We start from the raw sequence: 71,301 nt of genomic DNA on the forward strand, positions 1-71,301 counted from the left end.
AAATCGTGAGGCGATCCCAGTGATCGTGAGGCGATTTTGACAGAAAATCTGTAAATTTCAGTATGTCTGATGCATACCCTGTTTCATGTTCTTGCGTCTTTTTCACACATTTCTGTTTTGAATTGGCCTTTGGTGTGAACATGAAAGTTGTAGATAATTTTGTTAGCTTTCCAATGATTTTGGTTTGACTTGAAAATGATTTTTAGTTTTTGAGATATGATGAAAATACTCCAAGGAGATCTTAATGAAAGTTTATTAAAATGTTGTTGATGTTCAGTGAGTCTGATAAAAGATGGTTGAGGTTGTTAATGTTATGGTAAATTTGCCAATGCATTATGTGGATTACGTATGATGTTTAAGTAGTGTTGATTATCATTTGGTATTGTCATATTTTGGGATGTCTATGTGCTACTAGTGTTGCTGTTGGATCTTACTTAAGATGTGAATGTTGGTTTAAATTGTAAGCGTGCTGGGTTGTACGTTGCCGAATGAGTCATAAGTAAGTTATGCAAATTGTCGATGTTGTTATCATCGTTGGTGTTGTTGTTGAAGTAGTAGTTGTATCCGTTGTTGGTGATTGATCATGTTAGATGTTTTATAAGAGGTGGTGTACTCTTACGTGTCGTCTTTATAAGAGGTGGTGTACTCTTACTTGTCGTTTTATAAGAGGTGGTGTACTCTTACTTGTTGTTTTTATAAGAGGTGGTGTACTCTTACGTGTCGTTTTTATAAGAGGTGGTGTACTCTTACTTTATCGTTCTTCTTAGAGGTGGCGTACTCTTACTTTGTTGTTGTCTATAAGAGGTGGTTTACTCTTACGTTGTTTATGTTGATGAGTATGATGAGGTTATGATGTTACCTATGAGTTGTTAAATGTACTCGAGGAGGGTTATGTTAAGTTGTCTTCTATTCATGAGCATTAAGGGGATGTTAAGAAGAATTATTATTAAGTGCATACGGTGTTGTCATGTCATTTGCATGAGTCGATGTTGTTGGTTGTAAATGCCATATTGATGATGATGATGTTGTTTGATGGAGTATATATTTATACACATATAATGATGATTTGATTGATGAAGACTTGATTTGATGATAATGTGTTTTATGAAGTATATATTTATATACATATGGTGATGATCTGATTATATTTAGGGTGTTAGATTCAATTGATGAATTTTAATATCTATATTTTATTGTTGTGAATTTCACCCCTTCTGCTTGAAAATGTTGCCCTTCCTATGGGTAACTTGCAGGTGATCCTGAGTAGTTGGTGGTGGCTCAAAGTGTCTAGGGCTCTGATACGTACGGGATGAGATTTTCTTATTGTTTTTCATTCCTATGTATCAAGTTTTGAATATTGCTGACGTAGCCCTATGGTTGTTGAATTTATGTTGATAAGGCTTTTATGCCAAGATTTAATTATGGAGATTTAAACAGTTGCTGTTGTTGTTTTGATGCAAAATTAATGATGATTTTGAAGGATTTTTATTAAATAGATTTTATATTCTATTTAACAAATTTTGAAAATGTAGTGTGACATGCCCGTTTGGGAATTACTCTGATGCATGTTTATTAATTAATTGATTTTGGGAAACGGGGTGTTACATTCGTCGATCCTTGGATCATATGAAAAGATTGGTCCCCTCGGATTAGTTGGTCCCCATAAGTGAACGGTGGGATTGGTTCCCTCAAATTTGTCGGTCATTGGATCGGATACTTGAGTTTAAAAAAAAAAAAATTAGAATTATAGTTATATTAATCATAGATTGTGTATCAACTAAAATATTCTAAACAAATTATAATCAAACCCATGAAAATGGTAAAAACATTAGTTATGTAAAACAAACGGGATCTTGTCTTAGGATAATTATAGCTTACATCAGAAAAGAAACTAAAAACAATTACATCAAAGCAAACCTTAACAATATTCTAAATGTCAACAATAAATCTAAAACCTTTTGTCCTTAATAATAATTTTAAAAGGAACGCGTTGTTGTTGTTGGATCTCTTCTTCGCGGTCGAGGTGTTTTTCACGGCGATGGTCGATCCATAGACAAACACCCGACATAATGGAGAAAAAAAAGACTAATGAACTCAAATTTCCTTCGATCTTCTTGAGGAACACCGTAGTACATTGGAATATAAGTAAAAGCCAACTTAATGACAAAAAGCAAAATGCTTAACTGGAGTATTCGACCCAGAGCCATTGATAGATAGTCACTACCTAAATTCAAGTAAAGTAGTAAAATTAGAGCCAAAACAATAATGGCAGATTTAATTAAAGGGATTTTTAACAAAATAATAAAAGAAAAGGTGGACAAGTTCCGTCTTAATACTTGTAATTTCACACTAAATCATTAAACTACAACAATGATTTTAAACCATGAGTAACAAAAGCAAACCACTACTATTAAAATTGGTGTTGATATAAAGTATACTATAATAAATAGGATAATAACAGAATATATGAAAGGAAAATGCTGAAATTTACGAATGTAACAAGCAAGAAATGCAAGAATTGAAGAACACACGGATGGATCACATGTTATATACTAACCCCCCAAATTGGAATAATGGAGAAAGAGGGGAAACAGGATGCATTCATTGCTTCATGATCCCTTGATCACTCCAATTATTATTATTTATTTATTTTTGTGAAACACGATCCCACTCTCCTTTACTGTTTTATTTTGCTCCTCTTTTTTATTTTTTTCAAAAATAATTCGAAATAGGAAGCAATTAGGGATCTCTAAGAAAAAACAATTGGGGAAGGGATTCATCGAGCATAACCATTTCCCTCAATCACACTTCCACCGCAGAAGATTTGATTCTTGAGAGAGAGAGAGAGAGAATGGTAAAGATGCCAACACAGAAAACTTTTCTCTCTTTCAACTGCAGTTACGAGAGAAATTCTAGTTTTGGTGGTGGAGTATATAGCATGTGTTGCCAACGTGCATTCTTGCATGATTCAACAAACAAACAACATAAACGAGATTAAATAACAAATACAAAATACTGAGAGAAAAGATGAAACATAGCAAAAACAAACAACATAAAAGAGATTAAATAACAAATACAAAAATCCAAAATACTGAAAACAAAACATAGCAAGAGAACAAAATGTACACAAGAAAGTCCAAACAAACATACCGTGAACAAGCCTAAAACCACATAAACCACAAACCAATACACAAGCTTTTAAAAAAGCAACAGGTCAACTCAAGTAAACAAACAATATTGATTTTCTAGGGATTATGAGTTAAGTCAATTGAAACATGTGGTTAAGAGAATAAAGTGGGATATACATAGCCAAAAAAATAATTTCTGATCTGAGGTGTCTCTTTATTCAAAAGAGAATGGTCTAAAGTCCCTATTTTAATGGGTTGACCAGCTAGTAAATAGGTAAAACAAGTAATATTATAGATATAAAAAAGAGAACTGTTGTTTGGTACGGGATTTTTCCATACGAAATTTCACGGACACGTGATAAACTTATTTTCCACGCGCATAAATGGAAGCAAACTTGAAAAGAAACTGTTACACGCGTCCGTCCGTGAAATTCCATATGCTGCTATCCGTACCATTAAGCATTTCTCTATAAAAAACAAAAAAGAAGGTGCTATATCAACCCGATTCTTTTACAATGAAACCATAGCGAATAATGTGTGAGGAAATTTTTGTTGCTTTTTTTTCTCCTTTCATTTTTTCGCCTTAGTATTATTATTTATTACTATATAGTTACAACAGATAAGTTTTCTTTATTTACTTGGAAAGTATTGACAAATGTTGAGTTGCATACTCATAAATATCTCATGATAATGATTCATTTTTCAATCAAACTATACACTAAATGTTTAAGAATCCAGTTTAATCTTCACTCATTAAAAATTGATTAAATTGTAACATGAGTTTAATTAAAATACTCTGACCGCGTAGAAAATTATACACTATCAACCAATTAAAATTATTTTTTGACGTAATACATGCCTTATCATATCTACATTGGCTTTTTCGAAGATCTTGAGTAATTGGTGTAGATTTAAGGAAAACTATCGAAATTCAGTTTTGGATTTTCATCTGTGAAGTCATATTTTCATTTTTCTTTAAGTTAGTCACATTGAGAACTTTCTTACTTAATGTTGTTTGCGTCAATTCTCAACTAATTTCTTCACATATACAACATGAGTAAAACCAAATTAAATCATAATCTTTAGCAAACAATGAGTTTAATATCAGACCAAAGATGATGGAAATGTGAAACAAATGGAAGACACTCCAACTAAGTTGGAATGTCTTACAGATTCTAGTCCTTGTCATTTGCTCATATATATTATTTAAAAAATGAAAAAGAAATACAAGAAAAAAACTGGGGGACATAAACCTAACCCAGTAAACCACACAAAAGTGTAGGTCGACCCAAGCGGGAAAAACAAAAAATTATACAACACAAGTGGATAAGTCTGCCTCTAATTAATCCTAAAGTTAAACAAAGGTCTTATGTGCGGTGATTGGACCGTCCGTCAACACGAAAGCAGGTCCATGTACCATCAACTATCTTTCGAACCCCACAGTCCAAGTCAAATAGCAGATGGCGATTTTCACATACAAAAACCAACAAGAGCAAAGAAAAGAATATATGTAATTAACAATATATATATATATATATATATATATATATATATATATATATATATATATATATATATATAATACATTCATTTAGTGGAACTTGAGACTGGTCAAGATGTTGTTGTTTGAAGGGTCAGCCAAATGATTTAAGAAGTTTTGGTATGGTCCAACTCTTGTAACTAGAGCTTGAACAAAGTAACCCAATATTGCCAACATAGCTAACCTTCCATTCTTAACTTCCTTCAGCTTTAAATCCTTCAATGATTTCTCATCTTTACCAAAACCAAGAGGGTTAAATATAGGTCCACCAGGGTATGCTGGTTCACCGGAACCGCCAAGACCTTTCTCAAGTCCTAAAAAGTATTGTTTTCCCATAGATCATTTTTTGTTCTTTACCAAAATATTAGCATCCATTCATACATAGCATAATCTTTGCCTGCATAAAATGCTCTTCAAGGCGATCTCATCGTTTGAAATTCACAAGATTCTCTTCTTGTTCTATGTGAAAATCTGGTCGATTTCCAAAATTTGACTGATAATGGGCATGATCTCCAACCTGTTGTAGTTATTCAACTATGAGAATCCTTCTTCGACGTTTTGAATTAACCTATAAACCACATTAACATATTACTGTTCCATCTACGCATTTCATCTAATTCAACTGTTGAATCTTATATCAAAATCATGTACTTTATATCTTCTTTATTGTATTTACCATTGTTATAAGTATGAAAAGATGAGTATAAGTATTGTAAATGATTGGATCCATTAAATTGGAACTATGACATACCGCTCCATAATGTTTGATCATCCGAAGGTAGAAATGATTTTCTTAATTCCTTTCTTGCCCATTTTGAATTTTATATCTTCGATGTTTCTCCATACATTTACCCTTCCTCATTTAGTTAATTACTAGTTTGCCATTAGTCAGGGAGATTGATTAGATTTTAGGATACTCTTTCTCTCATATAATTCTCTAATAATCCACCTTTTTCTTCATTTGGTATAAAACAAGAGTTAGGATCTATTAATAGGTGTCCACGTATTCGTTAACACCAAATCTCAAGCGTTTATTTTATTTAATTAAAGAATAATTTTTTTTGGTCTTAATCAAAGGATAATTTTAGTGTCATATTTATCTTTATTGTGTATCCTTTCTTGTGATCACACACTATTATTGTATTCAATGATTTCTATAAAATTAAAATACTCTTCTTTTTTATAGCAAAACAACTTTTTGGATCTCTGGAATTTCACTTATCGACTACAATCATTTTATGAACTGTTTGATCCACGTAAGAGAGAAACAAGTTGATCCAAATGTTGACAACGTGATCTCTTTCCTTCACTTTCAATGGCACACATCGAAGAATCTACGACCATAGTTTGATTGTCTTTCTATCACTCAAATCCAATATTTGATCCCAATTTCGTATATCCCATATTTCTTGCCACCCCAGTAAAACTTAGATTTAACTATTTAATTGAATAGAATGGTGGAATCTCGGGACAATAATAATAGTAATAATACAAATTATCATTTTTTGCAACCGAATATTGAATTGATTGTGGCTACTGCACCATACCATCGGTACATAAGAATCTGAATTGTTGTTGGTCGTGGATTCACTACATTAAATTGTTAATCATTATAAAATATAATTGAGTAATTCATTTGAAAGATATGTCGTAGAAAATTGAACACTTAACATAAACAAAATTTTGGAATGATAGAGAGAAAGAGACATTTGAGTTGACTTTTGAGTTGCCACCGTAAGATTGTTGAGCACATTTTAAAACGGTAACTAATTTGCGAGTCACCTCATGTTAGCAATTTAGGAAATAAACATGTGCCATTATTAATTAAATGGACTTATTAGATTTAGTGTTAACGAATTTGTTGATACCTGATGTCAACTCGTTGACACCAAATATTAATCCATCGTTAATGTCCCCATAAGTTACTATTCTTACTATTTTCACATTCTTCAAATAAATTACACAACATTGGCATGTCTAAGGTTATTCGTCAATTAAAATACTTTTCGGGAGTAATAGGCAATTGGACACTCAATTAGGGGAAAAGGTACGAGGTTTAAAAGTTATTGCGCAGTTTACGGCTCTACCCAGGTTGTGTAGTTCGGTTACCGTAGATGTGAAACCGGGTACACATAAAAAAATTTGTGTTATCTAAACAACTAGTGGCCATGTGTTAAAGGTCATTTTTTTCCAGCTTAAAAATGAGCCGTTTCCTGCACCACAACTTATTGGAACTGCTTGTTACTTCCAAATTCAAAGGTTTACGGTTCAACAACTTGGCAAATCAACCAAATAACATGACACAACATGTATAATTTCATGGGGAAGCTAAACATACAGAGTCGTGTCTATAATTTCATAGGTTTCTCACAACAACTTATCCAGTAGTTAAACTAATTAAGCTATTTTTTCTAACATCAGCTTATTCATTAACTAACTAGTTAAGCTATTTTCTAACAGCAGCTTATTCATTAATTAACTAATTAAGCTAGTTCTAACAGCAGCTCATTCACTTGTTCAAAAAAAAAACAGCAGCTCATTCATTAATTACTAGTTAAGCTATTTTCTAACAACAGCTTATTCATTAATTAATACAATATAATTAAAGAAGATCCTTTCGATGAAAATGGAGATGGTGGAATAGTGCCTGAGGCGACCGAAACAGTGCCAAAAACTATTTATTATACATGGAGAAATTGTTCATGTTAAGATGTTTTCTACTATTAGACTATCACATTGTTTCAGTTCTACAAAATATTCAACCCTCTTCACCTAAAACAATTTGGAGAGGATGACATCGACTAAAATTTTAAAAATAACTAAAATGCACAACAGAAGTTGACATTGGTTAAATTAAACTACCATGCACTTGACAAGTTTTCGTTCATAAAAAATAAAAATTAATTCAAATGTACAGGATAAGTTGTCATGATTAAACTAACTTTGCTACGTTGGACAAGTTGTCATTTATAAAAAATTGTTCTTGCTAAAATGTTTCTACTATTTAGAATATCACCTCACTTCAATTCTACAAAGATATCGAACCTTCATCAACTAAAATGAACGGCATAAGTTGGTATTGACTAAAGTTTTAGAAATAACTAAAAATGGGAAAAATTGATACAGATTAAAAAGAACTATCATGCCCCCTAAAAAAATAGAATTATCGTGAATGAGGCAAGTTTCATTAATAAAATACAGAAGAAAAGTTGGCATTGATTAAATTAAATGATCATGCACTTGACAAGTTTTCACTAATAAAATTTCATAACTAACTCGAATTTACATGATAAGTTTTCTCTTATTAAACTAACTTTGATACATGAGCCAAGTTATTATTGATATAAAAAAAATAAAATTGTTCTGCTAAAACATTTATATACTATTTAGAATATCATCTCACTTTAATTCTACAATAATATTGAATCCTCATCAACTAAAATATACGGGATAAGTGAATACCGACTAAAATTTCAGAAATAACTAAAAAAAATGGATGATTAAATAGAACTATCACATTAATAAAAATTCACAAATAACTCAAGTGCACCGAAATTTCTAATATATTGCATGAGTTGTCGCTGGTACAATTTTAAAAAATAATTATTAAACACGGGTCATATTATCGCTGATATTGATTTTAAAATAACCATTATGCACTATACAAGTTGCCAATGGTAAATTTTTTAAAATAATTATTATAAACAATACAAGTTACTATTTATTTTTTTAAAAGTCACATATAAACAAATTGTCTAATACAAATCATTCACACCAACAAGATTAATATTTGTGACTGATAAATATAAACAAATCATTGAAGAGGATTTGTGATTGATAAATTTAAATAAAAAACACGACTAAAATTTGTGACCGATAAAGATAAAAGAATATGAGATCAAAATTTGTCACTCATAAATATAAAAGAACACGAGACCAATTATTTTATGAAATGAATATAATTAAAGCATGAAAATAAAGTCACATATGAATAAATTTTTAACTGAAATAAATCATTCATACCAACAAGTAGTGGTACGGTGGCACGAGTATCTATCTTACTAGTTAGTTAAGCAAAACAAAGGGGATCTTGTATTATGATCATAAAAGAAACTAAACACAATTGCATCGAATCAAACCTTAGCAAAATATACTAAATGCCAACGATAAGTCTAAATCTTTTTATATCTTATATATAACTCTCATTGGGTTTATCCAAAGGCTGAGAATTGGAAGTTAAGATCCTCTTCATTTATAATTCTCTTAGTGGTATGACCAATTTACGAATGTAACAAGCAAGAAATGCAAGAACTGAAGAACACACGGATGGATCACATGTTATATACTAACCCCCCAAATTGGAATAATGGAGAAAGAGGGGAAACAGGATGCATTCATTGCTTCATGATCCCTTGATCACTCCAATTATTATTATTTATTTATTTTTGTGAAACACGATCCCACTCTCCTTTACTGTTTTATTTTGCTCCTCTTTTTTATTTTTTTCAAAAATAATTCGAAATAGGAAGCAATTAGGGATCTCTAAGAAAAAACAATTGGGGAAGGGATTCATCGAGCATAACCATTTCCCTCAATCACACTTCCACCGCAGAAGATTTGATTCTTGAGAGAGAGAGAGAGAGAGAGAATGGTAAAGATGCCAACACATAAAACTTTTCTCTCTTTCAACTGCAGTTACGAGAGAAATTCTAGTTTTGGTGGTGGAGTATATAGCATGTGTTGCCAACGTGCATTCTTGCATGATTCAACAAACAAACAACATAAACGAGATTAAATAACAAATACAAAATACTGAGAGAAAAGATGAAACATAGCAAAAACAAACAACATAAAAGAGATTAAATAACAAATACAAAAATCCAAAATACTGAAAACAAAACATAGCAAGAGAACAAAATGTACACAAGAAAGTCCAAACAAACATACCGTGAACAAGCCTAAAACCACATAAACCACAAACCAATACACAAGCTTTTAAAAAAGCAACAGGTCAACTCAAGTAAACAAACAATATTGATTTTCTAGGGATTATGAGTTAAGTCAATTGAAACATGTGGTTAAGAGAATAAAGTGGGATATACATAGCCAAAAAAATAATTTCTGATCTGAGGTGTCTCTTTATTCAAAAGAGAATGGTCTAAAGTCCCTATTTTAATGGGTTGACCAGCTAGTAAATAGGTAAAACAAGTAATATTATAGATATAAAAAAGAGAACTGTTGTTTGGTACGGGATTTTTCCATACGAAATTTCACGGACACGTGATAAACTTATTTTCCACGCGCATAAATGGAAGCAAACTTGAAAAGAAACTGTTACACGCGTCCGTCCGTGAAATTTCATATGCTGCTATCCGTACCATTAAGCATTTCTCTATAAAAAACAAAAAAGAAGGTGCTATATCAACCCGATTCTTTTACAATGAAACCATAGCGAATAATGTGTGAGGAAATTTTTGTTGCTTTTTTTTCTCCTTTCATTTTTTCGCCTTAGTATTATTATTTATTACTATATAGTTACAACAGATAAGTTTTCTTTATTTACTTGGAAAGTATTGACAAATGTTGAGTTGCATACTCATAAATATCTCATGATAATGATTCATTTTTCAATCAAACTATACACTAAATGTTTAAGAATCCAGTTTAATCTTCACTCATTAAAAATTGATTAAATTGTAACATGAGTTTAATTAAAATACTCTGACCGCGTAGAAAATTATACACTATCAACCAATTAAAATTATTTTTTGACGTAATACATGCCTTATCATATCTACATTGGCTTTTTCGAAGATCTTGAGTAATTGGTGTAGATTTAAGGAAAACTATCGAAATTCAGTTTTGGATTTTCATCTGTGAAGTCATATTTTCATTTTTCTTTAAGTTAGTCACATTGAGAACTTTCTTACTTAATGTTGTTTGCGTCAATTCTCAACTAATTTCTTCACATATACAACATGAGTAAAACCAAATTAAATCATAATCTTTAGCAAACAATGAGTTTAATATCAGACCAAAGATGATGGAAATGTGAAACAAATGGAAGACACTCCAACTAAGTTGGAATGTCTTACAGATTCTAGTCCTTGTCATTTGCTCATATATATTATTTAAAAAATGAAAAAGAAATACAAGAAAAAAACTGGGGGACATAAACCTAACCCAGTAAACCACACAAAAGTGTAGGTCGACCCAAGCGGGAAAAACAAAAAATTATACAACACAAGTGGATAAGTCTGCCTCTAATTAATCCTAAAGTTAAACAAAGGTCTTATGTGCGGTGATTGGACCGTCCGTCAACACGAAAGCAGGTCCATGTACCATCAACTATCTTTCGAGCCCCACAGTCCAAGTCAAATAGCAGATGGCGATTTTCACATACAAAAACCAACAAGAGCAAAGAAAAGAATATATGTAATTAACAACATATATATATATATATATATATATATATATATATATATATATATATATATATATATATATATATAATACATTCATTTAGTGGAACTTGAGACTGGTCAAGATGTTGTTGTTTGAAGGGTCAGCATTACTAGATGAATTACTATTGATCATTAATCAGTAATCAACAATTTAAAAATGAATCAAACATTAAGATCAAAATTAACTTTTCCAAAAAAGTCAATTTCCTGACTGCACCATAGAAGCTCCCATAACTAAATTGTAAGTTTTATTTATTTATTTCGAAAGCATTGACAAATGTTGAGTATACTCACAAATATGATTCATTTTCCAAACAAACTTATACACTAGATGTTTGTTAAGAATTAATTTTAATTTTCACTACATTAAATTGCAACAAAGAAGTTTTTTTTTTTGACAATAAACAATAGCTTAACATTTCATAAAATAGAGAGAGTTACAAGCAGCTAGAGTTAACTTTGAAAGGGTATTCCCCAACAATTTTGAAGAGCCAATACAATAGAAAAAACCTATTAAAACAGGATTTGCGTACACCTAAACTTTGAATACAAATATGAGAACTTAAACCAAATTCCATAAGCTAGCAACTCATTCATCAACAACTTCCATCTTCTAATGCTGACAAAGGAGATGTGAGAATTCAGAGTCTTTTTTTCTATCCAATTACGGATCATTTCTTCTGCCTCATCACGCACATTTCGACTACACATGGTCTCAGATTTGTTCACTTTGTCGCTGGACAAAAATCAGTTGATAAATGGCAAAGTTAGTGAACCTAGATTCATCCTCATATAGGCCAACAAACCTTGTGTGATACCTACGATCCAAACTCCATTTAGGCAACGGCATAAAACTAACTAAACTTAAAAACATTACATGAACCAAGAAACACAGCACAACATAAATAACATACAAAAACAATAACACCAAACACGCCATAGATAAAGCAGCACTCCAGCAGAGCATCCATGGAGGTTTCGGCGGCAGACGATTGAAACGCAACCCTCGAAGCAGGACAACCTTCAAAGTTGTTCGAAATTCTTCGGGAGGCTTTCGCGGCGGCCATACAAGGCTGGGCAGCGATGGTGGATAGGATGCCGAGACAAGTTTCAAAATAGACGGCGATGGCAGATCCGGTAGACCAAAGTGGAGGATCTGTTTCACATAAGGTGGGGGACGCTCGGTCGGTCGAGACAGAGATTGTGTTTCGAGCAAAAGAGAAAGATCATGTAAATGAAGAGGTGGGGCAAGCAAAAGATGTGATGGTGGTGACATATATGGTAAGGAGGATGGAATTTGGATTGGGAGGGGCAAGCAAGTAACAAAAGGAACCTTTCATGAGAAAGGGAAAACTTCCATTAAGGAAGGGGTGCAACAAAGAAGTTAACACACAAAGATGCTGAATTATTCTAGTTCTTGTAAATGTCATTTCTTACAAGGCCACATCATGAAACATGCTCACAGGATGCTAAGACAAGAAAGTGAAGAAAAGGTGGTTGAGTTTTTTTGGTAATAATTATAACTTACAACAACCAACAAGAGCAAAGAAAATAAAGGAGCATATATATAATACATTCATTTAGTGGAACTTGAGACTGGTCAAGATGTTGTTGTTGACAGGGTCAGCCAAATGATCTAAGAGGTTTTGGTATGGTCCAACTCCTGTAACAAGAGCTTGAATAAAGTAACCCAATATTGCCAACATTGCTAACCTTCCATTCTTAACTTCCTTCAGCTTTAATTCTTTCAATGATTTCTCATCTTTACCAAAACCAAGAGGGTTAAATATAGGTCCACCAGGGTATGCTGGTTCGCCGGAACCTCCAAGCCCTTTCTCAAGTCCTAAGAAGTATTGTTTTCCCATGGAACCAGGATTGTACCAATCTTGGAGTCTTCTGTGTTCTGCAAATCCCATGAATGCCATTTCCATCACAAAGAGTGTGTAATTGTCTGCCCAGTAGTTGTATGTTCCTGCTGGTGGAATCACGCCGGTTTGGAACCAAGGGAGTGCTGTTTCCGCGGGAATTAAACCTGCTTTGCCGAGAATTTCAGGTGCTATAGCTCCTGCTGCTCCCAACATTGCGAAGCGGCCGTTGATTATCTCGCCGTATGCTAACCATTCTGGCTCAATGAATCCACCGACTCCTTCAGGATCTGAAAGTCCTAGAGGGTCAAATCCAAAGTCACCAGGAAGGCTGCAAGTGATGATGAGGCCAAATAAAGTCAATTTCATACTTGACACATAGTGTTACTCAACAAAGTTGCATGCATATCTACATGTTGTATAGTTGTAATATGGGTGCTTTGTTATCCAAGCATCCGAGCTTATATTAACACAATCACTTGTCTAAATATTTGGATGAAACTATAAAAATAACTTTAAATGTGTCCACAAGCTGTCTTTAGATTATTTCGATAGGTTTTGTATAATAATTATTAAAATAAATAGTTTAATCATTTCCTCTACAACTATAAAATTAGATTAAGCAAAATCATAAACGATAAATGATATAATAAGTGCTTAATCAAAAAAAATTCTCAAAAGCCTTCTAGGGTCTTAGAGTCACAAAACATCTACCATACAAAGTTACCACAAGTAATATAAAAAAATATATTGTTACTCAAACAAGTGTTATCCAACAAAGTTGCATATCTAATCTGAGCTTATGCCTCAACACAAGCACTTGCATAAGTAATTTATTGAGATTGTAAAATTAACTTAAAAATATTTCATAATTACATTGTCTTTAACTTATTTCAATATGTTTTTTAGAATAATTTATGAAAACAACTTCTAACATGTATGAACAACAAGTAACTTGTATAGAAAAGTTCAATAGTTTCATCTTTAACTATGAAAGTAGATTATCCGTAATCATAAACGATAATAAACACTTGATTAAACTGTTTACTTAGGCATACTCAAGATTCTTAAATCTTACTCACAAAACATCCACCTTACAACAGTTTTTTGTTCAACTACTTAGGAATTTACCTGCCATCCAAGTAAGAAAGACTTTGCTTTGATGCAAACCACAATTGTCTATTTGCACCACCTTTCTGAACACCAAAAAGAGAAAAGAAAGTTATTTTTAGTATAAACATAGTTCAGAGCACATGCATACTTGTCAAAGAGGCGTTAGTTCAGTGGTTAGAGTTGACTTTGTAACCTCAAGAGACATAGAAAGAATCGGTTGTAATATGGTCATCTGAGACACTATTATTAATAAAAAGCAAACATATAATTAAGAAAAATTTGAGTGAGAGATAAACCTTGACAGGAGCAGCTGCCTTGACAACAAAGGATCCTTTTCTAGAAGACCCAATTGAAGATGGGAGTGATCTTGCTCCAAAACTCTGTCTTACAGCTTCAGCTGCAAAAGTAAGAGATGACGACGACAATAGAACTTGTGTAGCCATGTTTTTCCCTTCTTTGTTGCCTCTAGGAACAAGTTTTTTCTTCTTCAAGAATGTAGTAGATGGTTAAGAATGAATGATAGATAAATGGAGGAAGATATGAAGAACTCTAAGTCACTACTTTCAAGTTTGTGCATGCAAGCAACGTGGAAGTTCTTGTGGAAGACTGCATGTGATGATGATGTCAAATAAAGTTAATTTCACCCTTGACACACAGTGAAATATTTTCATCTATAATAGATTATACTCTTATAAAGATAGTGATAGTTTCATCTCGTAGTACATAAATTGCTTTTATAAGATATACTCCCTCCGTTTTAAAATGAGTGTGTTTTAGCCAATTGCACACAGATTAAAGAATGAAATGAAATAATCATTAGACATAACACTTATACTAAACTGCCCTTACTTTATAAGAAATAGACAAACTTAAAGTTGCATTGAAAATTGTGTGAGAAAACAGTTGAAGAGGATAAAGTTGAAAGAAAAAAATTAAAGTTATATTGGAAATGTAAAGTGACATTCATTTTAAAATAAATGTAGCATTTTTATTGTTCAAGATGTTTTGATTGGTGGGACTATTTCGTGAAACGCTCACGATATTGTATAATCTGCTCTAAATAGCATTTCTTATATATATATATATATATATAAAAAGACCATTGCTATTGCTCCCGAGAGAGGGATCACTGACAGGTTTACAACTATATAATTATGTTATTGCCACAAAACACGGAAGGACATTGTTATAATTAAGAAAATATATTAAGTGCTGCAATAGCCCTTTCTTGAAAATTTCGCTACATCACATGTCGAATAATTAGCATTATTGTACAAAAAAAGGCTAATGCTGGATATAGCAGCGAACCCGTAAATCGTGATGGATTCATAAACGATTTGGCAGATTTGTGTTCAAATTTAGTTGACTTCTGCTTCATCAAAATATATATATATATATATATAGGACCGGCACCAGTGATAAATTCCTTCTAGATATATAACATTACTTTAAAAAAAACACCATGACTTGCATTAATTTTTTTCCAATTCAAAATAAAAGATATGCCAAGTAAAATGGAGTTTTATCTTTATTTATTTCGAAAGCATTGACAAATGTTGAGTATACTCGCAAATATGATTCATTTTCCAATCAAACTTATACACTAAATGTTTGTTAAGAATTCATTTTAATTTTCACTACATTAAAAGTTGATTAAATTGCAACAAAGAAGTTAACACACAAAGATGCTGAATATTTCTAGTTCTTGTAAATGTCATTTCTTACAAGGCCACATCATGAAACATGCTCACAAGATGCTAAGACAAGAAAGTGAAGAAAAGGTGGTTGAGTTTTTTTGGTAATAATTATAACTTACAACAACCAACAAGAGCAAAGAAAATAAAGGAGCATATATATAATACATTCATTTAGTGGAACTTGAGACTGGTCAAGATGTTGTTGTTGACAGGGTCAGCCAAATGATCTAAGAGGTTTTGGTATGGTCCAACTCCTGTAACAAGAGCTTGAATAAAGTAACCCAATATTGCCAACATTGCTAACCTTCCATTCTTAACTTCCTTCAGCTTTAATTCCTTCAATGATTTCTCATCTTTACCAAAACCAAGAGGGTTAAATATAGGTCCACCAGGGTATGCTGGTTCGCCGGAACCTCCAAGCCCTTTCTCAAGTCCTAAGAAGTATTGTTTTCCCATGGAGCCAGGATTGTACCAATCTTGGAATCTTCTGTGTTCTGCAAATCCCATGAATGCCATTTCCATCACAAAGAGTGTGTAATTGTCTGCCCAGTAGTTGTATGTTCCCGCTGGTGGAATCACGCCGGTTTGGAACCAAGGGAGTGCTGTTTCCGCGGGAATTAAACCTGCTTTGCCAAGAATTTCAGGTGCTATAGCTCCGGCTGCTCCCAACATTGCAAATCGGCCGTTGATTATCTCACCGTATGCTAACCATCTTGGTTCAATGAATCCACCGGTTCCTTCGGGATCTGAAAGTCCTAGAGGGTCAAATCCAAAGTCACCCGGAAGGCTGCAAGTGATGATGAGGCCAAATAAAGTCAATTTCATACTTGACACATAGTGTTACTCAACAAAGTTGCATGCATATCTACATGTTGTATAGTTGTGTTATGGGTGCTTTGTTATCCAAGCTTATGTTCTACCTAGGGGTGGGCAAAAAAACCAAAAACTGAACTGAACTGAACAAAAAAAAACTGAACAATTACTAACAGTTCTGAAATTGAACTGAAACAATTCAGTTCAGTTCGAAACAGTTTAGTTCGATTCGAAACAGTTCAGTTCGGTAACTAAAATTTAATTTCATTTGTTTTTTTTCATATTTTTTCAAAGGCATCAATAATAACAGTTCAGTTCAGTTCGGAACAGTTCAGTTCGGTTTGAAACAGTTCAGTTCAGTTATTTTAAATTTAACAAACAGTTCAGTTCGATTCAGTTTTCATCCTGAACTGAACCATGTCCACCCCTAGTTCTAACGCAATCACTTGTCTAAGTATTTGGATGAAACTATAAAGATAACTTTAAATGTGTTCACAAGTTGTCTTTAGATTATTTCCATAGGTTTTGTAGAATAATTTATTAAAGTAAATAGTTTAATCATTTCATCTACTACTGTAAAATTAGATTAAGCATAATCATAAACGATAAATGATAATTAGTGCTTAATCGAAAAGATTTCGCAAAAGCCTTCTGAGATCTTAGACTCACAAAACATCTACCAGACATAGTTACCACAAGTAATATAAAAATAAAATAAAAAAAATTGGTACTCAAAACAAGTGTTATCCAACAAACTTGCATATCTACATGTTGTAATGTTGTGTTAAGGGTACTTAGTCGTATCTAATCTGAGCTTATGGCTCAACACAAGCACTTGCATAAGTAATTTGTTGAGATTGCAAAATTAAGTTAAAAATATTTCATAATTACATGTCTTTAACTTCAAACATGTATGAACAACAAGTAATAACTTGTATAAAAAAGTTCAATAGTTTCATCTTTAATTATGAAAGTAGATTATAAATAATCATAAGCGATAATAAACACTTGATCAAAACGTTTTACTTAGGCATACTCTAGGTTCTTAAATCTTACTCAAAAAACATCCACCTTACAATACTTTTTTCTTCAACTACAAAGGAATTTACCTGCCATCCAAGTAAGAAAGACTTTGCTTTGATGCAAACCACAATTGTCTATTTGCTCCATTTTGCTGAACACCAAAAAGAGAAAAGAAAGTTATTTTAATATAAACATAGCTCAAAGCACATAATGCTTGTCCAAGAGGTGTCAGTTCAGTGGTTAGAGTTGACTTTGTAACTTCAAGAGACAGAGTTGTAATATGATCATCAGAGACACTATTATTAATGAAAAAGCAAACATATATTTAAGGAAAAATTGAGTGAGAGATAGACCTTAACAGGAGGAGAAGAAGCTGCCTTGACAACAAAGGAACCTTTTCTAGAAGACCCTATTGAAGATGGGAGTGATCTTGCTCCAAAACTCTGTCTCACAGCTTCAGCTGCAAAAGTAAGAGATGATGACGACACTAGAGCTTGTGTAGCCATGTTTTTCCCTCCTTTGTTGCCTCTAGGAACAAGTTTTTTCTTCTTCAAGAATGTAGTAGATGGTTAAGAATGAATGATAGATATTGAAGTAACTATAAGTCAAATGGAGGAAGATATGAAGAACTCTAAGCCACATGCACCCAAGCAACGTGGAAGTTCTTGTGGTGAATATTGCATGGTGCAATATAGTAAAGATGAGAGTGTGATCTAGTTCTCCAACCATGTTTATACACGTAATATGATGAATCGGATAAGGAATCTCATGTTATTCCCACTGCTGTTACGTTTTTGTTGGTATACAAATTGAAATGTAACTTACTTACATCCAGCTCAATTGTGGTTGTGGATAGTATATGTGCCATTAATATTTTTACAACTCTCTATTCTACATCGACGTTGAATATTTGAGGCATGCATAACAATTCTTTGCATCATAAAATTTGAACATTGTCGAATATTAGAAAGAGTTGTATTTATTTTGACATATATGAATTTAGACAACAAATTATTTCTTAATGAATATAGCAAGATGTTACAATTTATTAGTCATCAACTTAATGCAATTTTTTTTTTTTTTTTAGAAAAACAAAATGATATTCATTCATTTAAATCGAGAGAGATTACATCATTCAAGATGCATATAACGACATAATGCCTACAAAAATATATGATAACATTAAAGTGACCGGAATATCCATGACCTTCGGATCTGCAACTTTGACTCCCAAATCTTTGATTGAATAATCGATTTTTCAATATGAATCAAATAAACACCGCAAGAAGACGGAAAATCAAACAACACCGCATAAGACGACGAACAACAAACCACCACACTTAGATGATAAAATCACAAAGGAAAACCTAGATCTATGTGAAAATCACTTATTTAGATTGAAATAGAGATAAAAAGATGAAGATGGGTGATTTCAGGTTAAGAATTGACTCAAAATCACCTCTCAATGAAAAAATTGATAGTGAAAACCTAGAGAGAGAAAACTAGGACCGGCTTGTTAGAGAGGGAGAGGAAACCTTCAAATATACATAATTTTGAAGTGTTCAAATATACATAATTTTTAAATGTTCAAATATACATAATTTTTAAATGTTTAAATTTAGGTGACAACTAGGGTACCCATGGAAGAATGATGGGTAATTTACCCCAACCAATACACATTAGCCACATAAGCACATTTTTAAGTGGTATCCATGAACTATCTTGACCCCACCAACAAATTGCTCATTTTCATTGATTGGTAGGTTAATTACCCACCATTCTTCAAAGGTAATATAGAAAAAACCTTAAAATTATATCACATTTTTTAATCAGATTCTTTTTAAACATTGACCTACTAATCGTAGTTAATAACTTTAAAAATCTTGGTAGATTGTTAATGAACTTTGAAACTTTGTTATATTCTTTCATCATGAATGAATTGCATCTATATATATATATATATATATATATATATATATTGTGTTAACCATCTAATTTATTTTTTTTGAATTTGATACCAAAATTATGTGTCAAAATATCATTTCTCTATTGAGAAAGAGCAATGATAGGTAGACATCCCTAATGTGTACACCTCTTTGTACTACTCTGATAAATTACATTTATTTAGTTGCGTGACCATTATCTATTTGGTTAACTAAGTGGAAAAATAGTGGTCACGCGCATTTTAGTTGTGTGACCACATTTTTCTTCAGCTTTTAAATGTTGGAAAAATAGTAGTCACATAACTAAACAAATGTGGTCACACAGACCATATATTTGGTTAACTGAAATTTTTCAAAGTAGTACAAAGGGGTGTACACATTAAGGGTGTCTACTTATCTTTATTCATTGAGAAAATAGAATTTTGCTTTTCTCCCAACAAGTTTTGCTCGATCTCGACTTTACTTCCCAAAATACCTCCGCATGAGTTAACTCAAGCTGGATATAATAGCCGCTTGAGTTAACTCAAGCAGGTATTAAACATGAAAAAACACCTATGTCAGTTAACTCACACAGAGATTTTCATTAGCGTGAGTTAACTCACGCACGTAGAAATACATGTCGTTACCGTTTAAGTTCAATGCACTTCCAGTCAATAGATCCTAAAACATTTTTTTGTCCAAATAAATACAGTTTGCTATGTCCCCATGAGCTTAACTCATTTGGTAAGAGATAATGCACAACATGTACAGGGGTCGAACCCTGGACACCCCAGTTATTCATCTTTAAAGTGAATTTCCGTGGCTACTTGACAAAAAAAAATATATATACAGTTTGCTACAACCTGTTCATTTTATTATCACGAGCTTCTTATGATATCAACTATTGTAAGATACACGTTTATCAAAACTATTTACCTAACATCTTGTTGAAATCTAAAACCAGGAAACAAAAGCTATAAAATAGTTCTTAAACTATTTTCCCCAAAAGATTCTTGTACCAAATTCAAAATTCAATAATATTTTCTCAAATTTGTAAGATAGCTGCTGGGGCCTGGGAGGGGGAAGATATGGATAGAATAACTTAGTACCTTAGTAAAGAGATCCCCAATTGCCTTTTTTTTGGGGGGGCTAATTTTACTGTTTAAAATCTAGGATTGAAAATGGCAAACTTTAGTGTAATACATGCATGGAAAAATTCAATAAATAGTGCAACAATCTCTGATGACTTGCCCCAAAATAACTTGCCCCAAAGAAATGTTATTTCTTTGTTGGGTTAGGTGTTATGTGCCTTGTGACAACATAACAGTCTGGTGGTGTGATGTTTACGTAATAGTTCTGGATAGTTTCTGTAATTTCAAACTCAAATTTCTTATAAAAGTTAATGGCATCTTCGTTGTTTGTCTGCACATGCAAGTAAACCTCAGAAATGTTCTGCTTCGCGCAAAGATCGATAACATGATTCAGCAGCCTTGTTCCTACATACACCAAAGATTCATATCAAATTTCTAAACGAACATAGATATCAAGCTTAAAGGATGTGACACAGTTTCAAACAGTGACAGATGTAAAATGAAATGTTCCTAATATGATGCTTGCACCTTACAACAGGCTCTGATATGAGTTTGTGGTGGCAAATATGCACACTAAGAGTTGTAACTAAATTATCATCTGAAGTTCCAATTAGCAGTTAACAGCAAGAGAAAGATACTAAATTTCTTTCTTACCAATACCAAGTCCACGGTAAGGCGCTAAAACACCTAAAGTCATGATGTAAACCCGAACTTGCCCACCTTCCTTCTTCTCCAGCCGGCACGCAATTGCGCCAACACAAATGTCACTGTAGTAAGCTGAAAGAAAGTATAATAATCAATCTTAAGGTTTGTGAACGTAAACTCACATGCAACAACATTAATAAAGGTATTAGACTCGTCCTAAGGATCCCTTGTATGCCCATTCCACATCTATGTACCATCCATGTTATCATGAAAAACTGAAAGCACGCAGATATCAAACAGGGTAGTTGGATTAAAAGTAAAGCTTGCATTCCAAGTTCCAACTAAGTCAAAAACTTTCAGAAGCACACAAATGTAATATAATTATATTATAAAGTAGTGAAGCTATATAGTCTTGGATTCCAATAAAGATGACAATGTACAGTTTTTATGAGATGTGGCTAAAAGAACATTAATCATAAGTAGAAAGATTTCAAAGCAAAAAGGAATCACGTATCCTCCTTAAATCAAGCAGCAAAAGAATCAATTTAAAAGAGATCTACCATTAGCATTCAGCACATCTACCAAAGAAAAGAGAGAACTTACCTATCATATGTATTCCATGTTCTTGTTAAAACTTAAATTAAAACACTTAGAAAGGGGTAGTCATATATTATAAGTTAGGGGAAGGCGGTAAATACATTTGAATCTAAATAATTAGACAGAAATCCAAACTTTTTATATGCAGAATCAAAATCCCCAACGGAAATCAAATGCATATAGGATACCACGGAAGATATCAAATAGCAGTTCTGAGTTGTACAAATAGCAGTTCTGTTGTACAGGGAATTCAAGATAAATGTTTTGCGAGTTTGGAGGGGAGGGGAGGGGAGGGGAGGGTTTTGGGTAAAAGGAAGGAGGAAAGGGTAGTCCCCCATGGTTTTGTTTTTCTTCATGATACAAAATCCCCTCAAAATGGGGGAACTCAAAAATTGAATTGGAGGAGGAAATAGGAGGCTTTAGATAAATTCTTCAAATCAAATTAATGTTGTTATAATAATCTAAAAACTAAAAATATATTAACGATAAACATTCATTTACCCACTATCTTTTCCTCTACTCCTCCCCCTTCCACTCCCTTCCCCTCCCCTCCAAACCCGCAAACACAGCCTAAAAGGATTTGCTATGACTGACTCCAGTGTTTCAGCAGGTTTAGTTTTAGCCAAGAGTAGTGCTATATAGCACAACACTCATTTACCCATGACATCCAACGTCAATTTAATCCTTAATAAAATATGTGAGAGAGAAAACAGGAAATCGGTGCATAGAGGTTTCAATGGATGGTTATTGTTGTTTCGTTTACATCCGCGCTTGTTGGTAATCCTTTGACCAATGAATACACTAATTTTTAAGATTACAAAAGACTGATAAAAAAGCATTGTCCAGAGATTGAAGTTTCACATGTAAAGGAACAATTTTTTTAAGCATAAACAACAACTAACATCAGAACGCGAAAACCCAAATGCAAATTGAAACAATAGTTATGGATAATTATATTACCTAACTAAAGTATAGTGAAATTAGAATATTAACCTTCTAAAATGGACAGGAAATAAGGACACGTTTGGATTGGCTTATTTTTTAGCTTATGAGAAATAGCTTAAGGAAATAAATAAGCTTTTATGTTATTTTGTAAGTTGTCACTTACGAAAATTGTATCCTCATAAGCTGTTTTTATTTTTCTTCTATAAACTATCTTAACAAGCTTATGAATGATACATAAAAGCTTATTTATTTGCATTAACCGTTCAAAACAGAAATAATGGATAGAGAAGAACCTAGTTTGGTGAAATCAGCAGAAGCAAGAGCATCAGCATAGTATTTGTCGTTGTAACGAACAGGGAAAAGAGCAAGATTAAGTTTCTTGAGTTGCATAATGTTCTTGTCTCTTACACCATCTAATGAGATTGATACTTCACGACCAGCTCCCATTGATTCTACTTCTATTCAATTCAATCGATGAATCAAAATTATTTGGTGCACCGCAAATCGGAAAGGAAAATCGAAAGAAAAAAAAAAAGTAAAAAAAATGAGAACCTGGATAATGTGATGGTGGAGTTAGATTGAGTTTTCCGGCGAGTTGAGTTGAGTTGAGTTGAGCTGAGTGGGACTCCGATTTTGGTTGTGAAAGGAATATGGATGGAAGAGGAGGGTAAAGCGGTAGCGGCTATGGGGAGTTTTCTTTTCTTTGGTGGATGGAGGTGATGAATAAGATTAGTTGATGGGCTTCATAGCAACTGGATTGGGCTTCTTGGATTATAATCCCTTTTATTTTTGCTCATTCCTCTTTTGCTTTTCTACCTACTCTACTCACCATGAAACTCACACTTGGCATTTTTAATGAAAAGGGATAAAAACAATTTTCATTTTCTTTTTCCACTCTCTCTGTTTCTTACGCATTCTATTTAGATTCTAAAATTCAAAATATTTTAATGTGATTTTTACGATTCGGATTATATAATTTTAACTGTATAGGGCACACGAGAAATCAGTAGAGTAGAAAAAGAAGAAGTCTTGTAATCTAATTTCTTTGTTTTCATATTATTATGGGAATACTAACATGAATATTGTATAAATATTGTCTTAAAACTTCTATCAAATAAATTTGTGCCTTTAATTTCTTAAAAATTTAAATGAAAATTAACACAAATTTTGTTTTTCTAACTCCATGACATTTATCTTTAGAGAGTGTTTTTTTATGTATTAATCCTCTAATTCTCAAAAAAAAAAAGAGTTTTAATAATTCAAAGTTCAACTATAGGATAAGAAAGCCTTATTAAGAATCGTTTTATCTAAGATTTTAATTTATTTATCTTTTAAACAAGTCGTTCTTTATGGAGCTCATTAATTATTTATGTTCCCTTCCTTATCCTTAGTATTCATAAAATGTATTAGAAAGAGTTCATGTATTTTATTTTATTTTCTCCTAGCGTGTGTTTGTTGAACAAGATAAAACTTTTGTATTCTGCATGAAACGAGAAGACACAGTTGTTCCAAAACAAGTTTTGATTGGATTTGATTTACTACCTGGCTCGCAATTTAGTTTACAACCTTTGTTTGTTCCATTTCTGTGGGCGTTACGTTACACCGAAAGCTCAGTTCACATTTGGCTACCGCTGCTACAAAACAGATACAGTGTGCAATATATCTAAAATATAAATCTATGTAAAATTAATTAATAAAATACTCACGATTATCTTTGAAAAGTATATCAGGAACACCTTATCGTCGAGTTATGTTATCGTCACTGTAACAACTCGCAATCTTCATTTTCAAACCCCCTCTTTCTCTTCTCTTCTTCCTTTCTTCATTTCTCTGTTACAGTGACAGTGACAGTGTAAACGAACACCATTTCTCTTTACAATGCCGTGTACAATTTCTATATCAGCTCCTTCTTACTCCATCACTCCCTTCTTCACATTCACATCTTCAAAATCAACTCAAATCTCTCATATTTCTCATACACCCCCAAAATCACTCACTACACAAACCCGTAAAACCACATCTTCTCACCACTTTCAACGACTTATAACAAAAGCAACCGTTTCAATTGAAAAAGAAACACCAGAATCAGAACGCCCCGATACATTTCTTCGCGGCGTCGACAACGACGGAGCCACCGCATCTTCCGTTCGAGCTCGATTCGAGAAGATGATAAGAGAAGCACAAGATAAAGTGTGTAATGCAATTGAACAAGCTGATGGTGGTGGAAAATTCAAAGAAGATGTTTGGTCAAGACCTGGTGGTGGTGGTGGGATTAGTAGAGTTCTTCAAGATGGTGCTGTTTGGGAGAAAGCTGGTGTTAATGTTTCTGTTGTGTATGGTCAAATGCCACCTGATGCTTATCGTGCTGCTAAGGGTGCTGCCGCCGCTTCCAGTGATCAGAAGCCCGGGCCTATTCCTTTTTTCGCAGCCGGAATTAGCTCTGTAAGTATCCTTTTTTTTTTTCCATCATTTTAAGTATCAATTACCAATTATATTCCAACATTTTATAATTCATTCCTATATAGATAGATATAAATGTTCCTTTGGTTATGCGGTGGTAAAAATTGATTTTTGAATTCATTGATTTTATATTAAAATTGAGTTGGATCCAATCCAAAGTGATTTACCATATATTTGGTTTCATGTTTAGAGCAGTTAAAATTGATTTTGGAGGTGTAAAATTGATTTTGTATGTTTGGTCGGTAGAATTGATTTTGCCTCCAGAATTGGTTCTACTTGAAGTTGAGATTTGTACAGATGATTGTACAACTCACTTTTACCAAAAATCAGCAAATCCAAACGGTCGCTTATTTTTGAGCTTATGAAAATAAATAAGCTTTTATGTTAATTTATAAGTTCTCACTAACAAAAATTGTATCTTCATAAACTACCTTGACCAGCTTATTAATAATACATAAAAGCTTATTTATTTGCATAAGCCAATCCAAACAGACCCTTAGTCACTATAAGTTTTTTTTTTTTTTTGAGTTCAATCTGTGCATATTTAAAAATTATTGCTTTTAGTCCCTGATGTCATACGTTGCTCAATAAACAACGATTTTTGAATTTGAAGGGACTGAATCCAAACAAAAAAACTTACAGGGATTAAAAACTAAAATTGCTATAAAACTGCAGGGACTAAAATCATATATAAACCATTATAATTACTAGTAAGGATACTGTTTAATCCTGTATGTATGTAGAGAAACAATGTCAGCAACATAGGTGTGATATTCTGTTGAAAACTTTTTTGGAATAGATCAGTAGACACATAGTTTTTTGTTGGGTAAAATTGATCGATATATAGTTAGATACATAGGTGTTTGCTTGGTTGCGTGTGGATGAAAATTGATTTTGTGGGAAAAAAAATCACAAAGCTTGTAATTAGGGGGGCTAAAATCTCAGATTTGGAAAAGGATGAAAAAGTTTTTGCTGTGTAAGTGGGTACCTGATGTGAGTATGCAAATTCCATTGCACTCTCTTTTGATGATTGCTTCTACTTCATCTTTTGTCGGTAAGCTATCATTGCAATCGTCATTGTTACTTGCCTTAGACAGTACCAAAATTCCAAATTATCAAAATAAATTAGTCTGATTTGTATAAAGGATCTTTAAAATACAAGCATGCTCATATATCTGAGTCAAAGCATGCCCATAAAAAAGAGTATGATCACTTACACCATGTCCTCAATTGTGTCAAAGACTTTTTTTTTTTTTAAGATTAGATTGATAGGTTGAAAGATAGATACAAGTGTTCGCTTGTTTATGCACTGATGAAAATTGAAAAAAAAAATTCCAAGAAGGATGAAAATTAATTTTGTAAAATTGGTTTTGGTTAGAATTTAGTTGGATCTGAAGTGATCTATGTTTGTATTCATTTACGTAAAAGTGAGTTCAACCATAACTTTGGGCTGATAATGAATCTCAAAATTTCAGCTTCTAGTTAGAATCACTTTTAGAAGCAAAAACAATTTTACTTGAAAATATCCAAATGTGTCGAAATCAAGTATGTGTGCATGTTTGAATAGACTGAATTTAACAAAATTGCAGTGGTATTTACCATGATTTTGGTGAAGCTCTAAAGAGTTTTTTTTTTGCCAAAATCATTGTGGCACACCGTGATTTCGACAATCATTTGAATCTAATTTTGTTTCTCCCAAAATTGAATCCAAACATTCAATGAATAATTTGTGCTGACCGCTCAATGTCTTTCGTTCTATATGTTCAGGTTTTACATCCCAAAAACCCATTTGCCCCAACCTTGCATTTCAATTATCGCTATTTTGAAACCGATGCTCCCAAAGGTATGTGTTCTGCTTTTTCTTTCTTTTATGCAAGCATTGTGCCGTGTTCATTTAAAAGTTACTTTTCTTATTGTAACGATTTTGGGAAAAACGACTCTGAATTGAATTCTCACTAGTCATTACACTTAATCAAGAGTTATATTATTATATACAAGTTTCAAAATAAATCATCTGTGTTTGCTGCTCTTGCTGGATTTAGCAATGTGTTTTTGGCAGCTTTTTGCCTTTGTCAACATTAGTGGATCCTGTAGTATATATGCCCTTTGTCTCTTCATCTATTCAATTTCAGTCATGTGGCCTGATGCGACTGTTTGTTTTTTAGCCTGGTTTCGATTTGTTATTGTGGTTCTAGGGGGTCTCTATTTTTGCAGTTTTGCTGAACCTTGCAATCTCTTTTCATAACCAAAGTATGCCTTATACTATGTGTTTGCGTTTTATATTACTCTAGTGTTTGCTTTTTTTTTTAAAAAAAATTATATACAAGTTTAATATACGTTTGTCATGATCCAGAAATTACATTGTTAACTGCCCTTAACTATCATAAGTACAGCTGAATCAACTAGTATGCTTTATAACAGTATTGTCTACTACATATCATTATACTGGCATGAAAGTATAAAACTTGTAGTGACTGACATTGGATAACAGGCCTCTTGAGTTTGCTTCTATTGACAATCATGCTATTTCATTTTACAGATGCTCCTGGAGCACCTAGACAATGGTGGTTCGGTGGGGGAACCGACTTAACCCCTGCTTACATTTTTGAGGAGGATGTCAAGCACTTCCATTCAGTAAGTGCACACAATATTGGTTTTTCAAATTTTGTGGTTAAGAGTCAAATTCTTTGGTAACTTTTTAAAAACAAATAGTTGCCTTTGTTATAAAATGTCACCTTACTTTGACATCTTATGTGAGTAGTTTTAATCTGGATTTGTAGTTTCAGATGGGTTTTCTTGAATTAAATATGTCTAGCTTGGTTCCTTTGATATGTGTAGCGCTGAAACTTTAAGCATAGGGATCTGGTTATCTATAAAATGTTTCTGCAAATGCTTGAGAATTCTGCAATTCAATTCATTTCAAATGTTTCTCTCTATGCTATCTGGATCAAACCCTGAAATGGAAACAAAACATATACATTCCATGTTTTCTTATATTTCTTTTGAAATTATTGCTGGTATTCATGATTACCTTTTACATCCCCACCCCTTCCCGTAAAGAATTGAATCCTCACATTGGTATGATAAAAAAGTCAATGGTGGACACTTGAGAAATTCTGGCATATGATTTTCAGTTTAAACACTTAATCTTTAAAATATTGCTTTGATCATCCGATATTTTTTTTGTTTAATGGCTACAAGAGCAAGTGCTATACTGAGTTTATATAATGCTTTTATTGTAGGTTCAAAAACAGGCTTGTGACAAGTTTGATCCTACCTTTTACCCCCGATTCAAGAAATGGTGTGATGATTACTTTTATATCAAGGTATGGTCTCATCCTTTTTCACGTTATGGAGATTTCTAGTGCTGTATTTCTGTAGTCTTTAGATGTGTTTGATAAAGCTGAAGCTAGACAATAAAAAGCAATGAATGAGCATTCAGGGTTCAGCTCATCAACCTTCAATATAAGATTAAATTTTAATTTTCTGTCTATATATTATCTTTAGCTTTGATAAATTTTATACATGAAACCAGTGTTTGTAGATGGGTAGCAAGGATGTTTGTATGTTAGGATGAATGATAGGATAGGGAATAACACCTGTGATGATTTGGCAATAGTGAATCGAGCTATCATCGTATGAAGTATACGCAGCTGATAATATGATATATTCAGGAGACTTAGGGTAGTTTATGAGAAGAGCGAGTGACAAAAAGTCAGAAACACAGAAACATGTTAATAGTGTCTTCTGATATTACAATTTTTTGTATGCATTTAACTGCAAGGTTCCCTTAACTTCTTAGACCCATAATATTGGGCTTATAAACAATAAAATTGAGATTATTATATCTGTCTATACTGTTTTATTCTCTATTTTGTGAGTTGTTATCAACAGAAATCCCATTTTAGAGTATACCAGTTGAGTCAGTTTAGTGTCTAGTTAGTTGGATCATGGTTGCCACGTGACATGTTTGAGGGATTAAAGTGGATTACTGTAATTTTTTTTATTTTTTGTAATTAAATTGAGCATGTGGTATATGTTTGTTGCTGATTGTATTTTCTTGTTTTCCTTTTCGTTTTAAATTCAGCACCGAGATGAAAGGAGAGGACTTGGAGGAATATTTTTTGATGATCTAAATGACTATGATCAGGAGATGCTTCTTTCCTTCGCTACTGGTAATTGCTTGAATATAACATTTGTTGGTTCTCACTTCTCAGTGGAAAGATATTCAGTTCTTTCATTTTCATGCTTGCCTAAACTATGATTGTTTGCAGAATGTGCAAACTCTGTTATTCCCGCTTATATACCTATCATAGAGAAAAGGAAGGATTTGCCCTTCACAGATCATCAGAAAGCATGGCAACAACTGCGAAGGGGACGATATGTTGAATTTAATTTGGTACACTTTCTAAGCTAACTTCTAGACCAAATTTTGTGCTCTACTCCTTTTCAGATCTGGTTTAAATTTATGTTACCACTGTTTTTTGGCTACAGGTATATGATAGGGGTACAACATTTGGACTAAAAACTGGAGGTAGAATAGAGAGTATTCTTGTTTCTCTCCCACTGACTGCTCGGTGGGAATATGATCATGTATGATTTTATAATCTTCTTTATATTTTGCTAAAATGTAAACAAGTTGAATATTAGATGAACCTGATATTCCAGTTATAAAATTGTTGCTGAAATGCTGATATCATTTTGTGTGCAGAAACCAGAAGTAGGAAGCGAAGAATGGAAACTCTTAGATGCATGCATTAACCCTAAGGAATGGCTCTAATTTATCAGTTAACCACCCAATTTGGTAGCTTTTTTCAATAAAATAAGATAGTTTGTATTCTTCTTCCGGTGTATATCATGTACTTGTAAGATGAGTGACAACTGTTTTAGCTTCCTAATAGGTGGATTGTAAATCACATGTTTTACATTTTTCACCGATGTTGTAAAATTATGCAAATTAAAATTGTTTAGACTGCGCTGTACTGTGGCCTCTCTTAGTACTACCCATTGTTCCTCAAGAACTATCTGTTTTGCAAAAAAAAACAAAGGCAGCTTCTTCAAGCAGCTATTTATAATTTATTATTCTAAATAAACTAAGCAAAACAAACTATGAGTAGGTTCATCAAAATTAGCGTTGAGGACCATTGAGGGAACTTCAGAAGGGTGGAGGTCGGTTTCCTGGTTTGCTGCATACTTTTTTCCTGGAATTACTTTTACGATTCTAACAGCACTGAATTTTGATTTTGGTTATTATGCATCATGATGGAACCATAAACATGATTACGACTAACCAAAAACATTATTCACAAAAAGTTTAAAGCTCCACGGCAGTTAACTGCTGATGGAAAATAACCACATCGGTAGTTAACTATCGCCGGTTTAGTTCATCGGCAGTTAACTACTGATGGGATTACTTTTGTAAAATACCGGTGTTTCTTAGCAAACATTGAAGTGCGAACAACAATTTTTAGAACTGAAACCACATACCCAATGACTTCCTAAACAAAAATAAGCATAAAAGCCCTTTTGAGCATAATAGTACAAATAAGTCACATGGTCTGAGATGGATAATTAGGCGATGTTGGTGTATTGGAGCCTACCTTCAGTCGTGAGATCTGCAGATTTTTAAAGATCTGGAACATTGGAGAATTATATATTAGGAACGCCAAACAAAATCGTTTTCACATGAAACAACCAAAACCGCCGCCACCTCTAAGACGAAGGTAGTGACAACTTTTGAAAAACCACCCAGAAAGACCCATTTTTCAATGGGTTTGAATCAAAGAACTTCAAACAACACTTAAACCCATGCCCGCCGAATAAGATCACATATCTGTGAAAACACAAGCCCAAAAGCAGACCCTGTCACGTTAATAATAATAATAATAGATCCATAAACAAATTTCAACAACCATCTAAACACACATTGACAACTCAAAGAAACACGTATGAACAAATCCCAAACGCAAAACACACTCGTTAATGGAATCACCTCACATCTTGGAAAAACGTGTGAGAGGTCAAAGCACCCTTGACGAATAAGGTAAAGCACACCAACAAGACTAAGGGCTACATCTGGTCTAAGGCGTTTGGATTGAAGGGCGGATTGGGTGGTGGATTTAGCGGAAAACGACTTGAGATTGAATGAGAAAAGAGAGAAGTCTAAGACAAATGAAGTACTTGATTCTCGTAAAATTAGAATTAGTAGTAGGTTTATATTTTGATAAAGAATATATTGGTATGTATAATATCTATTGCTTTAAATCATCAAATTTTAGCAGTGACTTTCGATAGAAGAGTTATAGAAGAAAAGTTTATTATGAGTTTTATTCAGATGCATGAGTTTTATTCAAATGCATCTTACAATTTAGATAGCATTAAAACCACTAGATAGTTTGAAATAGTATTTGATCGACCGAGTTCAGCAATCTTAGTATCAATCTCCTACAGTTTCTTATCAACTACCTCAGCAAAGTCAGACGAATCTTTAGCAGTCTTTAAGTTGGCTAGCATATTTTTGTTGTGGGTACACCCCATCATAAGGAGATTCGGCTCATTCTCACGATTTTCTTGTCTTTTCATTTCCAATTGGCTTATAGCTTCAACAATCCTCTAGAGGATGGAATTTTGTTGGTTCACATAATTCATTTCATCTATCACAGATGAACCCGTATTACCAACAATCAATTGGTTGGCTATCTGTGGATCATGCGAGACCTATTTATTAGGAAAAAATATTGAAAATTATAACAATTACAGAAATATCATAAACATTTGTGATTTTCTCACCTTCTTTGAGCATTACAAATAACACAAGTCTTTAAACATATCACATCACTGAAGTGGTGGAAAGGCTCTTATTTGCTCATGTTTCACATAATATGTGAAACAATGAGGGGAAAATCTATTGAAAAAGATAGAGAAATAGCTTATTATTAGAAGTAAAAATACACTGATCCACCGCAACAAAAGAGCTTCCACCACAACGACGACTGATGAGGCAATGGTGGCAGCAAAGAAATGACGTTGATGACATATTCTTTGACTTGAGGAGTAAGTTAGGGTTAGTCAGTATCATTTTGTTTTATGTTTTAAGCATTATTAAAAAATGGTGACGTGATAATTTCAGAAGTGGCAAATAGATCCAAATGCTCAGAAATACGGAAAGGTACTCTACGTTTCGATGGCTCGACCACTTCTGTTGTAGATATACTACCTTGCCAATGTCCCTACCCTTATTAGCATGACTAAATTGTACATTGGAACCATCTTCCTCCATATTTACTTCTTGAATTCTGCTCATCCCCCTGCACTTTTCGCTCGCGCCCTGCAGCCATTCCAAAAATGCCCTTACGTTAGTTTACTAACGCAAGGATAAAATTATATGCTACTTAACTAACGCAGCATGACTTAAATCACGCACGTATAAAAACCGTTTTTTACACTTGCCTGAATTAACTCACGCCAATTTCCAATTTTCAAACGTGAAAGATGAATCACATGTATACATAGTTATACATACACAACCTGGATACATTAAACTATTATTATCATTCCAACACTTTGCTTATATTCAAGAATCACATGCATAGATAGTTAATAATCATGCTCTTGGAATCTTGCCACGTTCCAAATTGTAGAAGACATGAAGATATTATGCTCCTTGCTGCTTGCTACGTGTTGAAGCAATGACATAATTAGCTGCTTGCAATGACATAACATATGACGCAAATATTGCTTGCTGCTCCTTCTTTTGATTGCACAGATACATGTAGAATTCAAGTAGAAAGCTTACTGTGCAAACGAAAACCAGCGTGAGTTAACTCACGTGAGGTGCGTGAGTTAACTCACTCAAGTGTAACAAATGGTTTTTACAGGCACGTGACTTAAGTTACGCTGCGTTAGTTAAGTAACATAAGGGTATTTTTGGGATGGCTGTAGAGCGCGAGCGAAAAGTGCAGGAAAAAGAGCAGAATTCTTACTTCTTTGCTCATGATATCATATGTGTCCAATGCTTGTTCTGCTCCAATTTTTTTTTACTTGCTATACTTTTAGCACATATATCTACATTGCCATCCCAATTTGAAATGCCCTTGAATTAGAATCGCTTGGCTTCTTAATGTGACTTAAAAAGAACAAGGGTCATGCTACATTTTGCCTTTAAAATACATAACATTAATGTCATTAGAGGAATGCTAGCTGCAGTTGCTTGGACAGTCACTCTTAAACACACGCTCAGCTAGTGGACCACGTTACAATGTTTTAAAAATTGGTGACCGGTTTACAGGTTCTCTAGGTTGTCTTTCTTACACTTTTTTTTCATTTCTTTTCTTATTTCTTCAATTCTTAGTTTCCACCAAACAACTTCCACCGCCTTGTTATTCTTTCTCTTTTGTAGAGAACAGTCCACAATCAACCTGAAATAAAGCCACCACCATGAACTTCAAACTCCACTTTACATATGTAGCTATGGTGGAATTTTGATTTCTAGGTTGTATTATTTAAAAGTTAATTTTTTTTAAGAGTTATCCTCATTGCATTTTCTCTCGGTTGGGATCTGTTACCCTTCCTTCGATCCCCCAGGACACAGATTCATCAATCAAACCCATTTTCCTTATCAAGTTTTGGGTTTAGATGTCTCTCTCAATCATCTTCATATGCTCAAAGATGAGGTCATTTAATCCTTTTCTGTTTGACCCTTTTAAATAAAGATTCAATTTTTGAATAAAAATTTGATTTTGACATTTTTGTTGCAGAGATTAGTTCATCACCAACCGACCCAACATCCCACTGCGGAGGAATTGAGTATTGGGAAGATCAAGTTTAAAACTTTTGATTTGGGTGGTCATCAAATCCCTCAAAGTCTTTCAACAAAAAAAATCCCTAAAAAAATAGAGATCCCAACAGAAACGAATCAGAGCAAAATTGGAGAGGTTGTTGTGAATGTATGGCAACGACTGTGAGGATAATGTTTGAAAGTTGAGAAGATTATGGAGAAGAAGGATTGTTTAGAGTCATATAATTATTTGCTTCAGCTTCTAGGGGATAGCTCTACCAAATAATTAACAAATAAAAATAGTGTTAAAAAATTAAACTTAATTAGTCGGTAACCGATAAAATAACAAATAGGTGGCATATTAGTAGAGCGAGTTTCCGTTAGCAACTGCTAGAGCGCATAATTGGAGAGGTTAGTTTTTAAATAAAGATTCAATTTTTGAATAAAAATTTGATTTTGACATTTTTGTTGCAGAGATTAGTTCATCACCAACCGACCCAACATCCCACTGCGGAGGAATTGAGTATTGGGAAGATCAAGTTTAAAACTTTTGATTTGGGTGGTCATCAAATCCCTCAAAGTCTTTCAACAAAAAAAATCCCTAAAAAAATAGAGATCCCAACAGAAACGAATCAGAGCAAAATTGGAGAGGTTGTTGTGAATGTATGGCAACGACTGTGAGGATAATGTTTGAAAGTTGAGAAGATTATGGAGAAGAAGGATTGTTTAGAGTCATATAATTATTTGCTTCAGCTTCTAGGGGATAGCTCTACCAAATAATTAACAAATAAAAATAGTGTTAAAAAATTAAACTTAATTAGTCGGTAACCGATAAAATAACAAATAGGTGGCATATTAGTAGAGCGAGTTTCCGTTAGCAACTGCTAGAGCGCCTGACCTTAGCATTGCTCATGTCATTATGGTAATAATTTATTAAAAAAAATTATTTTTTAATATTTTGAGCAATAAATTAACACAATTTCGAATACTCTTTTTTTTTTGGTACAATACTATGGCTAGTAGAATTCCAAACTATTAATTATAGACATTTGAAACAAATAAGATTACCAATAACATGGGCTTATTCTTATTTGATTGCGTAAGAGCTCATGTATGAATATACATATGCTACATACATATGTTAGATAAAAAAATTCCTATTTGATTGCGGAAGGTATTGTTGTTGATCTAAATCCGCTCTTCCATGAGGTTATCAGACAATACGGAAATGTGTATGAACTGATAAAGCCAAGGCGAAGGAGACTTGAGGAGTTGTTCAACGTGGCAGCCTTTCTTTTAGTTTTGTTTACTTTTATTTGTTAATAATTTGAAGTATGTGACTTGTACTCCTTTGCATACTTTATGTAATAAGTACTCTGTTTATTTAAGTTTTAAACCTTGAGTTTCTACCAGTTGCTAGTATCTTAGAGAACATTTCTATATTATATTCTAGTCGATAATATGGAGTGTCACATTTTGATAATAGAAACTTATGATTTCAAAATGACAGCTATGTCATTAATCTTTATTTTCGTCTCCATATAACTTTATTTGCTTTTATCCCACTAACACTCATAAATTAAGGTAATTTAGTAAATGGTAACTAATGAGAATATCCTATTATTTTTTTGGGGTGCTACAACTAAACATATTGATTCCCAGAAAATGCTAAAATTTGAACATACAATCATTGAAGATACTAAGATATAGGGAATCCACACACCTTACTTCCATCTTCAATCTAACGTGCACCATATCCATGTGGCCGCACAGTGTGTATTTTAATCCAACTACAATGTGCTATTATGATTTTGTTTCTTAGTGTAACGTTTTTTGGATCTAAATTAAATTAATCGCCTTTTACTTCATTTTGTGTTGTCAATATCTTTTGTCCAATGTCCAATTGATAGATAAGTTAACCCTCTTTCTTAAGGCAAGATGATACTGCTTGGTGACCTATAAAAATTACAGCGACGGATGAATAATGCTATCAATACACCCTTTGATAATATCTTTTTTATTTATGAAAATTCATCTAATAAAATAGAGCATGTTTGTCACAGTCCCTTAGAGAATATGATGCTAACACACTCCTCATTTTCTTATTTTGTACTACTTTTTAACACTTTTTCATTCTCTTTCTAGAGTAGAGATTATTACTCAGGGAGCAGAGAGGATTAGGACAGATCGGTATGTATGTCGCATAAGATTGTTGGGAAGCAAGCATTAGGATTTGCATAGAAAATGACTGTGAATTCAATTGTAGGATTTGCATTCACAAATATATTGCAGGAACAAACAAATAACCATTCATAGAAGTTATGCAGTACACGTTGATTCCATTTCCTAATAAATAAAAGACATCAGTTACCTTCTTCAACATTTACTATAGAATATAATAATTATTAGTGGATTGGATTCAATCCATCCATTTAATAATAAAAGGATTTTTTATGGAGGGGAATATAAAAGGATCTTATTTTTGCATAGATGAATTGAATTGAATTTTTTAAAGATTTTTTAGTCGATGATTAATGAATTGTTTTCATCCATCGATTACAATTCATTCAAACACTCTTATAGTTGAGGTCGTCTCAATCAATATTCAGGCTTAAAGTGAACTCTATGAGTGAGACATTTTAAAACTTATTAGTTTTTTAAAATTATTTGATGTAATTTTATTTTTCGGACTTTTTGAAATGCAAAATCGTTTATTATTAAATTATCATAATCTATTTCATTTAATTGTTAAAAAAATTTATATTAACTTTAATTTCTTTGACGCAATATTAACTATAATTAAGGACTGTGAATCACAACAACAACAATAACATATCAATTACAATGCCAATATGGCAATGTTAAGGACCAAAAAAGACATGTAGCCCCAACACTCATCTAATGCTACCATGTTACATGCTATACAAAAGTCAGTACATAACATCATTGATGAGGGTATGAGTAGAGACAAAAAACCTAATAATCACAATTCATTACAAACTAAAAGGAAAAGAAAAAGTGGTATTCACTTCCATAGGTGTTGCTGGCTGCTATGATCACAATTACATTGAAAAGTAGTTGGAAATTTTACTTTAAATATACACATTCTATTCACTGAGTTTTAAAAATATGTATGAATAATTTAAGTTGAAAATATAAAACTTTTCCCAAGGTTAACTAACATATATTTTGCATCCTTAAAGATCAATAAATCAAATCACATAGTTAAAGTTTTTGGCAAGATCCATTCATTCATAAGTACAATAAATCCCACTGGTAACAATCTATCTCCCAAATTACATTTCAAATACTAGCTATATCGGTACAACTATATGGCTTTAGCTTAGCCTGCAGATAAAGATACACTATACAAGTAAACAAATCACCGGTTTATCGATAAAAGAGATTACCAAAAAGAAAAAATAAAACACAGCTTAAACAGGATAGAGTTTTAGCAAGGCACAACGAAATGCATTGCACAAACTGCAATCTAGACTGTGAACATATCAACCTTATACAACTTACACGGACATTCCACCATATCCTCAAACTAATCAAACCTTAAAAGATGAGCATTTATATGCAGATGGCATATATGTCCCCCAAAGAGTTGCTTACTATGATACTACAAACCAATCAAAGTAAAATTTGACAATTGGCCGATAGATAAGCAAACAAACATGATCCTAGCTTGACTGTCACTGTACTGAGTCTTTTAAGATTGAAAACGGTGATTGTGTCAGAGGTTCAATACCCAACATAGGCCACTTAATCCCCTCCCCAACATACGCACTAGAACCTCCTAATGTACCCGAAAGTAAAAATAAGTAATTGAATGTGGCATATTTAAGGTAAGGATGGCAAAATGGATGGATATGGATTTGGATCCTAATCGATGGATCAAAACAATCCATTAGCCCATTAAAATCCACTAAATTTTTTCATGAAGTATGATCGGTAGGTTGTTGATAGAGTTGAAAGAAAAAAACAGAGAAAATTGAGGAAAAACAGAGGAACCAAGGAAAATACAGAAGAAAAAAAATAGAGGAAAAACAGAGGAAATGAGCAAAAAAACAGAGAAAATAGAGGAAAACCAGAGAAGAAACAGAGCAAACAGAGGAAAACAGAGCAAAAACGAACCTGAGTAAAGTCGAAGCATGATTGAGGTGCCGTGGGATGTAGAATCGTACGATCCTATGAACCAGCACGAGATCCTGACTACAATACCTTTCACGACATCCTCGGTTACTGACCCGTAAATCAATCCGACTTTATTTCCCCTCTCGGTCTTATCTCTTCATACCTGCACAGGATGACATTGACCACCTCAGCGATAGCAGCGCCATCAAGATCTTGAGGAGCTGTTAGAGAACTAGGTTGATGTCCAATTTTTATAGACGGGCGATTAGCAAGTGGTCACCCTTGAAACTCTACCGCCCTGATCTAATCAACAAAAAAACTCGAGTTGCCAAATTTCTTCGGAACAAGAGCATTACTAATTTCTTCATTATCAATGCTACCACCACTCCTCAGAGATCGATCCTCTAGAGAATATACTAAAGGGACCCAGAACACCATCCAGAGCTTGCATATTGACATCAAATAATACAGTGTTTTGATTGGCATCTCGATCCGATGAGTCAATTCCTTCAAAACTTTGAGGAAATTGAACATAGCAGATCCTGTTCACACCACAGTTCATTACATAGAAAATGCCATCCCTCACTGCCTTGGAGTTAGAAATGTAGTGGTCAAAATCAACCACTGGACGGTCTGGCTGATGCTCGAACCAAGGCATTCATAGCCCCCGATTTCCTATTGTGATCATAGTCACGTTGTTTCTCACGGGAAACATAGACAAGCATAGAGAAGTACTCCATTCTTCTCTTTTTATCTGGGCTGAATTTCTTTGGAAGTTATATAGATTATAGATGAGATGAGAACCTACTGTTTAGTCATTGGCAATAATTTCTAGGTGTTAATCTTAAGTCAATATGTCGTATCTATTTGTTTCATGTCTGATGTCTCTCAAGTTTTGAGAATATGACTGATAGTATGAGAACTAGCTGAACATACCGCGCCTATAGAACTTAAGTCAACATATCAAAACTTGCTAGTATGTAACCTGTTCAACATGTCAGCATGATCCCTAAAAATTAAACAAGCCCCAAGGAAACAAGAGCAAAACCAGCATTGCTAACCTAATGATAATTGAGAGCTTTGCTCTGCAAGTACTTGGACAAAAAATTCATAACAGACCCAAAATCAGCGTTGACCTGCAGTGGAGGATAGGCAAATTGGCAAGCCAAGTCCTTGATACCCTTTGAAATCAATTTTGGACTGAGTAAACTTCAAACCATGAGCAGTGCTCACCACCACTGTCCTATCCTATCAGTAAGCTAAATAACCCAAGTATTCCTCAGTTTAAACAAAGCAGAAGGATCAAGTACTAAATGTAGGAATTTCAGAGAGAAATGTAGGAATTGACGCACAACTAGGTAAAGATTCAGAGGGATTTCCATAATATTCAAAGATGGCTTCAAAAATGTTGAATTAACACACAACTGTTCAAAATCATAACCATTTTCTCAATCAATCAAGCATTAAATGAGTATATGGATATATATAACACAACTAGGTAAAGAGTCAAACAAAAAATATATGCTTACATAGATTTCTGCATCATATAGAATAAAGGCTGCAACCATTTCAAATTTCATCCTTACCTACAAGAGAATCGAAATTAAACTAATCTACCAAAAAATATATATAATTAGATAGACAGATAAAGAGAAACATACAAACTAACTAGTAAAAAATTATCTAAAGATGATTAATAACATTAGAAGATTCTATTGGGGGTTTTAGAAGCAACAAAAAAATCAACAAAACAAAAATCTTAACCTTGCTATATATTCTTACAAGTCAGAGGTAGTAGAACATACTGCACAAGTACAAGTCAGTAATTGAGATTAAACATGATTAACAAGCTTCCTAGCTAGCTCGTTCGGAAAGGAGGACGAGGAGGTGGAGAACCCCAAAACACAACAGAGCTTTGATATAGAACTTTACTACACATTGTATAGGCTGGTGACTAAAAATACAAATTAAACTATTCCATAGTTGAAGAACCAGCAAATTGAATTTCTATTTGTGATCTAGCCATGTATATGTTTCAGCAAAAGAAATTTTATATAAAGAAAAAAACCACACACAGGACTAAGCACAACACGAATTTGAATGCACCAACAGAGCAAAACCATACATAAACTTCAAAATGAGAAAGAAAAAAAAAATGACCACTAAATCAATATGGCTAGGATGAATCAGAATCAAATTGTACGCTGTTGATCGTGAATCCCAGGAAATAGTGGTTTGGTCAAACTCTGCTATGCAACAGAGCTATCAATGCCACAGTTTGACAACATTTTGTCCCAAATAGCGTATTGCGGAACAACAGCGATTTGTTCAAATTACGCTATGCTATAGTGCTATAGCCTCTATTTAACAAATTCAAATCCAAATCATTGTCTACATTAACAGAAGCAAGTGAAGGGTGTAAGACTCTACAATTTCACCAAAAGAATCACAAAATTTGACAATTTTAAAAAGCACATACAAAATTACAAACAAGAAACAATGATTATTTCGTTTGAACAACGACAAAAAGGAAAAGAAAAAGGAATCAAGTTTCAATTCAACAGACTTTCCTTACACATTCATACAGTACAACACTACACTGGGTAGAAGAAAAATGACACATTATCAGAAAAACATCGTGAAATTCCACTATTTTGCACTTATAGGTAAGCGAAAATGAAATAAACTACGTTTTTTCATTTCCCTAACTTTCACCAAAAATCTCAACAATAGAAAAAGTCCTCAAAGAATTAAAGGCAAAGAAAAGTATCGGAGTCAATGAAGCTCAAGAGCTTACACGACGTGTAAAATTCTTTACAAGATGATAGATATTTCAGAAATGCTTTAAATATATTAACCAAAAACTGATATTTTATCCAACGCATTTTAATTACTCCAAGAAATTACATTAACTCACTACAATCCCCTATCCAAGCAAACTCTAGGAGTAAGTTCATCAAAATGAGCATTTAATTGAGTCAAAACCTACATCATGTGTTACACTTGCCTTAGATAGCCATTCTCCAACCACTACTTACCTATACTACACACTTCTTTGCAATGACAAAAAGATGACAGTGGAGAAATTTGTGAGAAACAAAAAAGAGGAACAAAATAACACAAAAACTCTCATCTGGAATTGAACATTTTCATCCATCAAACTCGGAGGGATCCCTGTCAGGCCAATGAAGGAATTTGAACCCTTGAAGGGAGGGTGGCAAGAAGCTCTGTGTTGCGGAAGGGTTGTCAGGAGTATATATGTATCCCTTCCCATACCCAACTTCCTTCATTAACTTGGTTGGTGCGTTCCTGAGATGAAGAGGCACCCCCTCATTCTGTCCAACGGATTCCCTCACGGCCTTCTCAGCAGCTCCCATTGCTCTATAAACTGCTATAGATTTCGGAGCCAAAGCCAAGTAAGCAACACACTGTGCAAGAATCACATTACACTCAGGCATTCCTATAAAATGACAAGCTTGATAACACGAAACAGCTTGATTAAGAGCTAAAGGATCAGCCAAACCAACATCCTCACTTGCAAACCGTACAAGCCTACGTGCAATATAAAGCGGCTCTTCACCTCCCTTTAACATTCTTGCCAACCAATAAATCGCTGCATCAGCATCACTACCCCTCATAGACTTATGCAATGCACTAATCAAATTATAGTGTTCTTCCCCAGCTTTATCATAAGCAAGATGCTTGCATTGAAGCGCCTCCTTTGCATCCTCAACACTAACACTAACAGCAACATCCTGACATTCTTCACTATCATGTTCCACTCGTGCAGCCGCATTAACACCAGCAATCTCCAACACATTCAAAGCAACGCGAGCATCACCGTCGCAATTATTAGCTACAAAATCAACCACATCCTCACCAACACTAACATCAACTTTACAAGAACCAAAACCAAGACTTTTCACCAACCCTTTTTCCGTGTCATTAACAGCACGTTTGAGAAGCAAAATGAGGTGATGTGGCTGAAGAGGGTTAAGAGTAAGAACACGGCAACGCGACAACAATGGTGTAATCAAATGAAAAGAGGGGTTTTCAGTAGTAGCACCAACAAAAACAATACTACCATCTTCAATAACAGGTAAAAATGAATCTTGTTGAGATTTATTAAACCTATGAACTTCATCAACAAACAAAACAGTAGTTTGATTTGTTTTAACTCTAACTTTTCTAGCTTCATCAACAGCTTCTCTAACATCTTTAACACCGCTCGTAACCGCGGATAAAGATACAAAACGATACAAAGGTGAATCTTTTGTTGTTGATGATGAATTAACAATGGCTTTTGCAATGGTGGTTTTACCTGTACCAGGTGGACCCCACAAAAGGATTGAAGGTAGACGTTTGCGTTGAATTGATGAACGGAGAATGGAGTTTGTTGATAAGAGATGATCTTGTCCGACAACCTCGTCGAGTGTTCTGGGTCGGAGTCGTTCGTACAATGGTTCATGAGTTTGAGGTTGTTGTTTCATGGAAGTTGGTTTGAAGAAGAATGAAGGTTTGTTTTGTTGTGTTGGTGATAGCTTCGTTCGTTTGTTTGGTTCTTCTGTTTGTTGTTGTTGTTGTTCTGCTTGAATGGGTTGTTGTGGGGTTTGGAAGAAACGATCGAGTTTGGGTTGAAAAGCAGAAGAAGGAGAAGAGGAAGGGGTGTGAATGGTGGAATTGGGGGGTTTATGAGTAAGAATCCATTCAGTGGCTTTGACAGTGGATTTACCACCAGTGGCAGCTAAGGCTTGAGCGGCTAACTCATCAGGAAAACCCATGCTCAGAAGCTGTTGCATCTCCATCTTTCTGATGATGATGATGATTCTGTGTATTCTTCTTCCAACAACTTATTACAAACCAAACCAAATCGTCTTCATTCTTAGTAAGCTTTGTTTGGCTGTGTCACATTTTAAGTTTAGCTTATAGATAGATTAAGTTCATATTATAAATATTAACTTACGAGGGTTCAATTTTATTATCTACTTGCGAAAGTCATTTAATTGATGATTGAATTGGCTTATCAAATCTAGCAAAAAGCAAATAACTTATTTTATTTTAGAGGAGTAAAACCCAAAATTATACACCATAAGTTTATATATATAAAGAGGCATTTTTCAATAATCATAAACATAAACATAAATAAATTGTGTTTGGGTACGCACTAAAACATTTTTTTCAATAATAAAATAATTAATAATTTAAAGAAAAATCTTTTTATGTATGTATCAAAAATATATTCATTTATGTTTGTGACCATTGTTAAATATCTTTTATAAGGTTTTTTCTTTAAATAATATTTTTATAAGTTACTTCCTTCGATTTTAAATATAAACAAAATCAAAATATATTTGTCCAAAATAAAGACCAAATACTTTTTAACTCTTGTTTATATTTAAAATTATGTTTTTTTATTCAAACAAAGTTTTAGTGTCTTCCTATCTTTATTCTTATTCGACTTTTCGTATCATCATTGCATATTTTAATACTGTTTCGGGTTTTTTTCTTAATCAAATAGCTTTGGTTCTTTCTCTCTCTGATAGACAGGTAGAGACATGAATCGTTACCCTTGCCATGTCTTCATAGACTTTAGGTGCAAGTCGGGGATCATAGCCAGCCGATGTCATTAGTAGAAGCCAGATTGCCCAATGTAATCAGCTTCAAATTCAATCCTACAAATTATGAAATAAATTGGGTTGAGAACAGGCATGAGCAATGTATTTATGAAGACAATTTCAACTATCAGAAAGGAGCATTCGACCAGAGTATTTTAATCCCATGCTCCAAATAAGATGCAAATCAAAATGAACCAAAGGAGCAATGTCAAATCATGGTTAGATAGTTATAACATAAACTTCAAAAATTGACATTGATACATCCACATACGAGATAAGGACACAGATCATGAACCTATAAGGCATTGGCCAAACTAGTCCCCTACCCACACTATCAATGCAATCAAAACTTTATGGTCTTATTTGTCCATTTAATTTAATCATTCTAGTTGGTGTTTCAACTATTTTTCAATGTTACTGTTATATGCATGATTTAGTGTCATTTTAGAGTGTATAGTAATTGGAGGGTTTTTTAAGTCTGAAATGCTGAGACCGATACTAACTTAATCTGACATATTTAGCCTGCTTGGATTCCCTATACTTCTTATCTTCATGTCAGTATGGGCTAGCAGACCCTATATCCACCCACTCATTCAAACAATATAACTGAGTTGGAATGATGAATGATCGATTAAAGAATGGTACTGGTTTTGTTTCTGATGGGAACCATAGCAAAATATCACAATTTTGTTGCTCTAATCCAAACTGAAATTCATGGAACAATTTATATTAAATAACTAGTGTTTTTATTTTGTCAAGATATTTATGTTTCAAGTATAAAATGTTTAAAATAAACATAAGAAATATTACTATACACATAATTTGCTACAAACCAATTAATCAAAAATGAACATGAAGGAAAATAGAAAAGCAGATGAAAATGATGGAAATGTGTGTATTATTGATGATATAGGAAACAGTTAAATAGTGTTTATACTCTGCCATTTGAGCAAATTTTAGTTTATTTCACGTTTAAAAAAATATATATCTTCAATTTCAACCTTGTAATTTGAAGATTATTTGGTTTTGAACCTTTGTGAAATTTGATTGTATAAAATAGATAATATTAACACGAGGTAAACCGAAATTTGATGCACATGAAAGAAAACAGAAAAGCAGATGAAATTGATGAAAATATGTATTATTGATTATAAAGGAAGGAATTAAATAGTGTTTTACAGCAGCCTATTTGAGCAAGTTTTGGTTTATCACCTAAAAAAAATCTATTTGGATTCTGGTCTTATAATTTGAAGATTTTTTGGTTTTGGATCTTTGGAAATTTGATTGTACAATGTAGATGAGATGGCAGGGGGTAAACCAAAATTTGTTAGGCGGCTGAAATCAATAAAACATACACTTTAACGGGACGCTGATTTTGATTGTAGCTAAGAGTTATATTGATTTTGCTATATGGTGGAGAAATGTGAGTTTTTAATTTTATTTTTTTATAAATTTTCCGTTAACTATAATGTGTTTGGTTGTTTCATGCCTTGGCCATTTATATGCAACATGAAACAACCAAAAACATATTAATAGAAAAGTAGTTAAAAACTAACATTTCTCCATGAGACAGCATAATTACTATAATGCTTAACTCTAACGAAGCTCGGCGTCTCTTTAAAGTGTAACTTTTATTGATTTAAGGTGTCCCTAACCAGCATTCTTATGCCGATTGGGTTTTATCCCCATTTAGATTTGGTCAGGCCGCTGTGAAGACCATCAAAGGGTGGAGTTTTTAGGATTATTATTTGAGTATTAGAGGAAAATTATGTTAGTGAAGCCATATTGGTGTATTGAAGAGGAAGAGTGACAAAGGGTAAAATGCAATTCAACGCGAAGTTGCCTTGCCTTGCCTTCACTTACATCTGCTTATGAAAATATGCAAGAAGGTTGCCCTAGAGTTTGTAAGCATGAGAGCAACCAATTACTCTAGCAAGAATATCACTAGAAAGAGTGTATTGAAACAAAGAAAGTATGTTTTGGAATGGACAAGAAGTTTATTTTTGAAGCTTGAAACTGGTTTTTGGAACTGATTTTAAAGTATGTTTTGGAAAATTCGATTTCATACGTCTGTTAGATAATATAAAAGCCTCTTCTGCGAATCACAATGCTTTAGAACACCTTCGTGAAAATTTGGTAACGCGACCAAATTTTGCACTATCCGCAAAAGTTACTACTGTTATTAACAATACAATTGGTTAGAAAAATTAGCTAAAACAACCAACCGGCATTTATACTAATGGTTAGAAAACTATTCAAATGTATTATCACTAAATCTTTGTTTGGTATGTAATATTTGGATTTTTCTTTCTTCGTTTTTATGTTATTAAATGAGCAGTATAGTGTGACACAAATGATAGATACTTGAGTCTCTTAATCATTTAGTCTAGAATCCAATACTTAACCGGTGAATATGAAAAAATGATTATTGGATTTTGGTGGAATTTTTTTTTTGAAAATTTTGTAAGTAGCAAATAAATTTAAAAAAAAAAAAAGACCAAAACAAAAAATAAATCTAGACATTTGTCCCCTTAAACGCCACGTGGAGTTAAAAGAATGAAAAGAGATGAGGAAGTAATGTTATATGTTACTGCTCGCTCCTTCCTTACTCAGTGACTGAATAATAAAGCAAGCAATGAATGAAAGCAACGCGATAACCAGAATCGGAACTTCACCAATCATTCCTCTTCCAATTTCAACAACACACCCCCCAAATCAAATTCACACCCTACCAAATCAAAAACAAAAACAAAAACAAAAACAATGGAACAAAGCTATCAGCACAAGCATTCGTTCACGTCTCAGCAAACTCTGCCGCGAAGGTCAACCTCATCTCGCTCTTCATCTTCTCGATTCTCTTCCTCGTCCTTCCACCGTCGTCTGGAACTCCGTCATCATCGGCTTCATCTGCAACAACTTGCCTCATCAAGCTCTTCTTTTATACGCCAAAATGAGATCAAATTCTTCTTGTTCTACTTTTGATCCTTATACATTCTCTTCCACTCTTAAAGCTTGTGCTTTAACTAAAGATATTCTTACTGGAAAAGCTATACATTCTCATTTTCTTCGTTCTCATTCGAATACTAATACTGGTCCTAGTAGAATTGTATATAACTCTTTGTTGAATATGTATGCTTCTTGTCAACATGAGTATGCACTCAATGTGTTTGATGTTATGCGTAGGAGAAATGTTGTTGCTTGGAATACTTTGATTTTGTCGTTTGTTAAGATGAATCGTTATCCTCAAGCGGTTGAGGCATTTGCTAATATGATTAATCAATCTGTTATGCCTAGTCCGGTTACTTTTGTGAATCTTTTTCCTGCTTTGTCGAAATTGGGTGATTCTAGAACTGTGAAGATGTTTTATGGGTTTATGAGGAAATTTGGTGATCAGTATGTTAGTGATGTGTTTGTTGTAAGCTCTGCGATACTTATGTTTTCTGATGTTGGTTGTATGGATTATGCGCGAATGGTTTTTGATCGATGTTTGAATAAAAATACTGAGATTTGGAATACTATGATTGTTGCGTATGTTCAAAATAATTGCCCGGTTGAAGCGATTGATGTGTTTATTCAAGCGTTGGAGTCGGAGGAGGGTGTATGCGATGATGTAACTTTGCTCTCTGTTCTTACTGCTGTTTCACAGTTGCAGCAAATCAAATTGGCTGAACAGTTTCATGCATTTGTTATAAAAAGTTTGCCGGGTTCGCTGATTATAATTTTAAATGCTGTAATGGTTATGTACTCAAGGTGTAATCATGTTGATACTTCGTTGAAGGTTTTTGATAAGATGTTAGAAAGGGATGCTGTTTCGTGGAATACTATAATATCTGCTTTTGTACAGAATGGTTTTGATGAGGAAGCGCTTATGCTTGTGTGTGAAATGCAGAAGCAAAAGTTTTTGATTGATTCTGTTACCGCAACTGCCCTTCTTTCTGCAGCTTCTAACCTTAGGAACTTGTATGTTGGAAAGCAAACTCATGCTTATCTGATTCGCCGTGGGATACAGTTTGAGGGCATGGAGAGTTATTTGATTGATATGTATGCAAAATCCGGCTCGATTAGGACTGCTGAATTGTTGTTTGAGCAGAACTGCTCAAGTGATAGAGACCAGGCCACATGGAATGCTATCATTGCTGGTTATACTCAGAATGGGCTCAATGAGAAAGCTATTCTCCTTCTTAAACAGATGTTGGTGCAAAACGTAATACCAAATGCAGTGACATTGGCATCCATTCTTCCTGCTTGTAGTTCAATGGGAAGCATGGGATTGGCTAGGCAACTTCATGGATTCTCCATTCGTCGTTTCTTGGAGAAAAATGTTTATGTGGGAACTTCCTTAACTGACACGTATTCCAAATGTGGTGCAATTAGTTACGCTGAAAATGTCTTTTTGAGAACACCTGAGAAGAATTCAGTCACATACACCACAATGATGATGTGCTATGGTCAGCATGGGATGGGTAAGAGAGCTCTTACCTTGTATGATTCTATGCTGAGATCTGGCATTAGGCCTGATGCAGTTACTTTTGTTGCCATCTTGTCTGCTTGTAATTATAGTGGATTGGTTGACGAAGGCCTTCAAATATTTGAATCTATGGAGAAAGTACATAAAATCAAGCCCTCAATAGAACATTATTGTTGTGTTGCAGACATGTTAGGGAGGGTTGGGAGGGTGGTTGAAGCCTATGAGTTTGTCAAGGGATTGGGTGAGGATGCTAACACCATGGAAATCTGGGGATCTCTTCTTGGGTCTTGTAGAAATCATGGGCATTTTGAATTAGGAAAAGCTGTTGCTAAAAAATTGCTGAATATGGGAATGGATAAAAGAATGGCAGGATATCATGTTCTGCTCTCGAATATTTATGCTGAGGAAGGAGAGTGGGAAAAAGTTGATAGAGTGAGAAAGCAGATGAAAGAAAAAGGTCTGCACAAGGAAACGGGATGTAGTTGGGTTGAGATTGCTGGGTTTGTAAACTGCTTTGTATCTAGAGATGAGAAGCACCCTCAAAGTAGTGAAATATATTATATGTTGGACATGTTGACTCTAGACATGAAGTATGCAGGGTATAAGCCACAATATAGCTTAAATTTAAATACGATTTTGGATTCGGATGAATGAATTGAATAATTATCACAAGTTATTTCGAGATGTGTTGGTTTCTTTGTAGTAGACAGTTGTCACGAAAGTGAGCTAGGCTCATCGTTAAGATAGTCACAGCCTCACAAGATCTATTATAACTGATAATAGTTTCATGACCTGCATAAATTTATTCTTTGTACACCACAACAGCTGCTGGTTTGAAACTCTTACTCGGGGTTTTCATTCATTTGAAACAGTTTGTAATTTGTTAACAAAACAATCAATCCATGTATATTACCATAGTGCAATTGGTTACTTACAAATTTGATGATACTTTCACCTCCAATTCATGAAACGGAAGTTATACATAGCTATATATTTAAACGAAAAAGATGGTTTCATTTATGATTTAGATGATTCATGAATTTAATTTTTTTTATTGTAAAAAACCGCTAGAAGGAGGGTTGAACCTCCGACCTTGTGGTTAACAGCCACACGCTCTAACCAACTGAGCTATTCCAGCAATTCGTGAGGTTAATGTTTTATTTGAAATTTAATTTTGGCGAGACATTAACAACAAAGGTATGACGGTAAAAGAAAGAAATATAGTGTGCTTCCACTTATTTATTCCCTTCTACTACATGCTAACTAACTATGCTGAATACAGGGAAGTGTCATACATAGTATTCTAATGTGTTTTAGGCGCTGAGTACAGAAGTGTCGTAGTACTCTAATAATGTGCTTGAGGCATCGACGGTTATCAACAGTATTGCAACTATGTCGGATTTATTATTGATGATTGTATTAATTTTAATGTGTTTTTTCACGGTTTAAGTTTCCTGCATGTGTTAGGCATGAGGTTAACCAAGTTGTCTATTATTTAGCTCAATACTCTCTTCATAATCCGGACTATATATGAATTGAAGGGACTCCATCTTATATTTCTGCATTCTTGAAACTCAATTGGGGTTGGCGGTTGGTTTGAAACATTGGAGTTTATGTTCGATTGTCTGACCTTCATTGATTAAATTATCTTTAATGTAAAAAGAAAAAAAAAAAAAAAAAAGAGAGAGAGAAGTGACATTGTATTCTCTCCAAACATAATTGAGTTTTTCTATTTACACCCCATGTTTTTCTAGTTACACCCAAATTTTCTTAAAAAAAATTTATAATATCAAAATTGCCCTTTTATATAAATTTTCTTAAAACCCTAATTTTATTCATTGTCAGTGAGTTTCACCTTCTTTCCCCCCATAAAGCGATCGATCAAACAATTTGATGTTCAATATCAATCTCCATGAAAATTAAAGGGTGAATCAAAATATTTTTCATCCATACTCAATTGGATATAAGTAAGTGAATTTCTTCTTCTATTTGCTAGTTTCAATTTTTTTCCTTCAACTGCACTGATGCACTGTAAGATTATGGTTTTAATTTACATTGGCAAGGTTAACTTAAATTCAGTTTAAGTAGGTTCATGTAAACTAAGTTTACATGAACCTACTTAAACTGAGTTTACATGAACATACTTAAACTGAGTTTACATGAACCTACTTAAACTGAGTTTACAAAATTGCAGAACTGTGACTCGCAGAACAAGGAAAACACAAAATCAGAACTGAGAACCCATAACAAGAAAAACACAATTGATTGAAGAACAACACTTGCTAACCTGATTTGCTTCGAATTTTCTTTGAAATCATGAATGGACGTGAGAAAGTATGGTTTTGAAAATCTTCGCAGAACACAATCGATCTGTTGGAGAATTATGGTTTTGGAAGAAGGGTTTTGGGGTGTAACCAAAAAAGAAGGAATAGGCTTTTTGAAAATCAAATTTTATAAAAGGATAATCTTGTCATTTTGGGGTGCAACCATGATTAACTAGGGTGCAAGTAGAAAAACTCAACATAATTAAAGTATCTACACAATATAGAATTTGGACATATAAGTGATTCAATACCCGCTGAGTGATACGGATTGAGTTTTTTTTTTATCTTAAAAAACAATTTTGTTTTTAAGAAAATTTTAAGAACTAATTTTTGTTTGTTTACTATCATAAAACTTTATTTTAATTTTAAATTAGAATCTCTTACACTCAAGTTTCTTGTTTTTAGATGAAAAAAAAATAGATTTTGGAAAAGCTAATAAGAATAGCTTTTATTTTTAAGATTAAAAAAAATAAATTTACCAAAATAATTTTTATTTTTAAATCTAAAACAAATACCATTAAAATTGACTTTGAAGCACGCAAGAATATTTGTTATTATTATCCTTTAAAGTTGACATTGAAAAACTTTCGACTTAGTGGATTGAAATTATTTAGATGTGATTATGAAGAAGATGAATTTTATAGTATGAAAATTGTTTTTTTGACATAGAAAACTTCATAAAGACACAAGTAAAATACGTTAATGCCTCTAGCGGTAGTTAACTACCGTTGGTAGAACCACTGGCAGTTAACAGCCGTTGGGGCTCAGCGGTAGTTAACTGTCGTTCTTTTTTCCCCCAAAACCAGAAAAGCCCTACCTCCTATTCACTCATCACCTTACATCATCTCCATACCATACCTCAAAAAAATCTCATTTCAAAAATTGTGTCAAAATCTTGGTTCTAACTCATTGTTGATCGATTGCTAGAACGTTTCCACGCACAATATGCATCAAAGAACATGTATTTCAACGTTAAAATCCATTACATTTGATTGATTTTTCTGGTTTCTTTTTTTTGTACTGTCACGAGCTGTAGCGGCAATTAACTACCGCTGGGTGTGAGCGGCTGTTAACTGCCGCTGGTAACTTAGAGATTTTTTCAAAACTTCATTTGGCAGTTCTACTGCCAAAAAAAAAAAATCACAATATTTTTTTCTTTTGTTTTTTTGGTTTGTTTATGTTATTAGATACATGTTTACTAATTAGTTTACAAATAATATGTTGTTTATTTATAGATATGGTTGAGAATGTGGATGATCCGGGTGATCGAAAACCTAGTGTTGTCGATTCCGTTAAGGTTGAAGCTCCCATTAAGGTCGAAGCTTCCGTGAAGGTTGAAGCTTCCGTTAAAGTAGAGGCTTCAAGCGTCAATTCCGATGTGTGTAAACTTCGTGACAACGAAGTGGACACGGGTCATTTCTTTTCGACACGAGATACATGAAAAGATAAAGAGGAATTGATCGGTTGGGTCCGTCGACAAGCAAATAGGGCTGGATTTACGGTTATCATTAGAAGATCTTGTGAAAGTAGAAATGATATGTTGGAGTTGGTTTGTGAACGGAGCGGCGATCACAAATTACCGAAGACAAAAGTGAAGCATGAAGCAACGGGATCAAGAAAATATGGGTGTTTGTTCAAGGTGCGTGGATATGTCGTGAGGGAAAAAATGCTTGGAAATTGGCTATTCTTAATGGCGTTCACAACCATGAGATGGTGCGGTATGTAGCAGGCCACCTTCTTGCCGGAAGATTAATGGAGGACGACAAGAAGATTGTACATGATTTGACCGATTCTTCGGTGAAATTATTTTGACTAATTTGAAGAAGAAAGGGAAAGAGTCCATCACAAATATCAAGCAAGTCTACAATGAACGTCACAAATTCAAAAAGGCAAAAAGGGGTGACTTGACGGAGATGCAATATCTAATCTCAAAGTTGGAAGATAATGGATATGTTCATTACGTAAGAGAAAAACCGGAAAGTCAAACCGTTCAAGACATATTTTGGACTCATCCAACATCGGTAAAGTTGTTTAACACTTTTTCGACTGTTTTGATAATGGATTCCACGTACAAAACCAACTTGTATAGAATGTCATTATTTGAAATAGTTGGAGTCACCTCAACCTATTTGACATATTCGGTTTGTTCTGCATTTATGACGTCGGAGAAGGAGGACAACTTTACTTGGGCTTTGCAAATGTTGCTTAAACTTCTTGAACCAAATAGTGATATGCCTAAGGTGGTAGTGAACGACAGAGACCCGAGTATGATGAAGGCCGTAGAAAATGTTCTCCCCGATAATAGTGCAATACTTTGTTATTTCCATGTTGGCAAAAATGTTAGATCAAGAATCATCACCGATTGCAAAGCTAAACAAAATGTTGTTGTGGTGGATGGGTAAAAGAAGATTGTCGACGAGGAGAGTCATAGTAAGTTAGTTGATATCATATTTGATGCATGAGAAAAGATGTCACTTTGTACTCCGGGTTGGGGGATCACATGTCTAGACAAGCCATGAACTTTATTTTTGTGGAAGAAGCGCGTGCTAGGAAAACCTTGTGCATCGAGAAGAAAACTTGTGGTTGTGTTCAAAGGACGTCGTATGGCCTACCATGTGCATGCTTCATTGCTATGAAAATCGGTCACAACAAGCCCATTCGATTGGATGAGATACACCCGCATTGACATAAGTTATATATGGGTGAAGAAAAAAGTAATGAAGATTTGTTTTTGGTCGTGGAGGGGTGGCGTGATATCCAAGAACGTCTCGAAAGAGTTCTGTTCCAAATGAAACTAGAAATCAAAGAGGGTATGCGGTTGTTAGTGTTTCCGGAGATCACAGTGTTGTCACCACCTCCAAAAAAGGTGTCAACCAAAGGAGCTCCCAAAAAAATCAAAACCACACGTAGGATCACATCTAAGTGGGAGACTTTGATTCTCAACATCCGGAAAGTCAATCTTCACCACGAAAAAATCTTCACAACCTAAAAGAAAAGGTGCTCACATTGGCATTTCTCCGGTTCCTAAGCCTAGCTTGGTTTCAAGAAATTACGATTCATCGAATCCTATGTATTACATGCCAAAATTCATGAGACCATACATTGAGGGAATTGTGGATGTTATTGGTGACAGACATTGTGGGTTTAGGGCTATTGCCGAACGCGTGGGTTTGACGGAAGAAAGTCATGTTATGGTGCGGAGAGCACTTGTTAAAGAGTTGAAAGAGCATACGAACAAATACATCGAGGTATATGCGAGCGCGGACCGTTACAAGTACATTTTGGATGGATTGCATCCTCCCAAAAATCCTAGTAGCTTTGCACCTCTCGACAAATGGTTGACATTGTCGGATATGGAACACATCGTTGCATCTTGTTACAATAGGCCGGTGGTGGAGATGACTACCCTTGATTTTAGAGTCTCCGAGACTTTTTTCCCACTTAGAGGTGCGCCTCCGGTTAATCCGAAAAGCAACATGTTTTGCCTTGGTTTAATCCCAAATCATTTTGTCATTCTTTCATTGAAAGATGGTTGTCCACTACCTCCATCATCCACGGAGTGGAGAAATCATAGGAGTGATGAGGCAAAAACATGGGATTATGAATTCTTGGATCAACACGATCGTTTCCAAGCACTCATGGAGATTGAGGACAAAGAGAGACCGGTTCCACCAAAAAAACCAACAAATGAAGACAATCCAATTATGTTTGATGACACTCCGGTTAAAGGAAACGAAGAATTTGAAGATGTTCTGGAACATTTAGATGATTTGCTTTTCTTAGATGAAATATGACACTTTTTGGTCGGTGTTAATCTATTTTTTGGTCGATACGCATCGACGTATTTTTTGGGATATGTAATGTAATGACCAATTTTTTGGGTGATATGTAACCAACCTTTAACTAATTATATATATATATATATATATATATATATATATATATTTGAGTTTCGCATTTATTAGTAATTAATGTACATTACGTGTAATGTGTTGCATAATGTGGAAAATTTGACGGATTTCAAACAATTGTGAAACATCAACGCATTATCGGTTTTGTGTAATGTTACCGAATAATTGATAACCTATGAAAGGTCGATGTTTGTGATTGCTGGATGTTGTTGTTTCGGTTTGATTTCCTCCAGAATTGACGTTTAAAATTATAGGTAAAACAAGACAAATTTCCTGGGCTGGTTCTGTTAACTGGTGTGAACGGCAGTTAACTGTCGCTGGGGGAAATTATGTAAATTACTTGTGTCAATAGGAAGTTTCCCATGTCAGAAAAGCAATTTTCTTACGGTATTGTGGCGAAATGGATCATGTAATGTGTAGCATATATGCTTGTCAATGGTAGCCCTCCCAACCGATGAATTCAATTTGAAAAGGGACCAGCGATAAGGAGACCTCTATCTCCTTTTCTTTTGTTGATTGTCGTAGAAGGATTGGATGTTATGCTAAATGCAACCAAGGAGGTTGGTCTGTTATCTGGTTATAAATCGGTCAATCAAAGAAAGTTTGTGTTTTTGATATACAATTTGTGGCCGATACATTGATTTTGGAAGAGAAAGTTGGGCAAACCTCATAACTCTGAAGACTAAACTTATTCTTTTTGAGGTAATATAAGGTCTCAAAGTATTTATATATATATATATATATATATATTTTTTTTTTGGTCTAGACTCAAAGTATATATTTAAAGATACATATTTAAGAGGTAATATAAGGCTAAAAATATATGAGGGTCAAATTAACTACTAGATACATATTTAAAAATCAAAATGACTCATAAAAGATACGTTTAAGTTTATTTTTGTAATTTAATGTATATAAAGACTAAAAAGATAAAACAACACCTCACACATTTAAAATTTTACAAACAATTCATTCATCACATCGGTTGGTTCTACTAGAGTATTATTACTTTTCATTTTTTGAAACACTACACATTGAAATGCATAACAATTACTATAATGAAGTGTTAAATTACATACTACATTGTATATATTTGAACAAGTTCAAAATGTTAGTCCGGGCACCAACCTCTACACCAACATGAATAGATCCGTCCCTAACCAAATCTAAAACAAATCTTATTAAAGTAAAAAATATCCGACATAGATTTTAAATTGTTGTTGTGCATTTTATACCTTTACTGTGGAAACTTGGTGTCCGTCATGAGAACTGATTAATTTGATTGAGGGACCAATCTTGCTGGCTGACCAAATATAGAAATTGTTAGCACCAAAAAATTGTGAACATGGGATTTAGAGATGAGCATGCTCCTAAGACTCAGAGCTACGCCACCAGATCAACCATTGCGGTACACCACCAAATCAACCATTGTGGTTACATTCCACTTAAGTAGCATAACAATGGTCAATTAATTTAATTAATAATTTTATCTACTTTCAAATAAAAAATAATTCAACATCTTTTAAATAATATTTCAAATATTGACTTATTTGTTTCAAACAGATAGAATTCATTAGATCACTATGACATATTTTTATCAAACATGCACTCATTTGATATCAAACACTACTTGCATTGACATGATAAAAGTATCAAACTAATTGCATAAGATATTTTTTATGGTTAGGTTAAAATATCATACTAATTGCATTTGTATGATAAAAGTAGGGTATGTTTCTTTGAAACGAATTTGGTGATAGAATGTTCGATTGCTCATGCATAAAAAAATTCAAATTACACTACTTGCATTGACATGATAAAAAGTGTGGTAAATTTCTAACAAATTAATAGAATGTTCATGCATAAAAAATTCAAAATTACTCTATAGAATTTAGTGATGACCGCAATATGTAATGCAACATCTGTAACGATCGAAATCGAGACAATCTTAACGCGACCGCGATCGAAACAGCGGCCATTGTTTAATACCTTGAATCTAAAGTAATTTTTATGATACTAGCTAGACAAACAAAAAAAGTTTCAGATTTTTTTTAAATAATCTTTTAAAAAATCCCAAAATTGTTTTATTTGAATGGAAACGTATGATAAATTCATTAGTAAAAATAGATCATTGTCTGTGGATTGATAAAAAAGAAAATAAATAAATAAATACACTTATTTGAAGAAAGACGCAGAAAACCTCGGAAGATCAATCTCCAACGAAATTTCCCTACACACAAAGGTATGTCATTGCATTCGATTCATTCATTCCTCAAGTAACTTGGAACACTGTTATTTCATTTTAGGTTAATATTTTCACTAAGTGAAATTAACAACACCCATTTCTTAAACTTGTTCAATTTACAAAGGTATGAATCAAGCTGTATAACTCAACCACTTTCCTATATGCTATAATCTATTTTCATAAGCTGTTTTGGACGATTGATTGGATTAACACCTTATATTTATAGTCAGTGGCGGAACTGGGGTTGGCAAGGGGGAGCCACCGCCACCCCCATTGTATACAAGAAATTACTATTATACCCTTCAGTAATATGAGTAATCCCAATTCTACTTCATTTCCTCTTTCCCTTTCTCTTTCATCAGAAACGCGATTTTCTGACCAGACCACACCACCGCCGCCGCAATCACTCTCACCTCCTTCTGCATCCATCAACGTCGCATCCTCCTCCGTTTTCTGTGTGTTGATTACAGAGTTATCTCATCTCTCTCCATAAACCCTAATTGTTGTAAATTATAAGGTAATGTGAAATTGAATGTAATTTCGTTCAATTCTGATTTTTCTTTAATGATTACATGTTCTTTTGTTGATTTCAATGAGTTTTCCATCTGTTGTTGTTAAACCTAGTTGATTAGTGAATACATGTCTTGTTTGCTGTATGAAATGTTCTGTGAAATGGGTCATCAAAAAATTTATGAAAGTTTGTGTCTTTACGCTAAAATGGTGGTTGGAAAGTGATTTAGTGTATAGTTTGTTTCATGAGTTTTGCTTTTGATTTAACTATGTTATGTTTTTGTTTTAGTACTATGCTGTGTTTTTCAATGTTCTTGGTTTAGGAACAATAACAAATGTTGTTTATTCAAAGCAGTGTGATGAAAAGCCTCTTTTTCCTTTGCATTGAATCAAAGCCTGCTGTTTATCAAATGTTGTTGATGCAGCATGAATCGCAGTTACTTACAAACGCGGCGATATCAAAAGCCATGATGTCGCAACTCACATTGCGGTCAAATAATGGCTGCGTTTCAATTTTTATGGCGGCCACCCCAAACATTTTTGTCTGGCTCCGCCACTGATTATAGTACAAATTCATACCATCATAAGTGCTTATGTATCATAAGCTATTTCTATAGCAAAACATAGAATTGAGTTTTTGTTTTTTTTTTGTATATCCTATAAGTTGTTTTTGTAAGCTATCTTGGAGAACTTATGAAAATAAGCTGAAACATGCTTATATAAAATGTCATAGGCTGTTTTTATAACTTCTCCCCAACAGTCTCATAAAACTTATGCCATTATATAAGCTCAAATAAGCCAATCCAAACATGCCCTTGGACAACTTATGAAAATAAGCTGAAAAAAAGCCTCTGAAAAATATCATAACTTGTTTTCTTAGGTTTTCGTTTTCCCATACTTATTTGTATAATAATAATACTGATCACAATCTCCCACTCTGCAGCACATATGAGCAGTACTCGACAACGAACCCTTGGTGGCGGGGGTCATCAAGTATTAGACTATCTGAAGCGCATGCGAGCAGAGAATCATGCTTTCTTTTATGCAGTCCAGAGCGACGTTGATAACGCGGGTGGGAATATATTTTGGGCTGATGAGACATGTAGAACAAACTACTCTTATTTTGGGGATACTGTTATATTCGACACAACCTATAAGACTAACCAGTACCGGGTACCATTTGCCTCTTTCACTGGGTTTAATCATCATGGTCAACCTGTTTTATTTGGCTGTGCTTTGATTCTCAATGAATCCGAGCCCTCATATATATGGCTATTCAAAACTTGGCTTCGTGCCGTCTCTGGACGCCCCCCTGTCTCCATTACAACAGACTTGGATCCTGTCATACAAGTTGCTGTTGCCCAAGTTCTTCCTCCAACTCGCCACCGGTTCTGTAAATGGAGCATATTCAGAGAAAATAGAAGCAAGCTGGCACATTTGTATCAATCAAATCCTACTTTTGACAACGAATTCAAGAAATGTGTTCATGAGAGTGTGACTATTGATGAGTTTGAGTCTTGTTGGCGCTCACTATTGGAAAGATACTACATCATGGATAATGAATGGCTTCAGTCAATGTACAATGCACGACAGCATTGGGTCCCCGTCTACTTGCGGGGCAGCTTTTTTGGAGAAATACCTTTAAATGATGGAAATGAATGTTTGAACTTTTTCTTTGATGGACATGTGAATGCATCCACCACATTACAGTTGTTGGTTAGACAATATGAGAAGGCTGTATCAACTTGGCATGAAAGAGAACTAAAAGCAGATTTTGAAACTTCCAATAGTAACCCAGTTTTAAGAACACCGTCTCCTATGGAAAAGCAAGCTGCAAGTCTTTATACGAGAAAGATGTTTATGAAATTCCAAGAGGAGTTAGTAGGGACTATGGCAAATCCTGCTACGAAAATTGAAGATTCAGGAACTATCACCACTTATCGAGTTGCCAAATTTGGAGAAAACCAAACATCTCACACTGTCGCTTTTAATTCTTCTGAGATGAAAGCTAGTTGCAGTTGCCAGATGTTTGAATATTCAGGAATCGTTTGTAGGCATATATTAGCAGTCTTCAGAGCTAAAAATGTTCTTACACTTCCGTCGCACTATGTGTTAAAACGCTGGACAATGAATGCGAAAACTGGTGTCGTGTTAGATGAACACACATCTGAATTGCCTAACAGTTCACGCGAGTCTGCGACAGTATGTTACAACCATTTGCGTCAAGAAGCAACCAAGTACGTGGAAGAAGGTGCTAAATCAATCCAAACATATCATGTTGCAATGAAAGCTTTGCAAGAAGCTGCTAAGAAGGTTTCTACCCTAAAAAAGCAGATTATTGGAACATCAGAGGTACTTACAATAGCCAACGGAGACAGGAGTGAGTTGCTTACAGGAAATGAAGATGTTTCAAGCTATCAATCTGTGGTTAGTTTCTTTGAACTTGTCATCTTTCTATAGATTGTAAAGCATTAGGTAGGATTTCTCACTAGGGAAATCATATAAGAGTCTTTACTTGATGAATTCTATACCGAGCTGCTTCCAAGGAACTATACTTTTACTGTATTATTTTATGTGTTAAAGCAAACGAAAATTAAAATTGTAGAAAAGGAGGGGGAAGGAGAAACTTTCCCCCTTGTACAATTGATAAGCAGGGACTTGGAAATCATTCATCTTGTTTTCTAGGTAATCATTTTCTGTGTTGCTAAAATCAACTGCACCGATATTTGATATTTTTCTTTGAAAAAGGGGAATGAGCATTCTTCCCTTTAAACTTCAAACCTTTTGCAAAGTGGTGCCACACTGCCACTGTCACCAACTTTAAACCCATTTCAACAAATCCTCAAACTTTACAGTTTATATAATGTTCCCCTGGACCCTTCAAACTCTAATAGTATCCTTTAACCCATTATCTCAAGTGTGCTTAGCATGTTACCATTTGATCCATCCATCTAATGATATCTTCACCATGTGTTTTTCATGTCCCCCTATCTCATTCATTGTCGTCTAGGTTTAAATAAGTTGCAATTTGCTCTTCACCTATCAAATTTGAAGCCCTTGTAGTGTGAGCCTGTTAGCTTGGTAAACATGTTAGAGAGTCTTTTTCTAATAGTGTCGATAACAGAGAACTTTGTCTCCTTTTGATATTGTTTATTTTGATGTTTGGGTTCGTATTTGTTTTCCCTCTATTTTTGGATTTAGTTATTAGATAATTTTGATTGGTGTTTTATCAAAAATCATAGTGTACTTGTATCACTCTAATGAAAGATCCTTTTGAATTATTTGAAGCCTTTCAAACTTTATGTTCACAAGACCCAACATGGGAAACTAATTCGAATTCTATGCATTGGCAATGTGAAAGAATACATATATTTTTTTTTTTTTTTGTATCGTTCAGCTTCTTTAGGACTTCTTATGGCCAATGTTGTTAATGGGCTGTCATGGTGGTTTTTGTGCCAGAAGCCTCATGCAATTTATTAAGTGCCACCCACTATAGGTTGCAATCACACATTTATATTGAGGAATTTTGGGCATCTGCCACAAACTGCCTTCAGCCTCTTATACCATTGTTATTAGCCCAGTTGTCCCTACACCTTGTCATCTAGATGACACAACTTAAACCTTATGTTTCAAGGCTGATGCATCTTTTAACATTTTGGGTCACATTGTTTTCACAGTATATTTGATTAATTGCATGTCCAATTCCATTATATAATTAAATACAATATTTTCAAATTATTCAACTGATTGGTATATTTGGTCAACTTCAACGATTAATTGAGAATAATTAAAAGTTGAAGGTGTCTTTTTGCTAAATATACACTGTTCATATTATATGATTTTATTTTATGTGAACAACCCATATTCCATATGTTTTGGTTATTAGAGTTACATAATAGACCATTTATCTTCTTTTGATTTTAAGACTACAATGATCTTTTTTTCCATCTCCTTTCAATATTGTAAGGAGCTGAAAATGTATTGTCATCCAGTAAATTTGTATTGAGCCTGTAGTGTTGAAGTTAATCAAATTTTGAGATCATTCTTCCGTAGTGCCTGTTGAGGCGCCTGACTTTAATGCCACTCATGCAACAGGCAGAGAAGCAAAAGAAAATCCGAGAGTTGACTGCCGAGTTAGAGACCACAAATCAAAGATGTAATGTTTATAGGGCAAACTTGCTGGCGGTGTTAAAGGACATGGAAGAACAGAAGTTAAAGCTATCAGTGAAGGTCCAAAATGCAAGACTTAGTATGAAAGAGTGACTACATCAATTACTGATAGGTTTTAGACTGTATCTGTCTAGTTTGATTTATGTTTGATTTGTATTAGCTTATTATGTTGATAACCTATGTGCTATCTTATGTATATGGTTAGAGGTTAAATTTAATCACTGTGCTTAATGCTTATTATGTATTTATTGATATGCTATAATTTGATTGAATATTTAAGTTTCACGACAAGTTTTCAATTAAGGACATTGTATTATTGAATTCACAAAAATGCTGACAACCAATGGAAGAGAAAATTAAGGGTCATCCTTATACCTGATTTTTTGATGTATTGGTTTGCGTCACTTTTACCGAGAGTATAATATATATATTTTTTTGCTTAGACTAGACATGATATTTATTGATGCAGGATGTGAACAGGTTTTTCTGCCATGTCATTTGGTGAAGTCTGGAGTTGTTCTTTGTTATCCAATTCATTGTCTATATGGCCGGTTGGTTTGGTTAAAATTGTCCAGATTCAGGGTGTATATGACTGAGTTGTCGAATTGTACAGATTGGCTAATCCGGACAATCTAGACTTTAAAAAAACTCAGGTTTTTACACCTTTGAATTGGCCAATCCGAAAGTGTAAAATGTTTCTAACAAGAACAATAATGGCGATGTATAGGGGGCACGAGAAATTTTCTTTCTGCGAGGATGTAACTTTTCTCTGTTATTACTGCTGTTTCACAGCGGCAGCAAATCAAATTAGCTGAGCAGCTGCATGCATTTGTTCTAAAATTTTGCCGGTTTAATCGATTATAATTCTCAATTCTATCTCTGTTATGTACTCGAGGTGCAATCGTATCGATACTTCGTTTAGGGTTTTTGATAAGATGTTCGAAGGGATACTGTTTTGTGGAATACCATAATATCTCCTTTTGATGTGTGGCAGACATGTTAGGGAGAGTTGGGAGGGTGGTTGAAGCCTATGAGTTTGTCAAGGGCTTGGGTGAAGGGAAAAAAAAATCAGTAGAAGCATTTAAGTTGTCTATAATTCCAAATTCTATAAAATTTTCAATCATCTCATCCAAACACACATTTACAAAAATGTGAAATGCAATGATGATCTCTAATAAATTGCACCATACATTTGGACAAAACAATTACTTTATAATAAACATATGTGCATTTGCAAACTGCTTTTTTCACCACAATTTTGTACATTCATTAACTGTATTTTATATGAATTTTTATTCATCTAAATATAATTTTCTAACATTTGATAAATATAATTTTCTAACATTTGATAAATATAATTTTCTAAATGGTATCCTCATCCTGAATTCTAATTGATAAAGAGGTTATCTTGTTTTTGTACCAAAAAAAAAAAAAATATTATATTGTTTATATTTGTTGTAAGTGATAACACCATACATGTGATGTATTCATTGTTGATTATGATAGATATTAAATTTTTTTAATAGAAAGCCATTCATCTTTTTCATATTAAGAAATAATACGCAAACGTACAAATTATGCATGATAATTACGCTGATGAAATGTAAATAACTCACTCTTTACATCGTCAGGTGATTATTCCAATTTTCTTAAATTTTCCTTAAAAAAAAGTAATAATTCCAATTATTTATATGGACTACTTGAGAAACAACTGTTAGTTATAATACAATTATATGTTGATATAACATATAATTATGATCAGAATTTTCAACATTCTTTACTTGAGTTTCGGACAAACTTCTATTCATTCTAAAACTTTTTTGATATTGAATAAATACAATCTATAACCGGTAATCTCATCTTATATTTTAATAAGATGAGAGATTGATATGTTTGTAATTTTCAAAAATAACGTCACTAAGCATATGACACAATCAAAGTTGAGTAAAATGAAATTTATCGTTTTCTATTAGGATGATCATGTTATATCTCTATTACCTATTTTATTAATAAAAGTAAAATTTTCAAATTTATTGAAAGTGGGTTCATATAGTTATTTTTCATCTCTGAAGAATTATGGGTCCTATTTCAACAAAGTTGAAGTTATAACAGAATATCCTAGGAAAGGACACGTTTAGGCTAGTTTAGTTTTCTTAATAGATTGATCAGTTAGTAGTCACAAAGAGAAAGTTTGATTGAGTAATAAGGTTCATAAATCCTAACAATTCAAGAGTCTTACTTCCAAGATGTTGGTGTTTGCACTGGCTCGAATATGATAAAATAGTGGAATCATTATAAAAAAAAAATGTTAACAAAAACAAAGTAAATATTCTAAGAATGGATAGATTAATTGACACGGGTTTGCTTCAAAAGGTTTATTAAATTTATAGATTCAATGGTGAAGACTAACTTATAGCAATTTAACAGGATATGATATGAGGTAGAAATCATTCATTCTATGTAACAAGGCATTACTTACAATCAATGCTATTTTCCATTTCTGTTCATTATTCAGTATGATTTCATTTGAAGTAGGTAAAATCAAGTTCAAAAGTAAAAATATCTTACCATAGTTCTTCATATGAAATGAATTAATTTAGCTCGTGAAAAAGTGATGCTTTACAAGAACATTGCCATATTTCTTCCAAAAAAATAAAATTCATTGTCATATTGGTGCTTATATTCACGTATTCAATGATGAATCACATTTGATGCATACATATCAAAGTTACTTTGGCAATTTTTTATTATTTAATGTGTGTTTGGATTGATAATGAATTTGACGGAATCACATTGACGATTAAACTATTGTGATTCTAACAAGAGCTTCAACAAAATCACAGTGAACCACCTTGAGTTCACCAATCTCACCGCCAATCAAAACCTGCCTCAGACATTTTATCCATTTTGATATAAACCAAACTTTTAAACAGCCATGAAACTGCAATTCATAAATTTAAAAAGGGATATATACAATACATGAACACAAAACAAAGGTACTACAAACATAAAATAAAAGTATTCCAGGCATAATGTTATAAATATTGTTTTTTAGGGTTTCTTCAAAACCAAGGGTCTTTTAAAATCGATATTTCTCTTCACCAACGTAAAAGCGTTTGTTGCGATGAATTTAAAAAAATTCTTCCCTGGTTAGGTCCACATTTTCATTAAGGCCTATTTCGTCTTTATAAGGGGTCTTAATTAGGTTGTGGCGAATAATCTTAGCATAGTTACTTCTGAAGACTTTGAATCAGTAATGCTTCTCTTTTTCAGAAGAATATACTTTTCCATATTCCTTGCACCAACTCTCAAATAGTGGAGGTGTGATCTCATCCATGTACTTGAAGCCAACAATGGAAATGCAATCAACGAAACACTTATCTTAGTTTGATATGGATCCCTACATGACTGGAAAAAGTTCTATTTCCAGCCAGAAAAAAACAATGAAGATATCAAAGTAGCGTCTTTCATACAATACATATACAATGTCGAACTTATTTGAGAGTGTCTTATAAAATCATGCAAAACACATATTTGAATGAAATATACGGACCTGATAGTTATAGGTGACACCGCAAAGAGTGTTATTAACAGATAGCATCCAAAGTTCTTTCATGATGTTTTCGGGAACTTTACAAAGGTATTTGTATGTTTTATGTCATTGTATTTCGATGCGTTCCTAAACCATATACACAACTAACAAGTAATACCTTAATTGCACTAGTGTTTATTACATGTTTTTCTTTCAAATATTTATGGAGAGGGAGGTGAGTGGGAAAAAGTTGATAGAGTGACAAAGCAAGGATCAAGGATGGTTTGCAAAAGGAAAAGTGATCGAGATTGATGGGTTTGTAAACTACTTTATAACTTAAATTTAAGGCAAATTAAATGGTATTTGGTGCGAAATTATATTCCTCCAAAAATAACGAAGGCAATTTTTTTATTTAATATCACCCCATGATGTCACCCACCTCCCCATGAAAAATAGCACTTCTGGAAATTTAAATATGTTTTTTTTAGGGAGCTTCAATGGTGCAGTTAGGAAACTGACTTTTTTGAAAAAGTTAATTTTGATTTTAGTATTTGATTCGTTTTTAAATTGTTGATTTCTGATTAATGATCAATAGTAATTCATCTAGTAATGCTTGCAACATCTTCGACTTACAGGTACTATTTTATTGTCGGAATCTTTAACATGCAAGAAGAGTTGATGATATAGTCTTAAGTGTTACACTTTTCAGGGTGTTACACTTATAACAAGGTAAGATAAAATTAGATTAAGTATAGTTTTGTTAAGCTGATGAGTTGATGATACTATGAGGACTGAACTTTTGATGCCATTGTACGAACAGTGGGTGTTATTCATTACATTTTTGATGTTATAATGTTAACTTTACTAAAAAAAGTCATTCTCATGACTTCACCATAATTTTTTTTTTTTTTTGGATTCTGATGAATGAATTGAATAATTATCACAATTTTTTATCAGAAAAATTTACTATGGAGTGGTAGTTCTCATGAAAGTAAGTGATTAGGTTATTCACAAAAAAAAAGTTACTAAGTTAGGTTCGTTCATCCTTAAAATAGTCACTAGATCTTTATATAGTTTTTGCAATATTTTCTGGTTAGTCTATGTGTATTTTGCAAACTCTTTTTTTGGGTTAAGATCTCTTCTCCATTTCTTCAATTTGAAGAGATAAAGACACATAAAATCTTGAAAAAAATTAATGATGGTGGAACCCATTTAATGGTAAGATCCACTATCTATTTTTTATGTCTATCTCTCTCCAACTTGCAAAACTCCATTTATTTTATCAAATAAAGAGGATCTTCACTTTTTTTTACCACAACTTTTGACATTCATTAACTGTATTTTAGATGAATTTTTCTATTCATACGACAACTTTTCTCATACGATAATTTTCTAAATGACAACCTCATCATCTTGAATTATAATTAAGAGAGATATTGTCTTGTTTGTATTTATTGTAGGTGATGTCACCATACATGTGATAAAAGTAGACATTAACTCTCATGAGATGCAAATAATTTACTATTTAGTTTGTTAGATAATAATTCAAATTATCTATATGGACTACTTGAGATGCATCTGCTAGTTTTGTCATAAAGCTATATATTTTGATAAAACGTATGATCTATAATCACAATTTTTAACATTTCTGAGTTCTTTATTCATTCTAAAAACTTCTCTGATACGGAATAAATATAGTATATAACTGATAATCTCATCTTATATTTTAATATGGAGAGATTGAAGTGTCTGTAATTCTCAAAAATAACGTCACCGTGCATGTGACACAACCAAGACTGAACAAGATGAAATTTGTCCTTTTTTATTAGGATGATCTCCGTTATATCTCTCTATTACCTATTTAATTTTTCAAAAAAGTAAAATTTTCAAATTTAGTAAATGTGACCTCACACTTATTTTTCATCTTTAAAGAATTGTAGGTCCAACTTCTCAAGATCCTAGGAAAGCACACATGTTTAGGCTAGGCTAGTTTTAGTTTGCTTAATAGATTGCTAGTTAGTCACAAAAAGAAAGTTTGATTGGGTAATGACTAATGAATACAATTGGTAGTTACAAATGATTTTCTATCAAAACTTTTCACAGGCAGTTGAAGTTTTCAACTTTCCTTGTAATAAACATGCATATTTTAAAACATCAAAAGAGTGAAACCAGAAAAACGTGGAAACAAAAGCAGAAAAAGATGAAGAAGAGGAAAATAAAATGCCTTTGTGATAATTGATGAAGATCAGAGGAATTGAACAAGAAATGTGAGGATTTTATTAAAAAGATGAAAGCCGCAGCATTCTGTTCTGAGAAAAGATCTTACTATGACAATTGTTATTTTGATTATTCTCAGAAATCTCTTTGGTTGCTGATTAATTATGTTGCAATGGAGTGTAATTAAATAATCCTCTTCCTCTACCAAAATAAAAATAAAAATAATCCTCTTCCTTAAACTTATCTTTAATTTAGCCACAAAGGTTTTTGCTTGCTGGAATTAAATCATTCTCTACATTTTGTGTTACAGTATACTACCTCATTTCAAAATGAAACAAATTAATATATTTCAACCTCAAGCCCGCAACACCATGCATCTGATGCATTGTTGGTTTCGATCTTGTATAACCCCTCACGATTTTGTCCTTTGAGTAAAAATCAATTCTATAATCAAAAGCTACAATTTCTATCTTCAAATAACAACAATTCTAAAAGTAAAATCAATTCTACTCGAAAACAACCAAACATGTATGATAGGGTTACAACACTTGGACTAAAATCAAGAGGAGGGGGGGGGGGGTAGAGTTTTCTTCTCCCTCTCATTGTTTGCTCAATAAGAAATATTATCAAGTATATTATTGTTTATGTTTGATAGCTTCTACTTCCAAGCTATTATGCTTCTATTTGCAAATTTCTCCTTCACTAGCCTAATTTTGTATTGACTCCTCTCTCCAAGGTTGTTTTTATTCTTCTGTAAATCATACTTTTTGTGTTTTCAAATGAACTAGATGGAAAGAATCTGTGTGAGAAAACTATATAACTCTATTCAACAGTATTATTTTTCTATTACATTAAAATGTTACAATTACAATCAGATGCAATCTACTTTTAATTTATCAGTTCAATAATAGCAAAAATGTGAATGACTGCCATGTAATTTTGATCCACATTCATATAGTTTTTATGAATTTGACTTTACTAAACTGAATAGTGTATTTCAGTTAAAGTGCAGAACTATATCAGTTACCTGTCAAAACACAATTGTAAACTTTTGGACAAAACTTTCTAAAACGCATTTCCTCATTTCAACGAAGTGAAATCAAGTTGAGTTGATTTATGTAGTAATTTGACTAATACCCTCCAACCATTTTGTATGTGGTCAGTAACATAATTTCATACATGATTCATAATATAATCAATCAAACTACCTAAGCAAGTGTAGGAAGATCCACCCTCTAACAATGTCTTCCTACAATGTTCACTCATCTCTTTCACTTTCTTCCTTACCTCTCCATCTGTTTCCAACACACTCCTTATTCCTTTCTCGATCTTGTCTGAAGCTAAAAGATAATCACGCCCAACATCGTACTCCATCCTATAATCCACTGCAATCTCCACACCCATCTTCAGCTCAGACACAAGTTGAAAAGCATTGGTTTGTTGATCAGCAAAGAGTGGCCATGTGGCAATAGGCACACCATAATATATGCTCTCGAGAGTCGAATTCCAACCACAATGTGAAACAAAGCCTCCTGTTGCTGGATGAGCGAGTACTTGGACCTGAGGAGCCCATCCAATGACCCTTCCAGTCCTAGCTGTTCGATCTAAGAACCCTTCAGGTAAAACTGCGACCAAATCAGAAAGAGAGTAATCAGATGTCTCACCCATGGTTCCCTTCGGTGGGGGTTTTCGCAGAGACCACAGGAAGCGAGCCTCACTTTTCTCAATAGCATACGCAATCTCCCTAATTTGATCCTCATCGAAAGAACCCTTGCTCCCAAAGCAAAGATAAACTACGGACGAAAGAGGTTGGTCATCGAGCCAATTAACAATGTCATCAGAATCAACAATACCATTAGGCTCGGGTTTGGTCTCAAGGTTTAATACTGGTCCCACTGGATAAATGGGAAAACTACGTAGACCCGGATCTTCTAAGAATGAGTGAACTGCATGAGATTCTAGCTCCTGAAACGAATTTACTATGACCCCACTTGCTTTCTTGAGTCCTCTGACATAGTTAATGAAAGATGATTCCCACTCCTTGCGCAACACTACAGTGGGAAGCGTGTTTGTAGGAACCGGGTTAGCGAAACAAGGGATGTCCAATTCATCCTGTTGAAACAGCAATCGAGTGGCTTCGATGTTGTCTTCAAAAAGTGTGTGAAAATGAAGCATCAAACCAAGGAAAGCAACACCGGAAGTGAAGTAGACGAGGGAAGGGACACCAAAGTCATTAGCTACATCAATCATGGTGGTGCAGAACATGTCAACAACGAAGGCAGCGAGCTTTCCAGTGATATTTGAAACAGCTTCTTTAACATTGGCCTTTTGGGTTTCAACAAGAGCAGCTACAGAGCTACCTACGTTGGAGGTGGAGGGAACATGAGTGGTTTCAGGGAGGTTAATGACATGGAGATTTTCTGAGTCAGAGGAGGAAAGGGTTTCTGCAGGACTGTTTGGAAACTTGATGACCAAGACGGTTACACGGAGACGGTTATCACGGTTGATGAGAAGCTTAGCAAACTCAAGGGTGGATACTAAATGTCCCACACCTGGAGAAGGGATAAACACCACTTCTAGTTTCTTCATCCTAAACAACAACTAAAAAAAACTATTTTCGATCAACAAGAAGCACAAAGTATATATCAGTATAGATAGAAATCCATACTTGCGAATGATGTCATGGCTTTGCTGGTGTGAAATGAATGTGGTGAGGAGGAGATTTAAATGCTGTTGACTATGTGCACAAATGTTGTTGTCTTTATTAAAGACAATAATGGATTATAGTTGAGGACAGTTAAATTGGATTTTTACTGTATATTTGTACATTCGTATTACTAATACTGGTATAAAACGTGGATCCTGAAATTTTGTGTGGTGAGCAATGGTTCGGAAACCTGAATCATTATCTTGTCTAGTTGGTTCATATAATAGAACGTGGTCAGTGAGGGACAGGACTGAGCAACACATAATTGATGGTAGAAACACAGTCTGTCTTCTTTTTTTTTTGACGGATCACATAAGATCACTTGAAGGGTCTATTTCAGAGTTGATTAGAGGGAATGAAAAACATGGTAGAGAAGATAGTTTGCAAAGCACAAATTGTGATGAAGTTTTAGAAAAGTTTTCATTTTTTTCTTCCCTACAAACCTTATCTTTTAAATGACACTTATAGTTTCCGGTATCAAATTAAGATCTTATTACCTTTGTATAGTTTTCTATTATTACACAGAATAATATCGTTCTAAAAACTAAAAATTGCCACTTCTACAAAAAATGATATTTATTTTGAATTGTATTAAACAAATCATCATTTTAGAATGATGTATCATATAAATTAAAATTAATCAGCACCAATGAAATTCAATCTCAAAGCATTGTACAAAATGAAAGTATTCCTGATCTTCAAGCAAATAGATCAACACAAATAATAATAATCAGGTCACACATGTATAGAAGCTTGAAATAGCCATCCATAGAATTGCAACGCATATCAAGATGAATTGCAACACATGTATACACCAGAAATGTTGTCTTTCTTTTCTATTTTACAAATTCAACTTAACAACAATAAACATGGAGCATAGAAATAAACTAAGTTCACACTTCAATCGTACCAAACATTTCTCCATTCCTCAAAATGCCAACAATTACAACAGCGGATATCTTTACTTGATGGCCAGTACAAATATATAATAGCAATTGCAACACTGGATCTCCTTATTTAGTAGCTTGTGCGATAATATTACTCAAGGAACTGGCTTCCTCCTTAGCAGTCTCCACCAATGAATCCTGAAAGACGATGTCATACAAATTTGGATTAGAAAAACTGATTGAAGAATCAAAACATACCCAAAAAAGAAAGACCATTGATACCTGTGCAGCTATCAACCGAGCAACAGTTTTTTTGCTCGACTCCTGAAGCTCGCCGGCAATTAGAATTTCATCAAGTATATAATAGGCCTTCCATGATTAAAAACAAAGAACAGGTCAGAAGGGAGATTACTAGACCAATAATAATGACAGGCGATGTGGTCAATAATTGAGGCTCATTCAGTGTGGATCCACCATGAAAGGATTAATAGGAGTT

The 71,301-nt window shown here is 33.7% G+C and overlaps 9 protein-coding genes and 1 non-coding gene across 12 annotated transcripts in view; 3 read left to right on the top strand and 7 right to left on the bottom strand.

Moving 5' to 3' along the window:
* Positions 1–11,168: 11,168 nt before the first annotated feature.
* LOC25494983 (chlorophyll a-b binding protein 3, chloroplastic) lies at positions 11,169–18,280 on the bottom strand. 2 transcript variants are annotated; one of them, XM_039834820.1, is made up of 4 exons: positions 17,997–18,280; positions 17,730–17,794; positions 16,006–16,594; positions 11,169–11,217 (listed from the first exon to the last, which is right to left on the bottom strand). In XM_039834820.1, the coding sequence occupies exons 1-4, from the start codon at positions 18,147–18,149 to the stop codon at positions 11,191–11,193; spliced, it is 834 nt and encodes a 277-aa protein (XP_039690754.1). In that variant the 5' UTR covers positions 18,150–18,280; the 3' UTR covers positions 11,169–11,190. The 2 variants fall into 2 exon arrangements, with proteins under 2 accessions (XP_039690754.1, XP_013454459.1); XM_013599005.2 differs by lacking the exon at positions 11,169–11,217 and having other exon boundaries at positions 15,783–16,594.
* On the bottom strand, positions 12,531–14,619 carry LOC11424077 (chlorophyll a-b binding protein 3, chloroplastic). Its single transcript, XM_024784530.2, has 3 exons — positions 14,407–14,619; positions 14,129–14,193; positions 12,531–13,328 (listed from the first exon to the last, which is right to left on the bottom strand). Exons 1-3 carry the CDS (start codon positions 14,551–14,553, stop codon positions 12,713–12,715), a joined length of 828 nt encoding a protein of 275 aa, XP_024640298.2. The 5' UTR covers positions 14,554–14,619; the 3' UTR covers positions 12,531–12,712.
* A 2,288-nt stretch (positions 18,281–20,568) lies between the features above and the next one.
* Positions 20,569–23,557, bottom strand: LOC11419658 (N-alpha-acetyltransferase 50). Its single transcript, XM_003618036.4, has 4 exons — positions 23,396–23,557; positions 23,137–23,301; positions 21,311–21,433; positions 20,569–21,061 (listed from the first exon to the last, which is right to left on the bottom strand). The coding sequence occupies exons 2-4, from the start codon at positions 23,288–23,290 to the stop codon at positions 20,844–20,846; spliced, it is 495 nt and encodes a 164-aa protein (XP_003618084.1). The 5' UTR covers positions 23,291–23,301; positions 23,396–23,557; the 3' UTR covers positions 20,569–20,843.
* A 988-nt stretch (positions 23,558–24,545) lies between these two features.
* LOC11425298 (oxygen-dependent coproporphyrinogen-III oxidase, chloroplastic) lies at positions 24,546–30,324 on the top strand. Its single transcript, XM_003618037.4, has 8 exons — positions 24,546–25,285; positions 27,071–27,146; positions 27,843–27,937; positions 28,546–28,629; positions 29,391–29,478; positions 29,578–29,702; positions 29,798–29,896; positions 30,015–30,324. Exons 1-8 carry the CDS (start codon positions 24,722–24,724, stop codon positions 30,081–30,083), a joined length of 1,200 nt encoding a protein of 399 aa, XP_003618085.1. The 5' UTR covers positions 24,546–24,721; the 3' UTR covers positions 30,084–30,324.
* A 10,748-nt stretch (positions 30,325–41,072) lies between these two features.
* LOC11425299 (ATPase WRNIP1) lies at positions 41,073–43,191 on the bottom strand. Its single transcript, XM_003618042.4, has one exon. The coding sequence runs from the start codon at positions 43,022–43,024 to the stop codon at positions 41,369–41,371; it is 1,656 nt and encodes a 551-aa protein (XP_003618090.1). The 5' UTR covers positions 43,025–43,191; the 3' UTR covers positions 41,073–41,368.
* Positions 43,192–46,427: 3,236 nt separating this feature from the next.
* On the top strand, positions 46,428–49,250 carry LOC11421785 (pentatricopeptide repeat-containing protein At3g22150, chloroplastic). Its single transcript, XM_003618043.4, has one exon. It carries the CDS (start codon positions 46,470–46,472, stop codon positions 48,954–48,956), a length of 2,487 nt encoding a protein of 828 aa, XP_003618091.1. The 5' UTR covers positions 46,428–46,469; the 3' UTR covers positions 48,957–49,250.
* Positions 49,251–49,367: 117 nt separating this feature from the next.
* On the bottom strand, positions 49,368–49,440 carry TRNAN-GUU (transfer RNA asparagine (anticodon GUU)). The gene has a single exon. It is a non-coding gene; the product is annotated as a tRNA-Asn (tRNA).
* A 7,233-nt stretch (positions 49,441–56,673) lies between these two features.
* LOC112421972 (protein FAR1-RELATED SEQUENCE 9) lies at positions 56,674–61,904 on the top strand. Of its 2 annotated transcripts, none has more exons than XM_039834348.1 (3): positions 56,674–56,779; positions 58,236–59,719; positions 61,388–61,904. In XM_039834348.1, the coding sequence occupies exons 2-3, from the start codon at positions 58,241–58,243 to the stop codon at positions 61,553–61,555; spliced, it is 1,647 nt and encodes a 548-aa protein (XP_039690282.1). In that variant the 5' UTR covers positions 56,674–56,779; positions 58,236–58,240; the 3' UTR covers positions 61,556–61,904. The 2 variants fall into 2 exon arrangements, with proteins under 2 accessions (XP_039690282.1, XP_024640172.1); XM_024784404.2 differs by lacking the exon at positions 56,674–56,779 and adding an exon at positions 56,802–57,299.
* Positions 61,905–68,185: 6,281 nt separating this feature from the next.
* On the bottom strand, positions 68,186–70,009 carry LOC11430232 (putative UDP-glucose flavonoid 3-O-glucosyltransferase 3). The gene has a single exon (XM_003618046.4). The coding sequence runs from the start codon at positions 69,798–69,800 to the stop codon at positions 68,385–68,387; it is 1,416 nt and encodes a 471-aa protein (XP_003618094.1). The 5' UTR covers positions 69,801–70,009; the 3' UTR covers positions 68,186–68,384.
* Positions 70,010–70,548: 539 nt separating this feature from the next.
* LOC11428414 (AP-1 complex subunit sigma-1) overlaps positions 70,549–71,301 on the bottom strand; it is a 2,783-nt gene continuing 2,030 nt past the window's right edge. Inside the window, exons 6-7 of the mRNA XM_003618047.4 lie at positions 71,088–71,174; positions 70,549–71,003 (exon numbers count right to left, since the gene is read on the bottom strand). Of these exons, the coding sequence (XP_003618095.1) occupies positions 70,932–71,003; positions 71,088–71,174 (159 nt within the window). The 3' untranslated portion in view covers positions 70,549–70,931. The remainder of the gene's footprint in view (positions 71,004–71,087; positions 71,175–71,301) is intronic.

Source organism: Medicago truncatula, chromosome 5, assembly GCF_003473485.1.
Source record: "Medicago truncatula cultivar Jemalong A17 chromosome 5, MtrunA17r5.0-ANR, whole genome shotgun sequence".
In the NCBI taxonomy this organism is placed as follows: Eukaryota; Viridiplantae; Streptophyta; class Magnoliopsida; order Fabales; family Fabaceae; genus Medicago; species Medicago truncatula.

Coding starts and splice junctions, on each gene's coding strand:
- LOC112421972 (XM_039834348.1), top strand. CDS start 58,241: ATGAGCAGTACTCGACAACGAACCCTTGGTGGCGGGGGTCATCAAGTA. Junction 59,720..61,387: donor TTTCAAGCTATCAATCTGTG/GTTAGTTTCTTT, acceptor CTCATGCAACAG/GCAGAGAAGCAAAAGAAAAT.
- LOC11419658 (XM_003618036.4), bottom strand. CDS start 23,290: ATGGGAGCTGGTCGTGAAGTATCAATCTCATTAGATGGTGTAAGAGAC. Junction 21,434..23,136: donor TGCTGATTTCACCAAACTAG/GTTCTTCTCTAT, acceptor ACTTTCTTTCAG/CTTACTACAGTGACATTTGT. Junction 21,062..21,310: donor TTACCGTGGACTTGGTATTG/GTAAGAAAGAAA, acceptor TGGTGTATGTAG/GAACAAGGCTGCTGAATCAT.
- LOC25494983 (XM_039834820.1), bottom strand. CDS start 18,149: ATGGCTACACAAGCTCTAGTGTCGTCATCATCTCTTACTTTTGCAGCT. Junction 16,595..17,729: donor CTTTCTTACTTGGATGGCAG/GTAAATTCCTTT, acceptor CATCACTTGCAG/CCTTCCGGGTGACTTTGGAT. Junction 11,218..16,005: donor CTGACCCTGTCAACAACAAC/ATCTTGACCAGT, acceptor TCAAACAACAAC/ATCTTGACCAGTCTCAAGTT.
- LOC11425299 (XM_003618042.4), bottom strand. CDS start 43,024: ATGGAGATGCAACAGCTTCTGAGCATGGGTTTTCCTGATGAGTTAGCC.
- LOC11421785 (XM_003618043.4), top strand. CDS start 46,470: ATGAATGAAAGCAACGCGATAACCAGAATCGGAACTTCACCAATCATT.
- LOC11430232 (XM_003618046.4), bottom strand. CDS start 69,800: ATGAAGAAACTAGAAGTGGTGTTTATCCCTTCTCCAGGTGTGGGACAT.
- LOC11424077 (XM_024784530.2), bottom strand. CDS start 14,553: ATGGCTACACAAGTTCTATTGTCGTCGTCATCTCTTACTTTTGCAGCT. Junction 14,194..14,406: donor AGGCAGCTGCTCCTGTCAAG/GTTTATCTCTCA, acceptor TTTGGTGTTCAG/AAAGGTGGTGCAAATAGACA. Junction 13,329..14,128: donor CTTTCTTACTTGGATGGCAG/GTAAATTCCTAA, acceptor CATCACTTGCAG/CCTTCCTGGTGACTTTGGAT.
- LOC11425298 (XM_003618037.4), top strand. CDS start 24,722: ATGCCGTGTACAATTTCTATATCAGCTCCTTCTTACTCCATCACTCCC. Junction 25,286..27,070: donor TCGCAGCCGGAATTAGCTCT/GTAAGTATCCTT, acceptor CTATATGTTCAG/GTTTTACATCCCAAAAACCC. Junction 27,938..28,545: donor ATGTCAAGCACTTCCATTCA/GTAAGTGCACAC, acceptor CTTTTATTGTAG/GTTCAAAAACAGGCTTGTGA.